Source organism: Cygnus atratus, chromosome Z, assembly GCF_013377495.2.
Source record: "Cygnus atratus isolate AKBS03 ecotype Queensland, Australia chromosome Z, CAtr_DNAZoo_HiC_assembly, whole genome shotgun sequence".
In the NCBI taxonomy this organism is placed as follows: domain Eukaryota; kingdom Metazoa; phylum Chordata; class Aves; order Anseriformes; family Anatidae; genus Cygnus; species Cygnus atratus.
In genome coordinates, this window is record NC_066396.1 from 33,086,566 (window position 1) to 33,158,654 (window position 72,089).

The window sequence follows — 72,089 nt, forward strand, 5'->3', positions numbered from 1 at the left end:
TCTTAGTTTATTCCATAATTTTGATCTCTGGGCCAGGACTAATTATAGTTAAGGACTTTCTGTAATTCAAAATTCTCCACCTCTTTCTTCAGTATGACAGTAATATCTGTGTGAGCTAAAGGAAATGTGTTTGTGAACAGAGCATGTGATCTCTGGATTACTGATCAGTACAGTCTGGAGTGTATGTTTGGGCTGGACTTTTGTTTTTACAATACTCTCTTTTATATGGAAGATAATATAACTGTGGGAAAGAGGGAAGAAGACTACAATAGGTATTGTAGGGGCATACTATTTTATAAAGACCATTAGAAATACCACCAGCTTACGACTGATTTTACTGTGGAGGATAAATCACACAGAATCACAGAATGGCTGAGACTGGAAGGGACATCTGAAGATCATTTAGTCCAACCCCCCTGCCAAGCAGGATCACCTAGAACACATTGCACAGGATGGCATCTGGGCGGGTTTTGAATATCTCCAGAGAAGGAGACTCCACAACCTCTCTAGGCAACCTGTTCCAGTGCTCTGTCACTGTCACAGTAAAGAAGTGACCTCATATTCAGACGAAACTTCCTGTGTTTCAGTTTGTGCCCGTTGCCTCTTGTCCTGCTGCTGTGCACAACTGAAAAGAGACAGGCTCCATCCTCTTTATACTCTCCCCTCAGAAACACATGAATGATGTCTCCCCTCAGCCTTCTCTTTTACAGGCTAAACAGGTCCAGTTCTTTCAGCCTGTCCTCATACGACAGGTGCTCCGGTCCTCTAATCATCTTTGTAGCCCTACTCTGGACTCCCTCCAGTCCCTCTTCTACTGGAGAGCCCAGAACTGGACACAGGACTCCAGGTGTGGCCTCACCAGGGCTGAGTAGAGGGCGAGGATCACCTCGCTTGACCTGCTGGCGACACTCTTCCGAATGCACCCGAGGATACCATTGGCCTTCTTGGCCACAAGGGCACATTGCTGACTGCTGTCAGCCTCCTGTCCACCAGGACTCCCAGGTCCCTCTCTGCAGAGCTGCACTCCAGCAGGTTACCCCCCAGTATGAAGGTCTTATATTCTACTCTTTACATACATTAATCTGTTTTTGGTAGAACGGTCACATGTTCCAGGCCAGTTCCTGTGTAAAGATTTTGGTTCCTTATTAAGAACATCATGAAAAAGATAAAACACAAAACACATTAAAATAAATAAATAAATAAATAAATATAATGTGTTATTAAAGATCACGTTGAAGAACACATTAATAAACCATATGTTATTAAAGAAAGCATTAAACACAAAATATGTGTTTTTGCAATAAAACTCAAAACATATTAAAGAAGAACACATGGAGGTCTGAAGACACGTTTGAGGAATCTGTTTAATATAATTTACATATATCGTTCTTTTTTTTCTTTTTTCTTTTTTTTTTTTCTAAATGAACACATTCTTTTTACAATTTTCTCCAAGATTCTTAACGCAGTAGAATGTGTGTGTGTGTGTGTGTTAAAACTATGAAATCTGTACCTTCAGCTTCACTAGAAAAGAGGTATTTTTTAAATAAATATTTTGAAAATGTTTATCAACACCACTGTATGCTCATTCTCTCTTTAATACTCTACGAAATAAATATCTTCCCTAAATAATACTAGTGTCTCAAGATCTTCATGAAGAGAATGTGAAATTCCATCTGCTAACAGAAGGATTTTAACAAGTATGTAATGTAACATTAAATATAATTATGAAAGTTTGGGGGAGGGTGTGGGGAAAAAAAAAAAAAAAGTTAATGTATTTGAAATTTCTTCAGCCAACTGTCGATGAGCATCCCTGGTCCTTTCCTGCAGGACAACTTTCCAACCACTTTTCCCTAAGCCTGTGTCTCTGTATTGTCTTGTTGTGACCCAAGCGTAACACATGACATTTAGTCTTGTTGAATGCCATACAATTGGATGTGTCTATCAATATAGCTTATCCAGATCCCTCTGCAGAGCCTTTTGACCCTCAAGCACATCAACAATCCCACCTCACTTGGTGTTATCTACAAACTTAATGAGTATGCACCCAATCCCCTCATCAAGATTGTTGATAAAAATGTTAAACAAAGCTGCTTCCAGTACTGAGTACTGGGGAACACCACACGTGACTGGCTGCCAACTTGATTTAATTCCATTCATGACCGTCTGGGCCCAGCCATCCAGCCAATTTTTTAATCATTAAACAGTACTTCCATCCATGTCATGAGCAGACAGTTTCCCAAGGAGAATGTTGTGGATTTGATGGCATCAGACACTTTCTTAATGTCCAAGTAAACAACATTTACAGTCTTTTTCTCATCCACTAAGCAGGTCATACTATCACAGGAGATCAACTTAATCAAGCAGGACCTGCCTTCCATAAATTTATGATGACTGAGTCTGATCTCCTGGTTATCGTGTACATACAATGTGTTGGTACTCAGGATGATCTCCTCCATGACCTTTCCTGGAACTGAGGTCAGACTCAGGTCCATACTTCCATGGATCCTTCTTCCTACCTTTCTTGTGGATGGATGTCACATTTGCTAACATCCAGTCATCTGAGACCTCCTTGAATAACCAGGACTGTTGGTAAATTATTGGAAGTGTCTTGGTGAGCACTTCTACCAGATTCTTCAACACTCTTGGATGGATTCCATCTAGCACCATAGTTTTGTGTGTGTGACATGGTGCAGTGGTTTGCTAATCATTTCTGTTTGGATTATAATCCAATAGGTTTGGAAGGGACCTTGACAATCATCTAGTTCCAAACCAAGACCTCATTTTGCCCCCTGTCTGTATTCCACCTCAGCAGTATGGGTAACCCCAGAACAATTAGTTTTACTAATAAAGACCAAGTACAAGAAGGTATTAAGTATCTCAACCTTTACCTTTACCTTTTTTTTTTTTTCTGTTAGCATACAAGCATAAAAAACAATTTACAGTTAATAAACCTTGAAATGTTTTATTCAAATTCATCAACACATTACACATTCAAAAATTCATGGGGAAAAATGTCTGTTGAAGACTCCAGCTAAAATATATTTAAAAACATCAACCAAGTGTTTAAATATATAACGTAACATTCATTGTAGATCTGTTAATGATGCCCTATCATAAAGATAAATACTATTGTGTTTCCATGTGCAACCCACATTGAATTGAACCCGGTGTACATGTACAAGAAGATGATAATTCAGTAAATTAAAAATACATTTTTTCCTCTGAGGATATTGTAGTGAAACAAAACAAACTTTGCTCATTTTACAAGATATATATATATATATATATATATATATAAAAGTATAATGTAACTGAAAACTACTTAATCTTTATTTATTTATTTTCAGGAATTTTCATCTATATGCCTGAATTCCATTCAGAAAATATATATATATATATTCAGTAAATATTTTGACCTTAAATAAATTCTTATATGTTCTTAAGAGAAATGAAACTGTGTTGTATCAATGGCTCCCAGTTATGGAGCAACCTGTTGTTTAATTTGAATAATGCGATCGTGTTTCATTAAATTAATTTAGTTTACTCTGGAGAACCACTCTCTTGTATGACCATACTGAATGATTCCAGGCTGCTGACTCATTCTTAAAACCCTCACCTATTTTATTTAATCTTATTGTAATATCTCAGTGAAATTCAACACCACAATAAGAACATGTCTATCCAGCAATGTTCACTTCTTTTTGTCTTCTGATTTCTTTGTTTCCCAGGCCTGACATGAACCACACATATCCTTTTTCCTGTGCATATATATTCCCTTGAGGAATCAATTGCTTTTACTTAAAAGAATGAGAACATAGTCATCTCTTTGGAAGGGGGAAATGGGAATATACACAGCACTAAGGGGCAGATGAATCCCACTTAGTAACCAATTTTAAACTTTTAGTTTGTAGGGAGATGAAAAGGGGGGAGGGGAAGGGGAAGGGGAAGGGGAAGGGGAAGGGGAAGGGGAAGGGGAAGGGGAAGGGGAAGGGGAAGGGGAAGGGGAAGGGGAAGGGGAAGGGGAAGGGGAAGGGGAAGGGGAAGGGGAAGGGGAAGGGGAAGGGGAAGGGGAAGGGGAAACAGCAATCAGCAACATAATCTGTGACAAGAACCCAGAAAACACAAATACAATGCATACCCAAGACAGGCCCCAGAAATAGGTACATTTTATTTTTCATGTTGTAGCCCTAGTGGGTGATGTTTGCTCCACAACTGTGTTTCTTGTCTAACATAATGTTTTGCTCAATTTCAACTGCTGTTACCAGTGTTGATGAAAATAAATATATAAGTTTTTACATTAATGAACTCAGAGATGCATGTCAAGGTTTTAGGAAGAGTAATTTTGCTTAGAGTTCCAGTAAAGATGTCTAATCAGTAAGCCAAGGAAGGGAAATAATAATAATAATAATAATAATAATAATAATAATAATAATAATAATAAATGATCAATTTCTGAAATACCTCTGCAACTGAAAAATTGACACACAAATTACAACAAAAGATTATGAAATATGGCATCTCTATTATATACTCATTAGACAAGTAGAAAACACTATGAACAATCTGAATACAGTTGAAGACCAAAGAGGAAATAAATAAATAAATAAATAAAAGAGATTGAGTCACACTAATGAAAAGATAAAACCACAGATATGGTTGGGATTTTTTTATTTATTTATTTTTTGTTAAAATACATTTGTACATGTGTGTATATGTGTGTTATAGTTTTGTCTATCAGCAGGAAAAACTACTGCTGAAAAAAGAAACCCCAAGACTTATAACAATGTTGTGTCTGTGTGCGCATGTGTATTTAATAGTTGCATCTGTGATGAAATATGATAGAATACTTCAAAGCCATATCCCAGATGATGAATCACACACATTTTCATCAGATACGTAACGTAATTCAATCTTTACTGTCATTTTCAGCATAATCATTGTAAGTACGGGCCGTATAATATATGACTACAATCAATACAAACAAATCAAAGTGACATATAGAGAGACCTGTCTGGATGCCTACCTGTGCAACTTGCTCTAGGAAACATGTTTTGGCAGGGGGAGGTTGGACCCTATGATATCTCAAGGTCCCTTCCAACTCCTACAATTCTGTGATTCTGTGATCTTCAGAGGTCCCTTTTAACCTCAGTCATTCTGTGATTCTGTGTGGTTTATCCTCCACAGTAAAATCAGTGGCAAGTTGTTGGTGTTTCTAGCAGCCTTTACAAAATAGAATGCCCCTGCAATACCTATTGTAGTCTTCTTCCCTCTTTCCCACAGTTATATTATCTTCCATATACAAGAGAGTATTGTAAAACAAAAGTCCAGACCATGGACTAGATGATCTTCAGAGGTCCCTCGGCCATTCTGTGATTCTGTGATTCAAGTTGTCCTGGAGCTGTCTGCACACTGACTGAAGCCACCCTTTGTAGGTTTTTGGTTGCATATGATCCAAGACAGTTCTTTCATATGTTGCATCTGCGCAGCTGACTCTCCTCAACTTTTTCATGTACTGTGGGGTACCTAAAGGCTTTCGCTGGAGAACCTGGTTCACCTCCCCTAAGCAGCCCACTTTTGTTGCTTCCTGATTAAGTTAATAAATCTTAAGTAGTCTTTTTCATTTGCAGACTCTGAACTATTTTACAAAGAGCATGATTTTCATTATCTTTCTTTGACTGGATAAATAGTTAGAGGTGAAATCACTTACTCAAGGGCAAAACCTAAATTAGTGGAAGAGAAAATTCTTTCCCAAGTCCTCATTCATGACTATTAATTTCAATGGCAGAGTTGGTTTGAATAAATTTCTCAACATCAGTAGTATTCTTTACTACTCCACTTTCTTCCATACTGTTCTGAAAGAAAATATTTCTTACAATAGCCTCTGAGATCTGCATAATATCTTTGGTGTCATCCACAAATCTTTGTTGTTTGACCTGTTTGAAGGTGGAAACAGAGAACACAGAGCAAAGTTCCCTCTTTAAACTTCTGTATCTGGTAAAGTTAACACTATGTCGAGTATCCCAGCAAGGAGCGTATGGCATACTTTGTGAATATTTACATGAGGGAGGATCTTATGAAGACCTACACAGATAGTCAGCCAGACCAACAAGATCCAATTATCCTGTCTCTAAAACTGCTCTTTGAAGACAAAAACAATGAACTTACCTGCAAGATCCCTTAAAATAAAGTAATAATTACGCTATAATTTGATTACTGTTTTAAGGCTTTAGGTTCAGAGCTTTAAATAGTAACAGTGCACCTGACACTTTTCTACTTTGTTAAGTTTGTCTGCATGTGTCAATCATTTGTCTTGAGGATTTAAGCCCTGTCAACAGAACAAATTAATTTATTTTTTGTCTTCTTTTCAATATTTTTCACTCTCAAGAGCATTTTCTACTACTGGAATTCAACCTATATATTAGTATGTATTAGAATTAACTTCCCAAGCTCTACTAGGAATTTTTCCACTCCCTTTTCATTAGGTTATTTTAAATTTTCTTCTATGAAGGAAAAAAAAAAAACTGTTTTTCGATACTGTTAAAATATATCATCATGTGATATACCTATATACCTATATGATGAAACAAAACTAAAGTTACCAGATCAGACTTTCAGAAGTTTCACAGTACCAAATTTGCTTCTTTAGCTACTCTGCATATATATCTAATAAGAATCTCAACTGTAACATATTCTTTTCACCAGAGGGCTCTTGACTTCAGTGTCTGGGGCAGAAAGTCCTCATTAATGAACATGTATTTATTTAATTACTCCGCTTTTATTGTCTAGCCCCATGAACTGCTTATTGAATGCTACTCAGACTATGTTATGAAATTCAGAAATATTTATATGCTTTCTGGCTGTGCTATGAGTTCAACAAAATCAGTAATTATATTTTTTCTTTAAAACACTCCTCTGAGGAGCAGATCCAGCTGTAGGATCTGAGCAGATCTAGCTGTAGGTAGTGTAAAAAGCTGCTCAAAAAGCATAGGGATTTTTTTTTCTGTCCTTTTATTTCTCTCTCACCTTCACTCCCAGTTTCTGAAGTCTCCATATGTCTGTGAGAATTCCCCTAGCGCAGGCTCTTGCTCTACAACAATTACAAGTTTGTTAGTTAATTGTCTTTTATATAGGCACAAAGCAGCCTGAATTTTCTTGTAATTTCAAGGTGTGGTGCTAGGGCTTGGAGAGTAAAGGAACAAAATATATGTTTAGGAAGAAAGAATAAGTAAGGAATTGGACTGGTTAAAAGTATTGGATAATTCTATGGGACATCTTTTAGAGGGAGTAAGAAGACAGAATAACTATTTTTAATCCTTACTTTTAGATTAAATACAGGAAATTTTACTGTTTAAACTACCTATTAAAGTGAGTTTAGGATTAAACTCATGTTACAGATGGAGATTAGAGGCACAGAAATGTTAAACTTAAAACCTCTTTGCCAAAACATAATTATTTTCTGAATTTTAGAGAGGTGCGAAACTACCTTGTCTGTTTTATTTTCAATTTGTTTATATCAGATTCTAAATATGTCAAATCTGAAATATTGGAAACTTACAGAAAATAAGGACTGGAATATATTAAAGAATTAATATCCAAGCTCAATAAAAGAATTAAAGTTAATATTTTTGTAAAGTCATTAACATAACTAACAGCAAAATCATTAGAGTGTATATACTGAGTTGCTTCTCACATTGTCTATCTGGTTTATTCTTCATTAATACACTAATTGTATATTTTAGAAAATTTTGATGTGTCAGGGTAGAGATTAGATGCCTCTGAAAATCTAAACTATTCCCAGATTAGCTTTGATGTTCCAGGAGAAACAAAAACTTAAATGTACCTACATGTGAAGAGTGATGTATTTTATGGGTGAAACAGACATTTACATAGAGCTACCACTGACAATCAACCGTGCTAAATCTGAACTAAATGTGAGCTGCGGTTATTGAGACACAAGCTTTTGAAAAGCAGTGCTATGTAGATCTCATAGTTTAGCCTTAACACAGGCGGTAAGACTGTGTCTTGATTCCCACTGCGTTTCCATTTATGCTCCCTAAGAAGGGTTGAAGGCCTCTGAGTCAGTCATTTCCAATCCCACAGGTTTCCCAGAAGATAAAGTCCTGTGGAAGTGTCTGTGCAGTTGTATCTGAGTCTTGCTCCATTATAAATAATGTCCAGTCAATTCATGAGACTCAGAGCTTTTCTTGGGACTAAAACTGTGTCATTAGCCTTGGAGAACTGATGCATTAAAGAAGTTGTGCAACCCCTCCTGGAACTTCCACAGAACAAAACAATTATTGAGTCCTGAATTATTCAATCATACAAAACTATCACAAAATATTTGATGGATTCGATCATGTGGCTTACCATGTTTTTCTCATATGTTATGAATACTGCATGAGAACATGAATAGGTAGTAACAGACATTACAAAAAGTCAAGAAACAGGCTGAGGTAGTAATGTCTGCCTTTTAGGGAAGCACTCATGTACATGCTCCTCCCAGGTGTGCTCTGGGAGAAAGTTCAGACTTTTAAAGAGAAACAATTTAGTATAGTGGTTCTAGAAGCAAATACATGAAACAATTAGAGGTAATAATTTCCTTCCTGAGATGCAGTTTCTTCTCATTGTCTTTTAGCACCAAGGGGATGGATTTTCTACTAGTATATATGATAACAACACTTTCTTCTCCTGCCACAAACGCGGTAAGCCAACAAATGAATGGCAATTAGCAAAGTCAAAATTTAACCTAATTCCTACCTGTCCTCTGACTATACGTTATAAACAGATAAAAATGTTTTTTGCTTCCTGTTTAATCTCTAACAATTCCATTTGTATGGTGGTGGTTTTTGACAATAAGCAGTGAGGTTTCAATTTTGAAAACCACTGTTGGCTTATCATTAATGTATATTGCATCAAGAATATCATACCAGCTTCAATGTTATCTTTACATGAAATCCAACAGGTTACATTCAATTCTTAAGCTAGAACATATTGCATATACAGTTTGAAATTACAATAAAATAAAAACAATGAACAAAAGGAAATCTGCTGTTGCAGGTTTAGGGCCTGATGTAGCTAACTGTACAACAAATCACACTGGCTTCAGAAGGTGAACAGTTCAGGTGACATTCGACAACAATGAGAGAATCAGAAAAAGGGAATTAGAATAGACCTACTTAATCATTAGGATTGGAAAAGACTTGCAAGATCATCTGGTCCAACCACCACCCTACTACTGATGTCACCCACTAAGGTCTAACATGTCCTTGAACACCCCTAAGGACTCTTGACTCCACCACTTCCCTGGACAACCCGTTCCAATGCCTGACTACTCTTTCTGAGAAGAAATGTCTCCTAATTTCCAACCTAAACCATCCCTGGTGTAATTTGAGGCCATTCCCTCTAGTCCTATCATTAGTTATCTGCATGAACAGGACAACCGCCAGCTCCCAACACCTTCCTTTCAGTTGTAGACAGCAAAAAGGTCTCCCCTGAGCCTTCTCTTCTCCTGATTAAATAACCCCAGTTCCCTCAGCCGCTCCTCATAGGACTTGTGTTCCAGGCCCTTCACCAGCTTTGTAGCCCTTCTCTGGACATGATTCAGTGCCTAGATGTCTTTCTTGTAGTGAGGAGCCCAAAGGTAAACACAGTACTTGAGGTGCAGTCTCACCAGAGCTGAGTACAGCGAGACGAACACCGCCCCGGTCCTGCTGGCTACACTATTCCTGATACAAGCCAGGATACTGTTGGCCTTCTTGACCACCTAGGCACACTGCTGGCTCATGTTCAGGTGAACATTGACCAATATCCCCAGATCCTTTTCCTCTGCACAGCTTTTGAGCCACTGTTCCCCAAGCCTGTAGTGCTGCGTGGGGTTGTTGTGGCCAAAGTGCAGGACCTGGCACTTTGCCATGTTGAACCTCATCCCATTGGCCTCTGTCCATCAGCCCAACATGTGAAGGTCCCTCTGCAGGGCTTTCCTGCCCTCCGGCAGATTGACACTTCCCCACAACTTGATGTCGTCTGCAAACTTACTGGGGATGCACTCAATTCCCTCATCTAAATCATCAGTAAAGACATTAAATAGGATGGGCCCCAACACTGACTCCTGGTGACTGGTCACCAGCTGGATCTCACTCCATTCACCACTACTCTCTGGGTCCAGCCATCCAGACAGTTTTTAACCCAGCAAAGATTGTATCTGTCTGAGCCAAGGGCTCCCAGCTTCTCCAGGAGAATGCTATGGAAGACTGTGTCAAAGGCCTTGTTGAAGTCTAGGTAGACTACGTCAACAGCTTTTCCCTCATCCACCAGGTGCGTCACCCAGTTATAGAAGGAGATGAGGCTGGTCAGGTAGGGCTTGCCTTTCATGAACCCATGCTGACTGGGCCTCATCCCCTCGTTGTCCCACATACATTGCGTGATTGCATTCAAGATGACCTGTTCCATCACCTTTCCTGGCACTGAGGTCAGGCTGACAGGCTTGTAGTTCCCTGGGTACTCCTTAAGACCCTTGTTATACATGGGCATCACATTAGGAAGTCCCCAGTCATCCAGGACCTCTCCGGATGACCAAGACAACTCATAGATGATGGAAAGCGGCCCAGCAATCACATCTGCCAACTTCCACAGCACCCTCGGGTGGATCCCATCTGGCTCCATGGACTTGTGACAGTTCAGGTGGAGCAGAAGGTCTATAACTGTTTCCACCTGAACTGTGGAAAGTTTCTTCTACTCCTCATCCCAGACTTCTAAGTCGGGAGGGAGGTTAGGTACTCCAAGGATAATTGGTCTGGCTAGTAAAGGCAGATGCAAAGAAAGCATTAAGAACCTCAGCCTTTTCCTTATCTTCAGTAGTCATGTCCTCCCTGTGTCCAGTAAAGAATGAAGACTGTCCTTGGCCCGCCTCTTGCCATTTATATATATATATTTAATATGTTCATTAATAATTATAATATATAATATTATAATTATATAGTTATATATTTTATATATATATATATATTTAATTAACAGAAAAACAAACAAACCATACAAAAGAAAAAAGTAAAAACATACCCTGCTACACTCAGAGTTTGTTGTTCTTGGTGGTGGTGGTAGCTGTTTGTTTGGTTTGTTTCAAAGAAGACACAACCACACTCAAAGCTTTAAATATCTTTGTATTGAAACTATCAACCATACACGAGAAAGGCTTGATCATCAGCTGAATAAGCAGACAGATATTAAACCATTAACTTCATACTGAATAAAAGGGGGATTATATTATTTTAGTTGTGTTCTACACATCAACGTAATAAATAAATAAATAAATAAATAAATAAATAAAGGGGGTCAGCAGGAGAACAGGGGGAGAAAATAATAAAAAGAGGAAGCTCTTGAAGTGCTGTTATGTACTGAGTATATTACTGTAGAAGCTACTGCTTCTTCAATAACCACAGAGTAGGTAGGTCTGGCTGGCTGCTCTAGAGATCTTTTTGTGCTGTACTTGCTCAGAATAGAGCTAGCTATGTCAAGATTTTTAGATTTGTTTCCAGGAGGTTTTGAATATCTATCTTATGGTTACCACCAGCCTGTACATCACCAACCATCATATCAGGTCCTGCAGAACTCATCCATTCACTGGTTCCTCAGTTACCTGTGTCAGACAGTCGACATCAAAGCACTCCAGAAAACTCCTGGATTGCTTATGCTCTGATGTGTTGTCCCTCCAACAGAATTCAGGGTGGCTTAATGTCCTCGATGAGGACAATGGTTTGTGAAAGTGAGATTTCTTCTAGCTCCAAAAGAAGGCCTCATCTGTTTGTTCTTTATGATCTGGCAGTCTGTAGAAAATACCTAACACAACGTTGTCCAGTATGGTCTGTCCTCCACGTTTCATCCCCTTGAAGACTGACATGCATGCTTCTGTCACTTTATGAACAAATCACCCTCCTCACCTTTCCAGTTCTATCCTTCCTAAAGAACCTGTATCGAATCATGGAAGCACTGCAGTCATGTGAGGTATTCCACCACATCTCCATGATCCCAGTATGATCCTAGCCCCACAGCTTCATATAGACCTCTAATTCCACCTTTTTGGTTCCTTATGCTGCAGTCAATAAGGGTGTTTGGATATTACAGATAGTTGCCCAGTCATACTAATTTACTTGAAAAGGGGTGTGAATTTCTCCCATATTTCTGTCCTGTCTACACTTCCTTAGTTTTGTGTGTACACTTGAAGTGGTCTGACTTCATCCCTCTTTCATCAGTTATAAGATATCTCTCGACCATATCATCCTTTATATTTTGATTGTCAATCCTGACCACCACTTCCTCACTTGGTTATAGGTCACCACCACCTTTCCCTACCATTCCTAGCTGAAGTATTCCCTTAGCAGATTGGTCAGCCTGATAGTAAAGATGTTATTGCCCTAGCCGGTCAGGTGGATTCTGTCACCTCCTAGCAGGCCTTGATCTTCAGTGAAGGTCCTACAATTATAAAAGCTGAGTCCCTGATTCCACCAAATACAAAATGATTTGTTCGGTTTTTTTGGAGTTCAACCATTCCTCCAGGCCTCCCCCATCACCAGCAGGAAGAAGGAGGTAGCACTTAGCCACCAGGCCTTGGCCATCATCCTCTGAGCCACATCATCATGTTTGCTATGCCTCCTGGTCTCCCCTGGCTGTATCTGTGGTGTCCATGTAGAAGAGCAGTTGGGTGTAACAGTCTGAGGGCCAGGCTACTGGCCCCAGTAACAGCCTCTTCCCTGACTTGAACCCTTGGTAAGCAGTACACATTGTCAGGTGACAGGTTGAGTCAGCAGAGGCACCTCATTCCCTATAGCAGGGAGTTTCTCACCACTCTTCTTTGAACCATCCAGCTTTCTCTAACATAGTACTCAGGCCCAGTCAATTCAGAGGCTTGTTTGAATGCAGTTCCCTGCTCTCACCTACTACCAGGGACTGGAGAAAACATCCTCCTGGTGCCAGTGGTCACAAGTTTTCAGTCTTTGTCATCCTGGGCATCTCCATTCCCAGTCTGACATGCATAGGTGTTGTCTGTGGCCCTCTTTGGTGCAGTAAGGGGTTAAGGTTTGTGTAGTTGTAACATCTTGGAGGGAACCTGGTCCATCTCCATCTACATTTTGGCATCCCTGATATCATGTGGTCTGCTCACCTCCTCCCACAACTCTTCTATTTGATGAGACAGAACTTCAGTCAGAATAAGTCTGTTTTAGGTGCCAAGACCATTTCCTCTATCCATAACAAAATGTTCTAGACATTTCTGCAACCATTTTCTGCAAAGGTGTATCCTCCCTCAGAAGTCTGGGTCTCTGATGTTTACCAGAACAGTGACAGTTCTTCTTTATTCTGTTATAAACCTCATGTTTCAGTAATACCTTTGTCTGAAGACACAGACACTAGACATTAAAATTATTATTCATTTTCCTGTTTAAATATGATACTTTTCCCTCAAACTAAGATTAAATATAACAAATGATTTTCACATATCCATAAATATTCATAATTATACGATCAAAAATTTACTGCATGCACTAAAGGATATGTTGTGAGACATTTGTATTTATATTGTGTATGCAATCACAGAAAAAGAAGTATGAAAAACAAAGGGGGGCCTTCCACAGTAAAATATATGGAAAGTATTAATGCTTGAAATAACCTTATTCATCTCCTGTGATATTTTTTCTACAGTTGTTTGAGAAGGGAGGGATGATCTAACTGTATGAGGTGACCTCAGGTGGAGACAGGGAACTTTCTTTTATTTTTTAAAATCACATATATGTATCAGATCAGTGCTATCCTCCAAGTCAATATCAGGGTGAAATGTTTACAACTGCAAGAGTGTGCTTTCTTGCGCTGTCCTTTCAGAGTTCTGTCCGTGAGGGCTTCTCTCTGTCCTAACGCAAAACCCTAAATCTGGAGCTGTGAAAAAACAAGGAAACAGACTACCAAGAAAGAATGGACTCCTGCAGTCTTTGAATTTGCTTCTTTCTGGGGGTTCATTGCTGTGGTGATGGTATTTTTTGCACACTATTTGTTTAGCTGGGTTGTTCTTTTTAAGTAGATGTAGAGTGAAGAAACCTGACAATATGAAATTCAAAAAAGTTATTGATTTTTTAAGGGTTTGAATCAAACTGATCAATTTTGGTACAATTCTGGTACATCCAGTCAGAAGATTTATCATGTGGAGCTGGAGAGACATCAAGTAGTCAGCAAAATCAGTTTTTAGTTTGAGCCCACAGTGAATAATTAAACTGATACACATTTCATCTTATCCAAGTTACATAAGAGCCAATATCCCAACCCATCTTTCCAGCCTTGTTCAACTCAATACTGTAAAATAAAACAAAGAAGCTAGCAGTTACATTTTCCAAACTCTATGTGGAAGCCATGGACTTACATGTATTTCTTCCTTCTTTTATTTTTTTTTCAGCAATAAAATGTGACATGGAGCTTTAAATCCCAGTACAGCTGCGATGCTGTTTAAGGGAAGATACGCATTTTGAGAGCAGTGTTCTAATAAGATGTCACTTTCCAGACTCTCTTTCCAGCCTTCTTTACAAAAGGAGATATTCTCAGAAACTCTATGAATAGATTTGAAATAAATAATCTAAAGAGCAAATATATAACACCTAAGCCTGTGAAATAGATGGGGATGCTACTTTTCTGCAGCCTTGGTAGACATCATTAAGGGTACTGTAAGGACAAAAATGACGTATCTTTTGTTGTCTGAGAGGTTTATTTTTCAAAAAACAAAACAAAACAAAAAACTTAAGGTGACACTGTAAATAAAAACATCTCTTACCACCACTGTTTTCATTCTGTTCTATTTGGCTTATGTCTTCTGTATTTGGAGTTTCAGCCTATAATCCTTTCCTCCACTTTGTCTCTTTAACCATTGTGTAATGCTGCTGCTAAACTGAGTTTGCACAGGATTCCAGTTTGGAAATGCAAAATGGTACTCTGTGACTACACAGACTGAGAAAGTAGTAACTCAGATTCATGTTGTTCATGGTAACATGTTGGACAAGTTGGTAGTTTGTGGGTAAAAGTTAAGGACTGGACCAATAATGGACACCATGTGGTCAGGGTCTAACACAGACTGCCTGTATCAAGGGGAGCCTGTTGCCGGGGCCTTCTTGCTTCAGCTACAAGAAGCTACATGTTTGCACACTCTCATCCTAATGGAGGACTTCAACCACACGGATATCTGCTGAAAAAGCCACATAGAAGGCTGTAGGCGATCCAGGAGACTCCTAGAGTACATTGAGGATAACTTCCAGGTTTCGGTATTAGACAAACCAGCCAAAGAAGTAGCTTTATGGGACCTGGTGCTCACCAACGAAGATGAAATCATTAAAGAGGTTAAGACTGGAGGCAATCTGCCCGTGTGACCATGCCCTGGTTAAGTTTGTGATCTTGAGGAATATGGGCATGGCAAAGGGCAAAGTCAGGACCCTGAAATTATGAAGAACAAAATTTAAGCTATTTAAAGACCTAGTGGACAAGATCCTCTGGGACACCATCCTTAGGAACAAAGGAGCTGAACAGAGCTGGCAACTCTTCAAAGATATTTTTCTTAGAGCATGAGAACTCTCCATTGCCATTTGTAAGAAAGAGAGCAAGAAGGGCAGACAACCAGGCTGGCTGAGCAAGGACCTGCTGATCAAATTGAGGTGTAAGAAGGAACTGCACTGGCAGTTGAAGCAGGGACCTGGGAAGAATACAGGGATGCCAAAAAATAACAAGGGATTCTGTAGTTACATTGCCCACAAAAGAAAGGCCGAGGAGAGTGCACCCCCTCTGAAAAATGAGAAGGGAGAACTGGTAATTACAGACATGGAGAAGGCTGAGGTACTCAACAATTTATTTGCCTCAGTCTTCAGTGCCAGTTAGGCTTCCCACGTTTCTTGTTTCTCTGATCCCATAGATGATGGCTGGGCGCACAAAGTCCCCCCCACTATAACTCTTCAGCTGAAACTTTCAGCTTCTTTTAGAAAATATCTGCTCTGAAATAATAAAATAGGAGAAGTTTAAAGAAAAGGGTAATATATTAAGTTCATGCAGTTACTGGAGAATTTCCACTGGTACCAGTTCACTCTTTGGATGCCCCTTCTCTGGAGGTGTTGAAAACCAAGTTGGATGAGGCGCTGGGCAACCTGATCTAGTGGGTGGCATCCCTGACCCTTAGAGGGGGGGTTGGAACTAGATGATCTTTAAAGTCCCTTCCAACCAAAGCCATTCTATGACTCTATGTTGATCAAGAATGTGAGTGAAAAACAGAGTATAAAGAGCATAATGGAGGACCTTGCTTTGCTTCTTCTTTTATTGAGGTTTATAATCTCACATTTTAGGAATAGTTTTTCTATGTGCTTGCCATCCACATCCTCCTATTTAAATTGAACAGAGAGGCAGAGTTAATACAAATCAAAAAGGCTGGGGAAGGCTGAGATTACTATCGTATGTAAATGAATCTGCTGCTTTCTCAATAGTTTAAATGGTAAAACTGGGAAAACAAATGTGCCTGAAGCAAATTAAGTCAAGAAATAATTTATAGAAATAGCAGTATTAGATCACCTCTGCTCCAAATGATTTTTCTGATTGTTATGATCACATCAAGTAGCAATTTACAGGCTCACTACAGAGACGGATGACATACTTTTGCAGCTAGGTTCTCTACCTTGCCAGTGATATCTTGCTACAAAGTAGCAGCCCAATGGGTTTACCTCTGCAGTGCTGGTTTTGCTGTTTCCATTTCTGTAACCACCCACATAAGGCATTTGCTACTATCCATGAGTCACTAGACAGTTTTGTAGTTCAGCAGTACCTAAAGCCAGCTGGACGGCCTTCACTTTTGCTAATAGGCTTGATTCACCTTCTTCAGCAGCTCCTGTAACTTGTCATACAGGACTCCACAGAGCAGCCTTCCACCTTCAATGCTTTCCCACAATACAATAGGACCCATCAGTGAGCAGGGCACATTGTTTGTCATTTTCTGTTAGCTTATAATGCAGTGGGGCCTCTTCAGCATTCATCGCCCCCCTCTCTGGCAACATTCTGAAATCTTTGCCTTCCAGTCAATCCATGATCAGTTCCAAGATTCCTGGCTGACTGGGGTTTCCTATTCAAACCTGTTCTGTGATCAGTCCAACTCACTTACTCCAAGTTCAAGCGGTTGCATGATGTGTAGAGGGGACCCTGTCTTTGAACATCCAGCCCAGCACCAGTAGTCAGGATGCCAAAATGAGCTGTTCTCCAGTGTCAACCACCTCTGGAGCAGATTGAGCCCCTTTGTATGCTGCCAATATCTCTATTTTAATTGGAGCATAGTAAGCCTTGGATCCTCTCTATCCCCAATTCTACCTAGAGGTTGACCTCAAGTCTACCCTGGTGTTTTCTGACAAAGGCTCCAGGTAGGGTCATTACCCCTTGCTGTGGTGTAGAGCATATTTTTTTACATCTTCTTCATAGATTGGCCCAAGGGCTATTGCATGAACTCCCACTTAATTTGTTCAAATGCTTGCCATTGCTCAGGGCCTCATTTAAAATACTTCTTCTGTATCACTTGATAAGGCTTAAAATCAGTCTGTAATTTGAGACATACATTCTCCAAAACCCCACAATCCACAATGCCTAAGAAAGCTTGTGTTTCCTTTGTGCTAGTTTCTTAGGGATCCGATGACGAACATCCTGCCATTTTATTTAAAAAAAAAAAAAAAATCCTTTGACCTTATTATGTTTAATCATAAAAATAACCTTCAGAAGAATTTGGATTTTCTTCCCTCTCTCGAGAACATCTGCTGCTGTATTGACCCACATGATGACTTTTTCAGTGTATTGCAGATGTTCAGGAGCTTCACCCTGTTCCAGTGCAGTCTGGATCAGTCCATGGCAAAAGATAGGGCTGTACACACTTAGAGTAGTCAATTCCAGGTGTACTGAATGCCCCTCCAAGTGAAAAAAAAAAAAACCAACTGTGGCCTGTACTCTGCTGCTAAAGGGATTGAGAAAAATGTATTAGCAATATCAGTTGTTGCATACCACTTGTGTGCCTTCGACTCCATTTCATGTTGAAGTTCTAGCATGTCCAACACTGAAACACTCAGTGGTGGTGTGACTTCATTCAGGCCACAGCAGTCCACAGCTAACTTTCACTCACCATTAGACTTTCACTCTGGTCATATAGGACTATTAAAGAATGAGAGAGTATTGCTGATCACTCCTTGGTTCTCCCTTCGATGTATCAGCTTATGGATGGGAATCAGTGAATCTCAGATGGTGCAAGTGGAAGCTCATTTCAGCCTCCAGTACAGTTAGCTGCTGGAATCCCCCTGTCACTCCAGCAATACAGGTGGGTTCTGCTCCAGTAGAGCTTGATGGCATTGGGGTGCACCATGCATTAGTGTCCACTACAGTCTTATTTATACCTCTGTGAGTCCAATGTGCCAGGCCACCAAATTCACACAATCCAGTAAACCCAACTGTCCCTTTCCTCCACCTGGCTGGAGGAAAGGCCCCTCTAGTTCTGGTTGTTGCATTAAAAATTTGTTCCTCACTTCTTGTAAATGTAAATCAGACATTTATTCATTAAAATCAGAAGTAAGATCAGCCTTTCTTCTCTGTCTTGAGGACTGCTCACTGGAAACTGGAGCAGCCATTTCCTGTAAGAACCCCCTTTTTTATTGTTTTCCTTAGAGTTCACATACCCATGCTTCTATGCCTGAGGCAGATTTTCCATCCTGCTTCCTCATGTCCTCTCCATCATCACACAGGTAAAAAAAAAAACAGGGCGGTGCATGGTGTATACCCACTATATCCTGCCTGACCAACCTCATCTACTTCTATATAGGAGGATGGTTGGACCACATGATGTTGGGGGTCTTTTTCAATATTAATTTTTCTATAATTCTACAACTCTACGATTCTATGATTATATGCCTTCTTTCTTGAGCAGAGGGATGCTTATTATTGGGGTACTTTTTCATACAGGTAGGGTGTCGGACATATCCTCTTCGAATTACTGGAACTCGTGGGACAGTTTCCCTAGAGGGAAGAGGGAGGTGAAGGAGAAGGGAAATCTCAAAAGGAATCATAGAACCATAGAAACATTAAGGTTGGAAAAGACCTCCAAGATCGTCTGGTCCAACCATTATCTTACTATGAATGTCACCCACTAGATCATGTCTCTAAGTACCACCTCCAACCTTTCCTTAAACACCCCAGGTCTCTTGACTCCACCACTTCCCTGGACAACCCGTTCCAATGCCTGACTACTCTTTCTGAGAAGAAATGTCTCCTAATTTCCAACCTAAACCAACCTTGGCACAAATTGAGGCCATTCTCTTTGGTCCTAACACTAGTTATCTGCGAGAAGAGGCTGACCCCCAGCTCCCCACACCTTCCTTTCAGGTAGTTGTAGACAGCAAAAAGGTCTCCCCTGAGCCTTCTCTTCTCCTGATTAAATAACCCCAGTTCCCTCAGCCGCTCCTCATAGGACTTGTGTTCCAGGCCCTTCACCAGCTTTGTAGCCCTTCTCTGGACATGATCCAGTGCCTAGATGTCTTTCTTGTAGTGAGGAGCCCAAAGGTAAACACAGTACTTGAGGTGCAGTCTCACCAGAGAAAAAGCGCCCCAGCAATCACATCCACCAACTCCCTCAGCACACTTGGGTGAATCCCATCTGGCCCCATGGACTTGTGATGGTCCAGGTGGAGCAGCAGGTCCCTAACTGTTTCTACCTGAACTGTGGGGTTGTTTTTCTGATTCCCATCCCAGACTTACAGGTCAGGAATCTGACTACCCCAAGGATAAGTGGTCTGGCTAGTAAAGACAGATGCAAATAAGGCATTAAGAACCTCAGATTTTTCCTTATCCTCCGTAGTCATGTTCCTCTCTGTGTCCAGTGAAAATGGAGATTCTCTTTGGCCCTCCTCTTGCCATTAATACATTTATAAAAACATTTTTTTTATCCTTTACTATAGTGAGCAAGTTGAGCTCATAATGGGCTTTGGCCTTCCTTGTTTTTTCTCTGCATTTGCTGGCAACTTCCTTGCACTCTCCCTGAATTGCCTCTTCCTTCATCCACTGAATATAAACTCTCTTTTTCTCCCAGATACACAGCAAATGTTCCCTGTTCAGCCACACAAGTCTTCTTCCCCTCCAGCTCATCTTAGAACATGTGGGGACAGCCTGCTCCCATGCCTTTAAGACTTCCTTCTTGAGGAGCGTTCAGCCTTCCTGGACCCCTCTGCCCTTCAGGACTGACTCCCAAGGGACCCTCCTTACCAGTGTCCTGAACAATTCAAAGTCTGCCCTCTAGAAGTCCAAGGCAGAAGTCGTACTGACCCCCTTCCTGACTTCACCAAGAATAGTGAACTCGACCATTTCATGGTCACTCTGGCCAGCACATCTCCCCACCACTACATCTCCCACCAGTTCTTTGTTCTTGAACGGCATGTCTAGAGGGGCACCCCTCTGGTAGGCTCTCTAACCAGCTGAGTCAGTAAGCTGTCTTTTACGCACTCCAAGAACCTTCTAGACTGCTTCCTCAAGACTGTACTGTATTTCCAACATATATCCAGGAAGTTAAAGTCCCCCATGAGAACAAGCACTGGCAATTGAGCAATTTCTGCCAGCTGCTTATAGAATGCCTCGAACATCTCTTCATCCTGGTTTGGCAGTCTTTATCAGACCCCCACCAGGATGTTTGCCTTGTTGGCCAGCACCCTGATCCTTATCCACAGGAACTCTACCTTATTTCCAACCCTGAGCTCAACAACATCAAAACACTCTATATTATAGAGAGCCACATCACCACCCCTCATTAGTTGCCTGTCCCTTCTGGAGAGCTTCTGGCTTTTCATTGCAGCACTCCAGTTATAGGAGAGGTCCCACCACTAGGTCATAGTTTGCCTGCTGCACAAAGGTTTTCAGCTCCTCCTATTTGTAGCCCATGCTGTGTACATTGGTGTAGATGGACTTCCGCTGTGAAATTGCCTTCACCCCCAACTCTGGGACTGCTTCCCAAGGCTCATCTCTCTTGATCCTCATTGCCCCCCCCACCGCCTTTGTACCTAGTTTAAAGCCCCCTTGATGAGCCCTGCCAGCTCCTGGGCTAGAGTCCGTTCCCTCCTTGGAGGCAGGTGGGACCCATCTTCAGCCATCAAGCCAGGTACCAAGTAAACCTTCCCATGATAAAAAAATAAAAAATAAAAAAAAATAAAAAAAATAAATCCTATGACTACACCAGCCTCTCTGCCATGTATTAATCAGCTGGGCCTTCCAGGTTCACTCAGTATCCCTCCCCACCCCCGAAGGGATAGAGCAAAACACCAACTGTGCACCCACTCAGTCCATTAACTGCCCCAATGTCCTGAAGTCCCTGAAGGAGCAGGGGAAAGTGTCCTCCCTTGTCCCCCTCTTATATTGTCTCTCTAACAAGTAAAGAGTGTAGCTATTAATAGTTTCCGTGGGATGGTTCCAGAAATTTGAAGATGATAGCTGTGTTGAGTACAAATACCAGATTAGGCTCATGACTGATAATTTTATCATACCATAAAGCAGTGTTAGACAAGACAGTAAAACAATAGCCTTAAACCAGCTCTCAGAAGTGATAAACAGCATGATGGGGAGCATAGATAACAAGTAAGATACTGTATAACACAACTCTGAGAACAAGCACAACTACTCTGACACCAAACAAACAAAAAATAAAAAATAAAATTAAAAAAATCTACATTGTTACCAGCAAATATTAAGCTAATATTACACTTATAACAAGTGTTTTAACACATTCTTTTCAAACTTGTCATAATCTCAAACATTTAGGCCTCATAGAGACAAAAATAATTGTTGTGGTTTAACCCAGCAAGCAGCTAAGTAACAAACAGCTGTTTGCTCCCTCCCCTGCAGCAGGATGAGGGAGTCAATCAGAAAAAAAAATAATAATAATAAATAAAATAAAATAAAATAAAATAAATAAAATAAAAATGTAAAACTCATGGATTGAGATGAAGACATCTTAATAGGACAGAAAAGCAAGGGAATAACAACAATAACAATAATAATGATAATATACAAAACAAGTGATTGTGATTGCTCACCACTCACTGACTGATGTCCAGATTTTTTCCAAGCAGTAGCCACTTCCCAACTGCCAACTCCCCCTAAATTTATTTTTCAGCATGACATCATAAGTTATGCAATATCCACATCCGGTCAACCATCCTAGTTTTGTTCCCTCACAGCTTCTTGTAAAGCTCTAACATCTTCACCGGCAGGACAGTGTGAGAAGCTGAAAAGTCCTTGACTTAGTGTAAACATTGCTTAGCAACAACTAAAACATTGATGTGTTATTAACATTATTCTCATCCTAAATCCAAAACACAACACCATAGCAGCTACTGGAAAGAAAATCAACTCTATCCCAGCCAAAATGAGCATAACGATGAAGGGACTGGAACATATCTCCCATGAGGAAAATCTGAGCGAACTATGGCTTTTTAGCCTGGAGAAGAGATAACTCAGAGGGAAACTCATCAATGTGTACAAACATCTGAAGGGAGAACCTAAAGAATATGAAATCAGCCTCTTTTCAGTGGTGCCCAGTGACAGGGCAAGAAGCAATGGACAAAAACTGAAGTACAAGTACTGTCTGAACATAAAACAAACAAACAACAAAAAACAAACAAACAAACAAACAAACAAAACACAGTTCTTTACAGTGAGGGTAATGGAGCACTGGAACAGGTTGCCAAGAGGGGGTGTAGAGTTGTCCTCATTGGAGATACTCAAAAGCTGCCTGGACATGGTCCTGGGCAAGTGGCTCCACTTGAGTGGGGGGAGGTCAGACCAAATGACTTCTAGAAGACCCTTCCACCATTCTGTGGTTCTGTAATTCTGATGCCTATCTTATTTTAAATCTGACTTTTTTAAGGAAAATACAAAGTATCACCCATTCAGAATACGTTACCCTTTCCAATGTGTTCCAGTAGATCACCTTTACTAATACTTGAACGTTTTAGACCATTTCTTCCTCTGTTTGTCACTAAACCTTACGCAGCCTCTTCCATGACTGTCTGAATGACACAGCAGCAGTTAAAATGCTCAGTCATAAGAAAAATAACTTGAAATTTTGAAACTAAACTAATTTACCTACTAACTAGAAACTAACTAGTTTACCTACTGTGTAAGAAAAACCTTTGCAAACTCTCATCGCATTTTATTGTTTGTTTGAACACTCTGAAGCTAGTCTATGAGTGTCTGACTTAAGTTTTTATTTCTTTTTGCAAGAGAATTCAAGTACGCTTTTGGTGAAGTAAAGAAAAGGGAAAATCTTGAAGGCTACTTGAGATCTGAAGAAGATGAAAACAGTGAATCTGTATTCAGTTCATTAAGTTTCAAGCTGACAGGTTTTTTTCCATTCTTGGTTCAGACTTTTGCAGAAAGGGTATTAGTTTTCTGTTCCCAGTTTCTCTTGAGAATGAGTCACCATAACTTTAAGTCTTTCTACATAGCTTTCTAACTTTTTAGTATTTTATGCTTTGATTGGCAAATATTCAAATTCCAGGTTCCATTGCCTAGAAAGCTTGTAAAAAGGAAAAGAATACAAGTACCAACTACTCTCAGGCAGATTATTCAATCTAACAAAGTGGAAAAATATTTCAGTGTTACTTCTTGAAAACATGACTTATTCAAATTATGGTATCTTTGTCTCATGCAAAAGACTATAAATAAATAAATAAATAAAAAAGAAATGGCAGAACATTAATCCATTCATGTGACATAGACGGTGATGATATTAAGAATTAGATACAATCCTAATGTCTTCTTCTTTTTTTTTCTGTAGCTTCTGATTATCAGCAAGTGTAATATTAAGTAATATCAGCAGCTGTCCTTGTCACTATTGTCTTTGTTCCCACTCTCCACTCTTTCTCTCTCACTTTTTTTTTTTTTTTTAATGTCTTGTCTAAAATTACACTGTAAGTTTCTTGGAAAAGGGATGCATTCCTTTTCTGTCTATGAAATTCATAGCATCATGGTGTACTGATGAAGATTATGTTCTCTGGATGCTGACGGAGCAAAAGCAGCTACTAAAATTAAGGTATTTATCACATCTAGACCAGGTCAAAAACAAACGTTGTTAGGCCAATGCCAGACATAATAATGTGCTGTTCTCTTAAAAAGATGGCAATATCTAAAATCAATTTGAAAAGCTAAATAAGATAACATCTGTTGGTAGTATTTCTGGACTCTTATGTGGACTCTAAAGGCACAGTGTTACATTTCAGTTACTAAGAACTTGTTCCAGGAAAGACAAATCAGTCAAACGGAGGAACTACTGTAATATTAAAGACATATTTATGTATGTAAAATGACAGAAACTTAAATATTTCACTTTCAAGCAATTAAACTGGCCTTTCTTTTCTAATCCTTCTACGTAATTCTCTGTTTTCATGAAGATAATCAGTATGTGATTTCCTCCTTAGTCATCTCCACTCAGAAGATATGGTTTCTGGATGCTTTACCACTGATTAGCCTAATTCAAGTGTAAAATGTGTGTTTCAGACACATCTAATGCTGTAATCAAGAACGGTTCTTCAGATTTCAAAAGCTACAGTCCATCCCACTCCTAGTACTTTTGTTCTCTGGCAACTGTATATTATACTTTTGGTTCTTTCAGTGTATATCTACTTTAAAATGATGGGAGAGCAGTGAACTGCTCTGTAACAGATCATTAATCTGAGTGATAGGTTTTGTGCTAACTGGCTTTCCTATCACAACAGCATTCTCCCTTCTTCAGGTGGCTGTGACTATGTCTTGTAAATAGTGGGATTCTTGTTGATTATGCAGTTTTCATAGAGATGTAGAGCAAGCCCTCCACAGGGCCAGTAAAGTAAATAGAAAACTAGCTGTGATGAAGAGGTTTAAAAGTATATTTTCTATTATACTATATCTGATGAAAAACAAACAAACAAAACAAACTAACTAACTAACTAAATACTGTAATATTAGCAAACTTCTTACTTTCTGTCAAGGAAGTCAAATCTATATAATGATAACTGATAAATTTGTTTTATCTTATCTCCAAAATCTTTCATTCTTTTCTTAAGAGAGAAGAGGAAATGTATAACAGCAGTCTTGCAAAAATATAGATCATCTCCCATCATCTTGCTGAGTGTTTTTGAGCAAAAACGAATAGATAGGCAGATAGATAGATAGACAGACAGACAGATAGATGATAGATAGATAGATGAACAAATGAAACACATATAAACCTGTTTAGTTGAAACTATACTTTGATCCTTATCTTTAGTCAAACATCAAAGGCAAAAAGATACTGTTAATGCATACCAGAACATTGTAGCAACACATAAAATTAGGCTGTGAATCTCTGCACAACCTTATTGAAGGTTGAATATCCTGAACTAAATATCCTGAACTAAAAGAGTACAAAAGTTAGTTATTATGGAAGATAGTAGGGTAGTAACCCTGATTATAACACAAAGAAATAAATAAGCTCAGGTAGTATTCTGAATAAACAAATCACTTAAATCACTGTTCCTGAGGCATTCTATCTCTTTTTAACTACTGTGATTTTCTTGTTTCTCTAAAGTATGCAGAATTCCATTAGATATTGTTCCAAACTCTTGCTCCTGTACTTCCATAAATTTAATGATGATGATCTAATTCAGGAAAAAGATCACAGAATCCTAAAAGATTTTCAATTGAAAGATCTTAAAGAATCATAAAGTTTAGAAGTAGTCTGAGACTGCACTTAACTAGAGGATTTAAAGTTGTTTCACTTTGTTGTTTTTGTTGGTTTTTTTTTGTTATCATTGTTGTTTTTAATGTTTTGTTTTTCTTTCTGTTAAGTAGGTGTTTTTTTCTTGTTTTGTTTAGTTTTAAGTTTTTAGTAAGCTTTTCATTGAGTTTTGCTTCTCAGATACTTTGCTAACTTCTCATACCTATTTTCTTACTCAAGAAAAATTTTTGATAGTGGATATTTGTGGATATAAAATTTTTGAAGTGGATATTTGGGGACTAATATATTTCCTTTTACCTCTTTACTTTGTTCTATTCAGCTGGCACCAATTTTGAAAAGTAGATGATATAATTGAAAAACTATGCAAAGCATTTTGCTGATATACAGAGTACATTACTATATCTGTTAGAACACAAAATATACCCAGTGCTTCAAATCAGTCACACCAGGTAATGTAACTCATTAACAATTTTTCATTAGTAATTATGTTGAAGTTAAGCAAACTTTATGACATTGACCCTTATAAGATTAAATGATTAGGTATGAAATTTCCTTTATAAGGAAAGACGTCTGTCTGTCTATATATCTATATATACACTATAGATATGGATATATTTAGCACAGTGTTTCACTGATTTATTCCTGGACAATTCCTGGACAATGAAAATACCCCCTCTGATACTTTTGTTTTGTATGACTTCTTCTTTATTATCTATGTTAATGGATTCTGCATATAGAAAGTGTAGATGCATTGGATTAATATGTCAGTATTATCTTCAAAACTGTAGATAAACTGAACGTTTCTAATTCTCTGTTTATTAATATAATAATGTTTGCAGGTTAATATATCCGATATTAAAATTCTAAGGGTTTAAAAAAAGTTTCCAGGAATTTCTAGATCTACAGTACATTGGTAATTTCTAACCTCAGTGCTCAACATAAACTCCCTCTCTGACATGCCTCAGATCCTGATCTGGGTAGCATCTATAGCACAATTAACATACTTAAAAGTACAGATGATAAAATATGGATCACTTTTTAATTCTATATTCTTCTAGAAAAATTTCGATCTGCAAGGCTGTAAATACCTGTTTTCCACCAGCATGTTGTAATCATTTTTACACCACTATGGTTCACACATTCATCATTACCTCTTAGATGAAACTGCTTTCCTTTCAATGGATAAAATATTCACTGACCCATAAGGACCAATTTTCAGCCATTAAACATTCTGTGGAAGAAAAGGGGACGAACGCCAAAAGACGACTCACTGAGTGAACAGTCATTGTTTAAAGGTTTTTTTTTTTAATGGGGCAGGATCTGAACCACAAATTCATTTTTGTTTGTAACACTTCAGAAGTGTTTAAATGGATGATTTACGCATGTCGTTGTCCACATCTTTAATTCTAAATTCCTAGGATCTCTATAAAGTCATTACAAGTTTAGTGTTCAGGAAGAATTTAAATACCACTTCTAAAATAAGTGTTATTAATATTATTTTAGCTTGATTTTTTAAAACTCATCTGAAATAAATTTTTTTCTCTCTCAGTTCACAATAATCTGTTACTGGAAGCAAAGTCACTGAGCAAAGAGTCCTTCAGAGTGTTGTGCCTAAGGTGCACTACTTCTTTTAACCAACAGCACTGAAGAAAATGTCATGTTTAGCAATCTCATGGTCCTAGAATCACAGCATGAAATGAAAATGCAACACTAGACATTCTGGTTAAACCACATTTCTAGTAGTGATCAAAACCAGGTAGCAAAGGACAAGAATAGAAAATAGAAAATGTAAATAATAATTTCTTAACTGCATTCCTTCCTTATCTGTAGTGTACACTCTGTTGTATGCAGTGTAGTAATACCAGAGTTCTGTTGATTTTGGTCTTCTCTGTGTCCCTGGATGAAGCCTGGGATGTGTCACTGTTGTTTGGGCCAGTCCTCCAGGGAAGGGAGACTCACTTCATGTCAAAGAAGTTGTAAGGTGCTAGAATAGACAGTATGTCAACAATCTGTTTCTAGAGAAAATGCCACCCTACTTCTGTGTTTTGTCCTGTAAAAAAGTCTACATGGAAGATTTGGGTGGAAACATCTCTCATAAAACCTAAACCTAAAAATTAAACTATATCTCTGAGAGCATGGTCCAAACATTTTGTGAACTCTCAATGGTTTGATGCCATAACTAATTCCTTGGTGAGCCTGTTCCAATGTCCAACTGCCTTCTCAGTGGAGAACTTTTCCTAACATCCAATCTGAACCTACCCTGATACAGCTTCATGCCATTCCCTTGGGTCCTATTGCTGGTCATGAGAGAGATGAGGTCAGCACGTTCCCCTTAACTCCCCATTAATAGGAAACTGTAGACTGTGATAAGGTCACCCTTTAAACTTCTCTTCTCTAGGCTGAACATGCCAAGTGATCTCAGCCAGTCCACATATGTCTTGCCCTCTAGATCCTTCACCGTCTTTGTTGTCTTTTGTTTTCACAGAACAATTAAATATAGTGTTGAAGGGCTAAGGGTTGCTATCAGTGAACAAATATAAGCAATGCTCACCGGGGTGACCTGTACATCCTGTTCATGAAACAGACTGGTTACTGACTACCACTCCAGGAATTACATGTCTAATGGCATTCTTTCCCCCGATTTCAGCATTATCTGAGAACCAACTATTTGTTCCTAGTTAACTGAAATGTAATATTTGATCTTACCGTGTATCTCCCACATGAATCTATGTTAAAGGATGCACTGCTTAAAGCTCAGATACTATTACATGCTACATATCTTTGTCTTTCTCTTCCTCTCCTTCTTTCTCACTGTCTCTTTCTTGCTATGGAATCTCTTGTAGGTAATTTAGTTCATAAACTCTATATAGAAAGAGCTGGCGAGGAGAGGAGTTAAAAAAAAAAAAAAAAAGAAAGAAAGAAATGCAATCGTCAAATAAATCATTATCTAAGTGGAATTGTTATTATGACTATTCTACTTTTAGTGCCTAAATGGTTTACAAAAACCAAAGAAATTGAAAACTTACAAGTAATTACATCAACAATAGCCAAAGGCAAAGAGAAAACATAGAGTTAAACAATCCTTTATGTCTCAAATATTTTATAAGAATAAATGCTGGATATTAACTGTGTATAAATGTGTTAAAAGCTATACTGAGAACTAATATTTAATCAGCCTATACATTAAAAATGAAAGCTGAATCTGTTTTCACAAAATATGCTCTAACCAGTACCTTAAAAAAGCCCAATGGATAGTAGCTTCTCAGACTGAAATGGAGTCCACATTTAAAGTACATTGACACAAATATCTGAATCAATATGAAATTTGTACTCTTCTTATTAGACACCATGGGAAATGTGGGAAAATGTGGGAAAGATGGAGCTCATTACTTTACATTTCAGATAAACTCATAATTTTTTGAGCTTTTGTAGTGGGAATAGATGGTAATGCTGTTGATGATGGAAAAATGAATGGGAAGCAAAGCTGAATGAGTTTGGTTAGGACGCTTAGGACTTCCTAGTGAAAGCTTAGCAAAATACTCAAAGATTTTATTTAAGCATATAAAAATATTCTTTTTTTCTAGGGAATACTTTCAAAGACAAATAACCAGTGAATCAATACATTTTCAAATCTGTGGCCTGAGAGTTCATTCAACTCAAACAATTTACCTTGTGTATTTTCCCATAAAAAATAAATAAATAAATAAATATATAAATAAGGGCTTAATTAAATTTCATGTAGACTCCTTAGTTTGTGGTATTATCAACAAGCACTAAGAACTCACAACTAACCCAAAAGCATATCTGTAAGTGCACTTAAAGAAAGTCAGAAATGAGTCAATATCACATTGTGTTTAAAGTAGCCTTCATAAATAAACACAAATTATTTTAATAGACTGTAGTATAAACAGCATGTATTGAGGAATTATATCAGAAGACACTCCTAATCACAATCAAGCAATGAATACTGTGGCAATTGTATGAACATTCAGCAGAATCTGTACTGAAATAAACCTAGTCTTCTAAACCTCATTTAGAAAACCTTATTTATGAGATTTATGAAGTTGATTTTCTTATTTCTTCCATTTAAAATAGAGTTAAATGTTTTCAGAAATTTTTAATCTCAATCATCACCACCAAATAAAGAAAAATAGAATTTTAAACATCAAAAAAGAATATTCTACCTAAGTGTCTTTAATGTGACTTCAAAACTCAGGAATAAGACAACTAATGAATAGTACCCGCAGGAAAATTTTTCAGAAATTGAAAACCAGAAAGTATTTAATTTTCATGACTAACTACATAGCAATAGAGAACTTAGATGAAGAAGTCCTATATTACACTTCTTCTCAATACAGTAGCTATTAGTGATCAGTAGACATTAATATTAAAATACTATATTTGTCAAAACAAAGAAATGTCTGTCAGCCTCCATAGTTTACAATCACTTTTAGTCTGTGATTATTTTTTTTTCTAAAAAAAAAAAAAAAAAAAAAAACTTTTCAGCTTGACGATGAGGTAAGAGGAGAAAATGACTCTGAAAAGGTATTTCTTCGCTCATTCATATATGCAGTGATAAAAGCACCGGGCAAATAGGTAAAATTCAGGTCAGTTCACTCCTCTTCCTGAAGAGATATGATTGTCAACTCCTACCTCTTAGAAATGTGCTTTACATAGCAAATAATGTGACATTCTGGGAGGTGTGCTCATTCTCTCTTCTATATATGCCTTAAGACTGTCCCACATCTTTTTTCTTCTGTACATCTTTTTTTCTTTTTTTTTTTTCTTCAAATAATCAAAAAATAATCATCTTGTTTTCAAAGAAATGGATTTTTCTGATAAGTCATCCACAATGACAATTCAGGGCAGTTTTTCATCTGGTGCCAACATTTATCTAATCTTCTAGTTCTTTTAGGATTTCAAAAATGATACAACTGAAGTACATCAGTTAACATTTTTTTTTTTTTTTGTGGTTCTCAACCTTTATTAACATTTTAGCTGATATCACTGACTTTATCACTGCAAGTTGATTCATTTCTTAGAGATGTCACAGAAATGTAAGGATTTAGAGAATTATAGTTTGAAGAATATTATAGTAGTCTGAATTTTATTTGCATGTGAGCACCAAGATGTGAGCTGCAGTATAAGAAAGCCTCTCAGTCCCACATATTTATCTTCTGATAGTTTTTTTGTGAAAACGTTCAATTCATTATATTGTGTCAAGAAGTAGCAGTAAGTTTCCTATGGGGACTTTCTCTCTCCAAATAAATCATAGTTCCTCAGCAAAATAAATAAAATTAAAACAAAACAAAACAAAGTACACACAAAGTAAGAGAAATTGCTAAGAACCATCCAAGGATCCCCTATGACTTATATTCTTCGTGGAAATGTGAATTAAATATTTTTCACTATGTTCAGGAGGTGTCTTCAAGGTTGAATGTGTAGTCATACTTGTTAGATAAATCCAGATAATCCTAATAACGCAAACGTTGTTTCTATTGCAATATGAATAACCACCACAAAACTGCTCCATGATGAGTGATTCTAGTTGTTTTTAGGAAAAAAATGCTTTTTATGAAAAAATTAATTTTTGCTGTCAAGTAATTTTACTGTTACTTTTAAAGTACTCTACAAGTGTCAAACGTTTTGCATGAAAACGGTTTTTCAGGCTGAATTCAGAGAAAAGTAGTTTGCAGTGCTCACAGATATTAGTTATTGATTCAAACTTAATTTCCTTAGATTCAACCTTATTCAAGTTACTTGTATTAATTCTAGATATCTAGGTAATTACTATGTTAGATAACAAAAGAAAAATATAAAACAGTATTTTAATAAGAGATAATTACATTTCCAAATAATATAAAATGAAATGAAATCAAATCAAATCAAATCAAATCAAATGAAAATAAAATAAAATAATAAAATAAAATAAAATAAAAATAAAATAAAATAAAATAAATAAAAATAAAATAAAATAAAATAAAATAAAATGATAAAATAAAAGATAAAATAAAAGATAAAATAAAAGATAAAATAAAATAATAAAAGGGTTACATGGGATATATGTATATCCAGACTCTTACCCAGTTTAACTGTCTTGGCGGTACAGTCATACTTAGCAAGTTGTGAAATATATGTGCTTTGTTATTTAAAACATATTAAGGAAGCCCCCTGGCCCAAGACTTTGGTAACACAGAGAGGATGAGCAAGATACAGAACCAAGAAGCAGGTTTCTTTAGTGAAAGAGGAGTAAGACACTTAGGTAGTTATGACACTTTTTGTGGTTGAGCTATGTTACTGAATACCTAGGTGTGACTTGTTTTGTGCCAGAACACTGCAATGCACTGTTGATAAACATCTTGCCCAGTCATTTAATCGTCAACATAGCAGAATGTTTTCAGTTGGATTTATTGGTCTCCTACAGCTAACTGCCACCTGTCACCGTATACCACCAAGCTACTCAGAAATACATCTTTTTCTGAAGGGGCAATATGAAATCCTGGCAGCAGCAGGTATTTCTGGATTTCTTAAGAACACTTGTGTCATGGATGGTGCAAAGACTACTGAAAACATCACCATACTTCTCTATTCTTATTAAACAGTGTCCTTTGCAATAAGATAATGAAGGTTATTTGTTTTACTTTACTGGTTTCTGACTTCCTTTCATCCTTCATCATTCTGATGGTCACTGACAGAGAAAGGTGCAGTATGAATATTTTTTATTGAGAAAAGCTTTGGCGAAAAGGCTAGGAAAACATCACACAAATCTGCTATTCTCTCATTCTGTTAATTTAATATGTTCAGTTTCTAACTTCCTTTACTTATGACAAAACATTATTAGTTAAACTGACAAGTCACATCTTTCTATTTGTTTAAATTTTTAGAATAAAGATAATGATGAAAGGAGGCCAACTCTTCTTGAAATATAGGAAGGAAGAACATGACAAAAACCATTAATGGGCTTTCTGGGGGATACCAATGAATAAAAGAAGATAATACATATGAAATCAACAACATTGTCTCATTTATTTGAGATTGCATACTTTTTTTTTTTCTTTCCTTTTTCTTCCCCCCACCCTCCACTCCCTTATTATTTTAATAGCACTTTGACTTTGCTTAGTTAGTAGGTGTAGATCACAAGGCAGGGAGATGTGAGGTTGTGAATACCACCCTCAGGAGTCCACATCAAGCACGCAACAAAGATCCAAGAAATCTTTAATCTAACAGAGAAAAGCATCAAAACAACTTGAATAAGCACAATCTGGAGCAATGCAAAATGGAAATAAAGTACAAATTTTAACAGTGAGAATAACCATTAGAATAGCTCACCATGAAAGAGTGAGAGTGGGATCACCAAGTTTTTAAAGGGGCATTTCTCTGAAAGATACCTTATTCAAACATAAATTGTTAAACTCAGTACAGGGAATCTTTGGGATTTTTATGTGAAATGTCAGAATAAATTAATATACTCTTTTAGGTTTACTGACAGTGTGAAAATATTCAAGTGTCAATACAATCTAGTACCAGAGTATGATGGAAGCAAGGACAGATAGATTTATCTTGTAGAGATCTGTATGATTTGAGAGGAAGTAGATTGCTAGAAATACAGTTTTTAGCTGATTATATACCCAACAGATAATTAAGTTGACCTCAGCTGGGAATTCTGTTCAAAGAGTCATAAGATTTTTGTCTTCTTAAAAACAGTCAGTGGAAATACTGATATTTTATCTTTATTTCCGATATGTATATGTATTAACAGTTGGTGAAAAATGTTATTTTTAAACAAATCAATTTTTGTTTGCTTTTTCCTTCTCTTTCCTTTTTACCACCAATCGAACAGAACTAAACCTATACTACTGGTTATGGTTCACTCACATTTAGCTACTTCTGTTTTTTATTTGTCATTTTTCCACTCTAAAAATTTTCCAAACTCCTTCACCTTTGGAAGTTAACATTCTAAAATCTACAGTATTACAACTCTGAAAGGGTAGGATGAAGATACAACAGTTAAAATTTCAGTTTAAAATTTTTGTCCTGCACAAAACAAAACAGAACAAGACAAAACAAAACAAAACAAAACAAAATAATAAAATATAATAATAAAATAAAATAATAAAATAAATAAAATAAAATAAAATAAAATAAATAATAAAAATAAATACGACTGACATGATTAAAGAGAGAGAGAAGAGAATTTGAACATGTGAAATTCCAAAAAATTTGAAGAATTTAAATTTACCACTGAAGTATGTAGCAAAAAATATATTTGTGTTCTTTCTCAGTCTTGAGAAATAAATTGACGTTTCCAATGTAATTATTATTTTCATCCTTTAATATCTGTAAAGTTTTGGTTGTACCCATTGGTGTACATAATGCCTATGTTCGATGAATGCAGTGTGCTCCTTTGAACAACAACTTAGTAATATCTTCAGCAGGACAAACACAGTCACTTTGCTTGTCTCAGTATTTAATCACACTTGTCCTTCAAAGGAGGAATTAGCTCAGGAAGATGAAACGTTGTGACATGATGTATATTAAATGAGAATAATAATGTTTTTGCCTGTGCTTTTATTGCCACAGTAGTCTTTTGTTCATTATTACCTTTTAGTCTTTACCTTTAGTCTCTTGTTATTTATTTATACTTCATTTAAGAATGTTTTTCGCAAACTGTGTTGAGTGAGATGCATTTTGTGTACTGTATATCCCACTTACAGTTACTGGAGAGGAAATGAAAGCATTTTAAAAATAAATCTTTTAGAGAACTCCGTTCTGGGAATTTAAGATATACATCTCTGTTTATGCATAAAGATGTGCTCACTGTTTACACCCCCTTCACTACCTGTGTGGAGAGAACAGATGTCAAAATGACTGTAACTAAAGAGTTCTCTAACAAACCAAAGTACAATGAACTATCTCAAAGCTGTCTTAGAAACCTAGAGTGCAGCATGCGATACAGAATCTTATGTCAAGTTCTGGATTGATAAATATGATTAAAAAATGCCTTTGCCAACATTTGATTTGTGGGCAAAATAATATGTGCACCACAAGTCCCTTAACAGATATACAAAGTGCCAGACCAACTATGCAATATCTCAAGGAAAAAGAAAGACAGAAGGAAAGACGGAAAGAGAAAAAGATAGACTGAAGGAAAAAAGGAAGGAAAGAAGGAAAGAGGGAAACAGGGAAAGACAGGAGGAACAAGAAAGAGAGAAAGAGAGAAAGAGAGGGAGAAAGAAAGAGAGAGAGGGAGAAAGAGAAAGAAAGAAAGAGAAAGAAAGAAAGAGAAAGAAAGAAAGAAAAAGAAAGAAAAAGAAAGAAAGAAAGAAAGAAAGAAAGAAAGAAAGAAAGAAAGAAAGAAAGAAAGAAAGAAAGGAAGAAAGAAAGAAAAAGAAAGAAAAGAAAAAGAAAAAGAAAAGGAAAGAAAGATGAAAGAGGGAAAGAGGGAAAGAGAGGAGGAACAAGAAAGAGAGAGAGAGAAAGAGAGAAAGAGAAAGAGAGAAAGAGAGGGAGAAAGAAAGAGAGAGAGGGAGAAAGAGAAAGAAAGAAAGAGAAAGAAAGAAAGAAAGAAAGAAAGAAAGAAAGAAAGAAAAGAAAGAAAGAAAGAAAGAAAGAAAGAAAGAAAGAAAGAAAGAAAAAGAAAAGGAGAGAAAGATGATATGTGCAAAAGCATTTTAAGCTCCCGTTAGCTCTTTTTAAAGGGACAGCTGAGACCAAATAGAAAACCAAGCTCTTGAAAAATCATTTTCCATTCATAAACTATTCTGAATCACAACAATAATGAAAACAATATTGGCAACTTAATAAAATGCTTTATGCTCTCTTCTCACAAGATGCAAAAACAAAATATTTTTGTTAGATTGTAGTTCTAGACAGCACATTACAAATATTTGTACTGTGTATTACCACTAAATAAGTATATTATGTTGTGCTGGTTACTTCAGCCGGCAGCTGTGATGTTTTTGCCTTGTTATCCTGGTGTCATTTAAGAATTTTATATATAAATTATTGATTAAACATTTGCAAATACAATGTATTAGACAGTGGACGTATGTCTCTGTTTGAAGCTTCAGACAGGAGAAAACAAAAGAAGGTGAAAAAAAAAAAAAAAAGTAGTAATCCCATTAAAATTCTGTATGTAACGCTAGTTGGAGACCCTGTAGACTGGCTTAGAAAAACTCTAAGAAAATAGTACACAGATGAAACAGGATGAAAAAAAGATAATGAGAAGGGGCAAGGAAAACAACATATTACAGTGTATCTTTGTTTCTTCTGTGTTTTTAAAATGTATTTTCTTTCTAAAAATTGTGGACTTAGTGTCCTATGAACATATAGATAAACATATAGATATGAACATATAGATAAGCAGTGAGAAGCTTTTTAGGTGTTGGGTATTATAACCATAAGATATGGACAGTTTGCATGCTTTCCCAGGAAGACTTAATTACACAAAATTATTAGCAGAAGTCGTAGTTTATCATAGTAGCATTTCTTCATCTATTTGTATACTAGAGTATGCAGTACATTGAGATGTGCACAATGTTGTCTTACATAGCCAGATTCTGAAATGGATACCTTCTATTGAAGAATAACTAATTGCTAGGCCAAAGAAGTCATATAATTTTGTGCTCAGTATTTCATATCCTAGAACTGCAGATTCCTCCTTAGCTCAGTCTTGACTTTCATCTAGATCATCTATAACTCTAATTATGCCTTTTACCTAAACTTTTCTTTTCAATTTTTTCCAACTTTATTCTTGAACTTCTTGCCCTCCATGTGTCCCTTTATCACATGATCAGAGACATATAGGTAGAGATGAATTAACTACATACATGCAGACTGAGTCTTAGTTCTTCCTCTAGATTTCCCCAAATGAAGCTTCTTCCTGAGGCTCAAAGTTCCATGTGGTAGGCTACACAGTAAGAATCTGACTTCCATATGATATTTTAGGTGTGCTTATTAAGTCCACTGAGAGTCATCTGAAAATACTATATTGAGGGATTGATTTATACAAAATTTAATGGTTTTGAGTGTCTACTATTGAGAATTGTTAAAGCTGGTATATAAAAATCCATATTCCTTCAACCCTGCAAATACTCTCTGATTGCTAAGCCCCTATCCCCCCATGCCCCACATTTTTGTTGACACATGGAGTTATTATGATTGAAATCTTCCCTGACAGCCCTGGTTTTCAGAAAAGAAAACAGACATTTGCAAACCTAAATGCACCAGCCAAGAAGGAAATCTCTATTTAGGTACATGATTACTGTACGAGATTTGTTTTTTAAAGGTTCTGATCATTGAAATAAAAAGCAGTAGATTCTCTAACTCCTAAAATTAGGTTAGTTTTGAAGTGTCCCAGCAAGAATATAACTGCTTAGCTTTACATATATATATATATATATCTTTTTTTTCCTGTTACAAGATCTCAGATAAAAGGGAAAAAGAAAAAAAGAAAAAAGAAAAAAGAAAAAAGAAAAAAGAAAAAAGAAAAAAGAAAAAAGAAAAAAGAAAAAAGAAAAAAGAAAAAAGAAAAAAGAAAAAAGAAAAAGAAAAAAGAAAAAAGAAAAAAAAGAAAAAAAGTTTTGCCATTATTGGCTTTGCGCAAAGGTTTTATTCAGTTTTATCCATGTAGATTTGTACAATCCTTTTTTTTTTTTTTTTTCTTTTAGCTTTATATTCAAACAAACCTAGATAGCCTAAGCAAAATTGCTGAGTATCACCTGGTTTAATGTTGAAACCTTAAAAATCTGCCTATTTCACATCATGCAGGATTATAATACAACCCACTTTCAATACAATTACCCCCCTCCAAAAAAAAAAAAGTGTCTGTATATATATATATAGTATATATAATAAACCTACATTTATAAATAGTATATATATATAAATTTCCTTACAAACAGAGACTATTCAGAAGCACAGTTCTTAATTATTTTTAATCTTTAGAGCTCAGGAATGTTGGAAGCCACGCTCTATTCTGGACCTTCAAATATTTTCCAGAATGTATTCTTATCTTTCCTCACTTTTGGTAATGGACTTTCTGTTTCCATCAAAAAAAAATAAAATGAATTTACAGTATCTGAACAGTGGAAATATTGTAGGCTTCATTATTTTGGCAAGCCTCATTGCTTTCAATGCTACATGACCATTAATTGATAGTTATATCTCCTTATCCAGATGTAACTGATTAACAGTTAAAGCTATTTTTTTCTGTGCAGTTTAAGATACTAACCATCTTCATCTGAAAACTATGATATCATTAATTCTGCTCTGCTGCTTTAAAGGAACTTAATAATCAATTTTCCTTCTGCTCTCCTTAATTGACACTGTAATAAGGGCAAAAATAGTTTATTTAGCATGGCAAAGAAATTATACACTAAAAGAGATTCTTAAGCATTAACTGGAGTCTTTTCATTCATGGCACTGACATTTAAAAGGAAGAAGTAAGGATCAGTGCACTTTAAATCAACTGTAGAATCAATTATGTAGAATACTGCAAGTGCCCTCCTCATTCTCAGCACACCTGCATAACAACTGTATCGATCCTAAGGACAGATCTATAAGTAAATCTGGGACTTTGGGTACAATTATGTCCACTTTTGACCTTTGGAGGACCACTGCTAAAGATATATCTTCCCAATTGCCTGAAGTATCTAATACAAAAGCATGTTTTCTGACTCAGTGCCTTAATGATATAGTCTTTAGCAAAACTGGTTTCAGTGTGAGTATTTGGGCTGGACACTATAATACAAAAAGCCTGGATCAGCTTTGCAAGCACAGGATGGTGTTTTTTTTATCACTGTGTCAGACTTACATCTGCAAGACATCAAGAACACTAGTAGTCTGATGTTTATTATCTGAAGCACTTAAGTGCTTATTCACTGATGTTAGATGACTGATTTAAAAAATGAGGTCTTAACTTACACTATATACCATAATCTTTGTGAATATATATTTTTTTCATCTTTCATATTTTACTGATGTCTTGCATCTATGCCAAATCCTACAGATTGTCCATACAACTCACACTTCTATGCCTGTTTCGGTAGGAATGGAGTTTACACAAGAGTCTGTAGCCAGAAAAACTCTGTGCAAATTACTAAACACATTGTTAATACCTTAAGTCTGTCTATCGAGAGAAAAAACTGCATGCCATGCTGCCCCCTGCTGTAATACAACATGCTCACTGCCATAAACGTCTAACTTTAACTGGAAGAAGGTTTCACTTAAAATAAATAAATAAATAAATAAATAAATAAAATGAATGAATGAATGAATGAATAAATAAATAATAAAGCAAATCTCTCCTCTCAATAATGGCACATGTGAATTTGCTATTTTTTGAGTGGTTGGCTTTTTTTTTTTTTTTTAGACTTATATCTTCTTATGTATCTTATTAATACTTGACTTCATAATCTCAGGGCTGGCTGATGACAAAGTATTGCTAGGTTTCTGTAACTACATGATTCACCATTTGTAGAAATGCAGATTTTTAGAACTGAAATCATGTTCTTATTTTATTTTCATCTGTGAAATACTAAAAACTTTCCTTTATTTTTTCCTGACGAAAACAGATTAGTTCTCTCTACAGGAAAATAACCAGTATATGTTTCCCATGCTAGTCAAAATAATAAATACTTAATAAAGGATTCTATACATTGCATGTATGGTAGTAAATTGTATACTGAAAATAGTTATTGTATTATTGATTTTCTGAAGACACTGATACCAAGTAATATTGGATAGAGTTAATGATCTAAAATCAATTGCTGACTTAAAACTGACTTATTGTTCACATATTGAGTACTTCAAAATAGACTCCTTCTTGGAGGAAAGGGGTTATAGTGTAAGAATACATTAATAGATTAAAAAAAAAATAAAAGTTACTTTTTTTTTCTTTTGCTTTAATATCTTTCTGAAATCAAGTCATGTATATACTATTTATGATTTTACTTTCCCATACATCTTACCTATGTATTTAGTCTAAAGCTTAGTGTAAGACTAGTGAAAAATTCTGCTCTTTTAACTTGAAATTCAGCTTTACATCCATTTTAGAAGCTAGAAATATAGTGAAGAAGGAAGATAATTGTTAAGTGGAATAGGACATGATCTATCTGGACTTTCAAATGCTGCCAAAAGCACCCTGAAGTTGGCTGGAGTTAAACAATAGTGTAATATCTCCCAAGTTAAGAGGATGGAAAACAAACAAGTGAGCAGAGACCACAAATCTGAACAACTATTGGAAAATATATTTCACAGCTGTCTCATGTCAAGTTAGGGAGAGAGGGACTCATGGCCTGTACCTGTTATACACAGCTTTCCTGGAAGCTCACTCTGTGTTCACTAGTTTATTTACCCTGTGATGACCTGGGAGGATAACCTCCAGAAATATACCCTGGCACAGCATCTGCCTGTGTTCATTCAGCTAGCAATCTTCTGTTCAGAGGTAACACACCTTGAAATTTGAGTTAGATCTTAGCAGGTAAGAAACTCACTCCAGGTCATTCCTAAAGGCTCAACACTTCAACACATACCAAAGTATGACTTAGCTGCCTTTGCTTTCTGGGTGGACTTTGCACCTTTGTGCCTCGCTTTAACTCATGACCATCTGTTTCCCTCCACTCTGTCTACTGGAGGGGAACATATGGCCCTGAGTACCGAACTCTATTTTTTTTTTTTTTTGCCACACCTTCAATTATATTGCCATATGTTCTAGTATCATACTGTAATTGCTCAGACTTGGTGCTAGAAATACGAAAGGGGCATTTCACAAGCCAGCAGGTTTACTTGTAGTGTATAATAAAACAGAAACAGCTGTCACCATAGCATCCTCAAATAGTTTGCTGACTTCCTCGGCACACAATGCTTTTGTAATTTTAAGAATTTAAAATCCTATAATCATTCCTTGCTCATCAGTTCTCTTTTCATCACTTTAAAACAAGCAAAGGGAGAAACTATTTTTATATTGTTCTATTAAGTCAGATTATCTCACTACTCCACTCTCCTCCATAGGAACCTTTCTGGGTCCCTTTTACTAGGAAGAATATATATCAGAGGAGTCAGAGAACAATGAAACCATTTAATTTTACAAGGATTTTATATTCTGGGGAACACTGTGCTGATTTAACTACATTACATTTCTGCCTAACTGAGAAGAGCTAAACCCCACTGTTTTTGCTGTAATAAATAGGACAGTACTCCCTGCGATATTTTTGCATAGCAAGCATATGGTCGCAGTTTAGAAAATCTACTGGAAGAACATTTGTGCAATATGCACATACTCTGGATTTCTGTTATTCATGGTGACAGCATAACAGTATGACAGCTTACACCTCCCCTAACTCATGTTTAGTTCTGTCTGGCATTTCGGTGGTTGCTTTTTTGTTTTCTATCCCTTTCATTTTTTTTTTTTTTGTAGCATGAATCTTAGAACTTTTCCAGAGCAACTTAATTAAATATGGAAAATGAAGATGTCTTATAAATGAAATGATGATCCTTTGGAAAACTCTAAGTATGGATACCAGAGCACAAGCTCAGTTTCTAGATTTCAATGAGCACCCAAAACAGGTGACAATCCGAAAAGAAGTAGTGTGGGGCATAAGGTAAGCACCCTGCAACCAGGCAAGCATTATTTTATTTTTTTTAAAGGGTGGTTTGCCCAAAAAGAGGCTTTTCACAGGAACACATGCCAGTTTCTGCAGTGATCTGTCTCACATCCAAGGTGGAAACTAGTACAAAAGGAGAAGATAATCTACTTCACAATAGGCCATGCTTTCTGGAGTGTTTTTTATCTGTGCATTTTACAACTGTACCTGATTTCTTCCCAAAAGATATTATGAATCTGACATTGTCTATGTTATCTGGTAGACCCTGATCTTTCCAATTTTTAGTCCTACATTGAGATGTTAGTCAAGAAGTTATAAAGTTTCGTATCTGCAATTGTACTACATGGGTATTTCACTGTCGTGGCAGGTCTAACTGCTGATTTTTTTGTTTGGTTGGTTTCTGTTTGGTTGGTTGGTTTTGCCACTACTTTATAAAGCTGTTTGCTGGTTCATTCCAGGACTACTCATTTGTTATAGCAGTCTGTCACCTAAATTAGAATTTTTTCTGCTTACTCATTTGACTGAGTTCCTGCCCTCTGGTGATATTCCTTTTCAGGTTTCAGCAAATTGTCCTTTTTGTTGGAAAGACAAGGTTTATTTCTTTATTTATTTCTAAAACCACAACATCAGCCCACCAGCTCTTCCATGGGTTACAAGACTTGCCAGGCAGGGATTTTTTTAGATTATCTTGCTTACATATTTGATTTCTGTTACTGGATTTGCTTAATTATTGCTTTGTGAGTAGACATTTGAAGAAGTTTTGATTTCCAATCCCATTCCCATGTGGAGATGAATCACTGGAATTTTGTAGCATATTATTTGATTGTACATGCCATGTGTACTATCAACTGCAAGATATTTCTTCAATTTCCAGGTACCAGTTTTTGTAGCTTCCAGAAAGTCTTCCTCCACTGAAACTGTATTGCAAATGTACAGCGGAAAAATACTTTCTGACAGTAGAAATTAGCTGTAGGGGACTTCACTGTCCTATTTTTATTCTTTGATTACTTTACTCCTTTATACTTCACTTGTTACTTATTCTGAGCTTGATGTCTTTTTTTTTTCTTTTTTTTTTTTTTTTTTTCAAGGGACATATCTCCTTGCTGTACTTGTCCCAAGCCCCTTCTCCTGAGTCTGAAGCATAAATCATTCTGGTGATGTTAACTCTTAATTCTATCAGGATTATTGTTTGGTCTCCTGTAAACAGAGTCTCATTTTGCACACAAGGCTCATTTCTCAGTAGCTAGTAAACTCATGTGGTATACGCTTTTTGCAATCTAGCCATCCCTACAGAATAAGTTGTTTTATTGTCTACAGTATGTCTCCTGTTTAGTGTTTTGCTGGATTGGCAGGCACCTTTTATTAGAGATGTGAAAATATTCTAACATATTGATAGACTCTACTCCCAATCCACACAGCCATCTGTGATGTATTCTGGAAGGCAGGCCTTCCAGACTAGTATCTCACAATATTACTGATATACCCAGGCAACACTGGATCCTCAGAATAGATCACTGACAGTCCAGCAGTGTGAATTATGGTCATTCAGATTTAGTTTCTTCATTATTCTTTTTAACTTTTTGATGAGATAGGCCACTGTAGGTACCACAAGAACTGATGAACCTGTGGAGTTCCAAAGAACCTTTCATGAGACCTCTTTTGATAAAAGTGATTTTTTTTATATATATTTCTTTTTTCAGAATTCAATGTTATTATTTTTTGCATACAATTTCATGAATACATTTTCATTTTTGCCTGGATGAAGACAGAAAGGGTGAAAAGATTTTTATGTCAGCTGAGAAACTCTTCTTAACTGGTTACCTTTTTCCCAGTGGCTTAAGTAATATGCATCTGATTACATATTTCCTAAGAAACTTTTCTATATATGCGAAAAAAAAAAAAAAAAAAAAAAAAAGGCAAGCAAAATAATAAATACACATCAGCCTGAACAAGAAGGAAAAAATTAAGAAATCCAGGTTATTCCTCAAATCCGTACTGTATGAATCTCAAATCCTTGGAGACTGCAGGTTAGATCTCACGCATCTTAGCTGGAAGAGGAAGCAGCAACTTTCCTTTGATGCTTTGGAGCATCAAAGTTGGCTTCCAAATAATGCCAGTGTTACAAACAGAAAATTAAGTCTAGCAGCAAAATTATGATTATCCAATATAACTTAATAAATATAGTGCTCAGTTTGCACCCAGTAATTGCAAACAAGAGTACCTGAAATAAAGAGTCATGGAAGAATGCTGAATGGGAAATCTGTCTCACAACATGAACAGCAAAAGGTAAACATAACCCACATAGTCTTTTGCTCACTAAAGTAGTCAGCTGTATATTATTTTTAAACATTTCTTCTGCTGGGTTTCTTGATTCTTAGATCCACTCCAGGTACCAGTGATTCTCTGACCATATTTGATTAAATAAAGAACTGATGTGTAATTTTTACTCAAGGTTTTGTTTTGTTTCATTTTGTTTTAAGAGTAAAATAAAGTCAAAATCAAAATAAAATATTCTGACTAATTCAGCTTAGAGTGTTATCCTTCGTCTCATTTTTTTCTTCATTAGAGAATAACTCTTTTTTTGTGGCATTGGGTTTGCTTCTGTCTTTTCCAGGTGCCTAATGCAAAAGGACACTGATCTTTGTTTTATTCTCTGTACACTGTAAAAGTATTTATGAATTTAAATTGGAAACAGGAACGCAAACTATCTGCCCCACCAGCTGTAAAGCAAATGCAATGGTATGGTATGAGAAGAACCTGGATGATAAGAGCAAAGAACTTGGATGAAAAAAAATGAATATGAGCCAGCAATGTCCACTTGCGGACCAGAAAACCAGTTGTATCATGGGCTACATCAACATAAGCGAAGCTAAGAGGTTGAAGGAGAAGATTTTCCCACTCTGCTCCAGTCTCATGAGACCCCTGGAGTACTGCACTCAGTTCTAGAGCTCCCAGAAGAAGAAAAACATGGACATTCGAGCAAGCCCAGAGGAGGACCACAAAGGTTATCAAAGGACTGGAATAATTCTCCTGTGAAGACAGACTGAGAGAGCTGTGGATGTTCAGCCTGGAGAAGAGAAGGCTCAAAGGAGACCTTATAGTGGCATTCCAGCACATAAAGGGGGCATACAGGGAAGGTGAGGAGGGACCTTTTATCAGGGAATGTAGTGATAGTATAAGAGGTAAAGGTTTTAAGCTAAAAGGGATAGAGTTAATTAGATATTAGGAAGAATTATTTTTCTCTGAGGGAGGTGAAGCACTGGAGCAGGTTGCCCAGAGAAGCTGGAAGCTTTCAAGGCCAGGTTGGATGGGGCATTGAGCAACTTGGTCTAGTGCAAGGTGACCCTGCCCATGGCAGGGGGGTTGGAACCAAATTACCTTTAAGGTCCCTTCCAAGCCAAACCATTCTATGATTCTACAGTGATTCTATATAATATTTAATAAATACATTCAATACTAGACAAAACATCATCAATTATTGCAACTATATTTAGTAATATATAGGGCAAACCTCACATTGTGGCATTTTGTTCTAGGTCTGCTTTCCATTGAGGTGTTGTATGCAAGGTTACCATGTAGAACATTTCATTAAGGTATATAAGTTACCTTGAAATATACATTATTAGCAGTTCCTGACCTCCAGGTAAGAAGATACATTATTTAACATATTTTCATTAATTACACAAATCACCTTCAGCTTATAAAAAAATCAATAGTTAAATATGTTATTTACACTAGATGTGTTTCATTATACATCATCATTTTTAGTAATTTTGTTGATTAGCCTTTTGTTTCTCCAGGTAGAGACTTATTGTAACATAATTTGCAGTGATTTTTTCATAACTTCTAAATTTAGCTTCTCTATTTCACAGTAGCTTGCATGTGGACTCTGAAGCTCATGGCACTAGTTTTATTTTGTAAATCCCAATGAAAGTTTTGTACAAGTAAAATAAAAGGTTCTGGCCCGTTTATCCCCACAAACTGAAGTCAAAGCTTCTTGGCTCCACCATAACTTTCCTCTGGGGACTCAAACTACAATGCCTTTTGCAGTGTTCTAAATTAAATTAAATACTTGCTTAATTAGTTGTACTTTTAATTAACTTTTATTCTTTCCTGTGCTGTTTGAGTTGGTAGGTAATTGTGGAAGGTAGTACTACATATATTGCTTTGAAGTTCCAGAACTGAGATACTATTTAATACAAAACAATGATTTACTACCCCTTATCTACTAAATTCTACAACATAACAAGAAGACACTAGAAGAGACAGAAGAAGAGGAAACGCCTTACAGAACACCAACACAATCATGTTGAAAATACTTCTGGAGACAGACGTATCCTCTGCTTTACAGAATTACACACAAAAGCTTCACACAAAAGATTTACCTTATTTTCAGAAATGAAAATTAGAATATTGAAAGGAGCTGCAAGAGTGACAAAAAAAACTGTGACCACATTAGGCATTCTGACAAGGATGGAAAAATCTAGAAAGAAAAATAATAATTGCCAAAAGCAAACTCAGGCCTCAGCAGTTATAAATGGGCACTGCTGTTTGCTCCATAGTCTCTACTCAACATGTCCCAACTGTGCATCTGTCATTCAACTGTCCAACTCAGTCTATGCAGAATTTTCTTACTAAGGCACCTACCTAATCAGTCGGTGGAAGCACAGTGTTTCATCTGTTCATATTGCCTCCATAGAGGAAGACATGACAGATGTATTTGAAGTAATGCTAAAAACTACATAGTCAATGATACCAATCTCAGCTCACAAGTGAATATTGCGAGAAATTGTAATGCATCAGCAGCACATAAACATTCACCATTATATCCTGCTGTTTAGTGGTGACAAATATCAAGGTTTCATCTACAAGAAGCTCATACAGTAACTCAGAAGTCAGATGATGGAAGAGAATGTGAGATAAAGAGCAGCAAAGCTCTAATCAGTTATTGTACCTTGTACATTGTTTTTAAAAGATTCTGATTGCTTTCTGTGGTCTTACTATTATGTTTTGATTGTGTGTTGCAAAAGAATTGTGGCATTCTATTTTATTTATATTCATCCTGTGCTGTTGATGATGTGATATGATAAAGGCATAACATAAAACAGTTCCTGAAAAAGCATTGTACTTTAATTTAGTGTAATCTATAAATCATCTGCAAAGCACCTTTACAATTCAGCAACAGTAATAGTTCCATATGTGCAAGTAGTGCACAGGAAGTTGACTCAGCAATGTCTTTATGCCCTTCACCTCTTTTGTTTCTCATTCCTCTTGTAGAATTCAAATTTGTGTGAGTTATCCAGGGACTTCTTTTCAGAGAGACCTGCGGTTAAAAGGAATAGCTTACTCCTTTTACAGGAAACTATATAAGGTGCATGGAAAAAACACAGTGTTTTTCTTGATATGAATCTGACTAGAGAAAACAAAAAATAGAACAGCAGTCTAATATTTCCTGAATATTTAATTCATTGTGAACACACACCCAAACACAAATCAAGGAGAAATTTTCTATTTGCTATTGAAAGCAATAAACAAATAAATAATAAAATTTTGCCTCAGCCTGAAATATAAGAGTTTTGTTTTGTTTTTATGAGTGAAATATGTTACATAATCACATGCACTTGTTATCAGAACTTGAAGTAGATAGACTTATATAATATAAAACTGGAATGGTAAAATATATGTAGTTCAACAGTTTAAGACATTTTACATGTTAGATTCATAACAATAAAGAGTGGGAAATTACTATACATATTCACTTAAGTATTGTATGATAAGTATCTTAAACTGATTAATTGAAGTGGGACTATGGAAAAATTAAGCTACAAGATGATCTTGTTTTGTGGAAGGCACAGATATAAAAAGGTAGGATCTTGCTGTGACTCCAGGCCCCAGCCTGAAGAGTTGGTATACAACTTATAAGCTGGTAGAATTGGTATACAACTTATGAGCTGGGGGACACTTTCTCACAGGGACGACTCCATTCATTCAATCAGCCCATCTTTAGCAGGCTTTTGCCAAATTACAGTTGGGTCCTGCAAGTGATTACTACCTCCACAGCACAGCGAGATGTTGACATTTACAAGTAAGAAAAAGAGAGAGAGAGTGAGAAAGAAGAAAACAAATAACCCCCCCCCCCCCCCACACACACACACACACACGCTTACTTTATGGCATACTTCTCTTTGTTTTCCCACTCACAGCACCACTTACGCATAACTTGCTCACAAAAGATACAGGATACCTGCTCACTTTGGACTCTGGCTTTTAAGTGCTTGTCCTGCCTTGTCTTGGTACAGGTTTTGTACTGAGATTCAGCATAGATTTAAAAGTGAATTAATTGTCAGACAACCAACCTCATCAGGCCAGCTGTTGTGGTTTAGCCCAGCTGGCAGCCAAACACCACACAGCCGTTCGCTCACCCTCCCCCCTCCCTCTCCGGGATGGGGGAGAGAAACGGGAAAGTGAAGCCTGTGAGTTGAGATAACGACAGTTTATTAAGACAGGAAAAATAATAACAATAACAATAACAATAATAATAATAATAATAATAATAGTAATAATGTGTACAAAATAAGTGATGCACAATGCAATTGCTCACCACCCGTTGACCGATGCCCAGCCTATCCCCGAGCAGCCGCCCCCCCACCCCGGCTAGCCACCCCTATATATTGTTCAGCATGACGTCAGATGGTATGGAATACCCCTTTGGCCAGTTTGGGTCAGCTGTCCTGGGTCTGTCCCCTCCCAGCTCCTGCTGCACCCCCAGCCTGCTCGCTAGCAGGGCAGAGCGAGAAGCTGAAAAGTCCTTGGCTTGGTGTAAGCATTGCTCTACAACAATTAAAACATCAGCATGTTATCAGCGCTCTTCTCATCCTAATCCAAAACATAACACCCTGCCAGCTACTAGGAGGAAAATTAACTCTGTCCTACCTGAAACCAGGACAGATATCCACCCCTTATTCCATACCATTTATGTCATGCTCAGGTTACACTCTTTCCAATACCTTCTAATTAGTCACCATTTTCATCTATGATATATAGCAACCATGGTAGTGATGACATACAGTGTTATATGATAATTAACATACTACAATTCAACTCATGGGCTATTCTCACCCAGTAGTAGGTCCCCTTGAGGTACACACCGAACCTCCCCATTCTTTTGCATTACCCACCAAGTGCATCCAGGTCCCTGGGCAAAAGCAATCCCACGAATGGGCTTGCCTTTTCCTGAGGCAGGAGTAGCCCAGACTGTCTTACCCAGCATGTTTCTTACGTGCACTACAGGAACTTTATCCCCTTCTACAGTGTGTAACAGGTTTGATTGGGCAGGTCCAGCTCGGTTGGCAGATCCTCTAGTATTGACTAACCAGGTGGCCTTTGCCAAATGTGTTTCCCAATTTTTGAATGTCCCAGCACCCATCGCTTTCAGTGTAGTCTTTAACAGTCCATTGTATGGTTCAACTTTCCCGGAGGCTGGTGCATGATAGGGGATGTGATACACCCACTCAATACCATGTTCTTTGGCCCAAGTGTCTATAAGGTTGTTTCGGAAATGAGTCCCATTGTCTGACTCAATTCTTTCTGGGGTGCCATGTCGCCATAGGACTTGCTTTTCAAGGCCCAGGATAGTGTTCCGGGCGGTGGCATGGGGCACAGGATATGTTTCCAGCCATCCGGTGGTTGCTTCCACCATTGTAAGTACGTGGCGCTTGCCGTTGCGGGTTTGGGGGAGTGTGATGTAATCAATCTGCCAGGCCTCTCCATATTTGTATTTCAGCCATCGTCCTCCATACCAGAGAGGCTTTGACCGTTTGGCTTGTTTAATTGCAGCACATGTTTCACAATCATGAATAACCTGTGCTATAGTGTCCATGGTCAGGTCCACCCCTCGGTCACGAGCCCATCTGTATGTTGCATCTCTACCTTGATGGCCTGAGGTGTCATGGGCCCATCGGGCTATAAATAATTCACCTTTATGTTGCCAGTCCAGGTCCACCTGAGCCACTTCAATCTTAGCAGCCTGATCCACCTGCTGGTTGTTTTGATGTTCTTCAGTAGCACGATTCTTGGGCACATGGGCATCTACATGGCGTACCTTTACAACCAGGTTCTCTACCCGGGCGGCAATATCCTGCCACAATGCAGCAGCCCAGATGGGTTTGCCCCGGCGTTCCCAGTTGTTCTGCTTCCATTGCTGTCCACAGGGCATTTGCTACCATCCATGAATCAGTGTAGAGATAGAGAACTGGCCACTTTTCTCGTTCAGCAATATCTAAGGCCAGCTGAACGGCTTTCACTTCTGCAAACTGACTCGATTCACCTTCTCCCTCAGCAGCTTCTGCAACTCGTCGTGTAGGACTCCATACAGCAGCTTTCCATCTCCGATGCTTTCCCACCATACGACAGGACCCATCAGTGAACAGGGCGTATTTCTTCTCATTTTCTGGTAGCTTGTTGTACAGTGGGGCTTCTTCAGCACGGACCACCTCCTCCTCTGCTGATATCCCAAAGTACTTGCCTTCTGGCCAGTCCATAATCACTTCCAGGATTCCTGGGCGACTGGGGTTTCCTATTCGAGCCCGCTGAGTAATCAGTGCAACCCACTTGCTCCATGTAGCATCAGTTGCATGATGTGTAGAGGGGACCCTTCCTTTGAACATCCAACCCAGTACCGGCAGTCGGGGTGCCAGGAGGAGCTGCGCTTCAGTACCGACCACTTCCGAAGCAGATCGAACTCCTTCATATGCTGCCAATATCTCCTTTTCGGTTGGAGTATAGCGGGCCTCAGATTCTCTGTATCCCCGACTCCAAAACCCCAGGGGTCGACCTCTAGTTTCCCCAGGTTCTTTCTGCCAGAGGCTCCAGGTGGGACCATTCTCCCCGGCTGCGGTGTAGAGCACATTCTTTACGTCTGGTCCTGTTCGGACTGGCCCAAGGGCTACTGCATGAACTATTTCCTGTTTAATTTGTTCAGAGGCTTGTCGTTGCTCAGGGCCCCATTCAAAAGCATTCTTCTTACGAGTTACTTGGTAGAGCGGGTTTACAATCAGACTGTAATTTGGAATATGCATTCTCCAAAACCCCACGACACCTAGGAAAGTTTGTGTTTCCTTTTTGCTAGTTGGTGGAGACATAGCTGTAATTTTGTTGATCACATCCGTTGAGATTTGACGACGTCCATCTTGCCATTTCATTCCTAAAAACTGGATCTCTCGTGCAGGTCCTTTGACTTTATTTTGTTTTATGGCAAAACCGGCCTTCAGAAGGATTTGGACTATTTTCTTCCCTTTCTCGAAAACTTCCTCTGCAGTGTCACCCCACACAATGATGTCATAGATGTACTGCAGGTGTTCAGGAGCCTCCCCCTGCTCCAGCGCACACTTGATCAGTCCATGGCAAATGGTAGGGCTATGTTTCCACCTCTGGGGCAGCCGATTCCAAGTATATTGGACTCCCCTCCAAGTGAAAGCAAACTGTGGCCTGCACTCTGCTGCTAGAGGGATGGAGAAAAATGCATTAGCAATATCAATTGTGGCATACCACTTGGCTGCCTTTGATTCCAGTTCGTACTGGAGTTCTAGCATGTCTGGCACTGCAGCACTCAGTGGTGGCGTGACTTCGTTCAGGCCACGATAGTCCACTGTTAGTCTCCACTCACCATTAGACTTTCGCACTGGCCATATGGGACTATTAAAAGGTGAATGGGTCTTGCTGATCACTCCTTGGCTCTCCAGTTGACGAATTAGCTCGTGGATGGGAATCAGGGAGTCTCGGTTGGTGCGATATTGCTGCCGGTGCACAGTTGTGGTAGCGATTGGCACTTGCTGTTCTTCAACCCTCAGCAGCCCCACAACAGAAGGGTCCTCTGAGAGACCGGGCAAGGTAGACAACTGTTTAATGTCCTCTGTCTCTAAGGCAGCTATGCCAAAAGCCCAGCGGAACCCTTTTGGGTCCTTGAAATATCCTCTTCTAAGATAGTCTATGCCAAGGATGCACGGAGCATCCGGGCCAGTCACAATACGGTGCTTTTGCCACTCATTTCCAGTTAGACTCACTTCAGCTTCCAATACAGTTAACTGCTGGGATCCCCCTGTCACGCCATAAATACAGATGGGCTCTGGCCCTTTACAGCTTGATGGCATTAGAGTACATGGTGCACCGGTGTCTACTAAAGCCTTATACTTCTGTGCGTCAGACGTGCCAGGCCATCGAATCCACACAGTCCAATAAACTCGGTTGTCCCTTTCCTCCCCCTGGCTGGAGGCAGGGCCCCTCTAGTCCTGGTCAGAATCTTCGTTTCTGTGTTTAAAGGACTGCCTGCTGGAAGTTGGAGCAGCAAACTTTTCAGAGAACCCCTTTTTCCCGATTGTTTTCTTTTGCAACTCACGTACCCGTGCCTCTAGGGTCTCAGTAGATTTTCCATCCCATTTTCTCATGTCCTCTCCATGGTCACGTAGGTAGAACCACAGGGTGGCGCGGGGTGTGTACCCACCATATTGTCTTCTTTGCACGGATGCGCGTTTACCCCTAATAGCCGAGACGCTGGTTCGTACAGGTGGGGAAGAAAATACACTCTCTTTAAGTTGGTGGACCTCTTCAAAAAGTTTCTCCAAAGTATTCTCTTTTAGTTGGTGGCCACTGGTTCGTTCAGGTGGGGGGGAATATAAATTCTCTTTAAGTTGGTGGACCTCTTCAAAAAGTTTCTCCAAAGTATTCTCTTTTACTTGGTGGCCACTGGTTTGTTCAGGTGGGGGGGAAGATAAATTCTCTTTAAGTTGGTGGAACTCTTCAGAGAGTTTCTCCACAGCCGAGACGCAGGCCTGTAGGGAAGAGGAGAGATTTCCTTTGTACTGCCGGAGTTGTTTAGCCATGTCACCCACTGTGGGATCTTCACCGTCTTTCCAGGTTATTATTGCCAATGTGCTGGCCCATGTTGATGGTGCATTCTGTACAAACTTCCGCCATATGGGTCGAGTACACTGGACTTCATCTGGATCTGTGGATGTTTGTGCGTCGTCTAGGTCCTTATAAATTACTTCCCGTATGGCTAATTCCCTCAGGTACTGGATTCCCTTCTCCATGGTGGTCCACTTGACTGGTAGACATACAAGTTCTTCCTTGTAGGGATACCTTCCCTTCACAGCTAACAGGAGACGCCTCCAGAAGCTGTGAGATCGTGCTCCATCTCCAATTGCTTTGTCAATGCTTGCATCTCTAGCAAGGGATCCCAACCGCTTGGCTTCCCTGCCCTCTAATTCCACACCATTGGCTCCAGTGTCCCAGCACCGGAGCAGCCAGGTGACAAGCTGCTCACCTATACAGCGACCAAAATCTTTTCGCACATCTCGTAGCTCACGCTGGTATAGGGTTCGGGTAGTTACTGTTGATTTTCTGACATCCTCATCCACATCTTCATCCTCCTGCACACTTGATGGCCCAGCCTCGTCTTCTCCACACCCAGACTTAGCAGAAGACTTTCTGCGTTCTAAACGACCTGAGTCTCTATACCATTTTTTCACCTTTTCTACAGGGGCAACTTGCACTGCTACAGCTCGCCTCTCTGACCCAGCCACAGGGTCTGCCACAGGGGTTGGAGTACCCTCTGCAGGGGCAACTTGCACTGCTACAGTTCGTTTCTCTGACCCAGCCACAGGAGTGGGAACGGCTGCGGGAGCTGGAATGGCTGTGGGTGCCGGGACGGCTGCGGGAGCTGGAGCTGGAACGGCTACGGGAGCTGGAACGGCTGTGGGAGCCGGAACCGGGACGGCTGCGGGAGCTGGAGCTGGAACGGCTGCGGGAGCTGGAACGGCTGCGGGAGCTGGAACGGCTGCAGGAGCCGAAACCGGGACGGCTGCGGGAGCTGGAGCTGGAACGGCCGCAGGGTCTGTCACTAGGTTGATAGTAGCATCAATTGCAGCTCGATAGGCACAGGCCAGACCCCAGCACGCCACAGTGATTTGTGTCACTTCGGAACTGCCAGAGTCATGACACCTTTTTTTCAAGCATTCTACCAGTTTGTTTGGATTTTGCAGTTGTTCAGGGGTGAACGTCCAAAACACTGGAGGTGCCCACTGCCCTAGAAACCTGCCCATATCCTCCCACTCACCCTGCCACTCGCAAATATCCCGCCTCAAGACAGATCTCCGGATGAGATTCCTAAGTAGTTGTTTAACCTTAAACAAAACCTGAAGCACATTCAGGAGACATAACAACAAGAACAACAAAATAGGGCATATTATGTCACCACTCTGCTCCAGATGGACACCACTGTGTGGCACTTGCAGGGCAAGCAGGCGATCAGGCCCAGTCAGCATGGGTTTATGAAAGGCAGGTCCTGCTTGACGAACCTGATCTCCTTCTATGACAAAGTGATGCGCTTGGTGGATGAGGGAAGGGCTGTGGATGTGGTTTACCTTGACCTCAGTAAGGCTTTTGACACCATTCCCCACAACATTCTCCTCAAGAAACTGGCTGCTCGGGGCTTGGACTGGCGTACGCTTCGCTGGGTTAGAAACTGGCTGGATAGCCGGGCCCAGAGAGTTGTGGTGAATGGAGTCAAATCTGCTTGGAGGCTGGTCACAAGTGGTGTCCCCCAGGGCTCGGTACTGGGGCCGGTCCTCTTTAATATCTTTATCGATGATCTGGATGAGGGCGTCCAGTGCACCCTCAGTAAGTTTGCAGATGACACCAAGCTAAGTGCGTGTGTCGATCTGCTCGAGGGCAGGAAGGCTCTGCAGGAGGATCTGGATAGGCTGGAGCGATGGGCTGAGGTCAACTGTATGAAGTTCAACAAGGCCAAGTGCCGGGTCCTGCACCTGGGGTGCAACAACCCCAAGCAGAGCCACAGGCTGGGAGATGAGTGGCTGGAAAGCTGCCTGGCCGAGAAGGACCTGGGAGTATTGGTTGATAGTCGGCTGAATATGAGCCAGCAGTGTGCTCAGGTGGCCAAGAAGGCCAACAGCATCCTGGCCTGTATAAGAAGCAGTGTGGCCAGCAGGTCTAGGGAAGTGATTGTGCCCCTGTACTCGGCTCTGGTGAGGCCGCACCTTGAGTACTGTGTTCAGTTTTGGGCCCCTCGCTACAGGAAGGACATGGACGTGCTCGAGCGAGTCCAGAGAAGGGCGACCAAGCTGGTGAGGGGTCTGGAGAACAAGTCTTACGAGGAGCGGCTGAGGGAGCTGGGCTTGTTCAGCCTGGAGAAGAGGAGGCTCAGGGGCGACCTTATCGCTCTCTACAGTTACCTTAAAGGAGGCTGTAGTGAGGTGGGGGTTGGTCTGTTCTCCCACGTGCCTGGTGACAGGACAAGGGGGAATGGGCGAAAGTTGCGACAGGGGAGTTTTAGGTTGGATGTTAGGAAGTACTTCTTTACCGAAAGGGTTATTAAGCATTGGAACGGGCTGCCCAGGGAGGTGGTGGAGTCACCATCCCTGGAGGTCTTTAAAAGACGTTTAGATGTAGAGCTTAGCGATATGGTTTAGTGGAGTACTTAGTGTTAGGTCGGAGGTTGGACTCGATGATCTTGAGGTCTCTTCCAACCTAGAAATCTGTGTCTGTGTCTGTGTCTGTGTCTGTGTCACTGGTTTGCCCTTAACATATGTGTCAGAACTGAGTTCAGTTGACCTTCAGTTGAGGAGTCACCCTGCCACAAAGAAGCACATGCTGCCTCCTTGGGCTTCCACAAGAAAAGAGGATACGTGTCTGTAACTGAACAATTATAGTGGGTACAGCTTTTTCACATACTCATGGTATCCTTTCACATATATCCTCTGTCAAAAGGGGACTGAAATGCATTGGGAGAGAGAAAAAAAAAAAAAAAGTGTTTCCTAAACCTAAATTCTGACTTTTTTTTGCAGCAGCAGCAACCCAATAGGAAGTTAATTCAAGCTACTTTTCTGCTGTCTGGAAGATCAGAGGTTTAAGGCCTTTTGATTTACACAAAATCAATAATCCACAGGTATTTATAAAAGAGTTACTGATAGTTTAGTTTAATGATTTTTAAATTACTCTGTTGTCAGTCACCTACTACCCATTGGTATTTTATCTTAGACTTGCTTGCATTTATTTCTTTTTAACCTTTGATATTACTGTTGGGGTTTAACCAAGCAGGCAGCTAAGTACCACACGGCCATTCACTTGCTCTCCACCTCAATGTGATGGGGGAGAGAATCAGAACAAACAAACAAACAAACAAACAAAAAGTAAAATAACTATATACACAAACCACGTGATGTACCACTAGCTGACCGGTGCCCAGACAGTCCCTGTACAGCAACTGCACCCCACCAGCCAACTCCCCACAGTTTTTGTTGCTGACCATTAAACCATATGTTATGGAATAACTCTTTGGCCAGTTTTGGCCACCTGTCCTGATTGTGTCCGCTTCTTGTGCACACCCAGCCTCCTTGCTACCAGAGCAGCATGAGAAGCTCAAAAGTCCTTAATTCTATGTAAGCACTGCTCTGCAACAACTAAAACATCAGTACGTTGTCAACATACCACTATGAAGAAAATTAACTGTTTCAGCTGAAACAAGGACAGTGACTCAAACCATTTCTAAAATAAGCTTTTTTATAATTTTATCCTTTTTAAAAAAATAAAAAAGACAAATTTTCATTTTTAATGGAGGGTCAAACCATTGCTTTCACCTTCGTGAACACCATGTAATGGAGGAGCATGTTCTCTTCTGGCCTGTTCTGATGAATACTGGGACTGAATGAATTCGACTGTAAAGAGAGTTTTTAGGCCTCCGTATTGGGTCTTAACTAGCCTTATAATTTTTTTAACTTAAATATTTTTTTTTCACATTTGTGTTTTGTTTTTCATTTCATATATATATGTGTGTGTGTGTATGTATATATATATTATATATATATGTATATATATATGAAAGATATTTAACAAATTATTCCATTTTCTTTCACATCCTCTGCAGGGTAGAAGACGAATGAAACTGAGGTGAAAATAAACAACACTTAAGATAAAGAACTTAGTAAAAACTACTTCCTGTCATACAAGCTTTTGTGTTAGTAAATCAGCAGTGTATATGATCACAACTATTACAGCAATAAAAAACAACTTATTTGTGAAAACAAAACAAAATGTGCAAAATTCAAGATTTTTTTTTTAAAGGCATTTTTTTATAACAGTAACTTCCATAATGATTTTGCTTAGTTTCCAAACAGAGATTTATGGCAAAAGCAATTATTTCCTCCTCCTCTTCCTCCTCCATTCTACAAGAGTGGTATTACTTATTTGGTCGGTCAGCATAAAAGGTACTAAAGAGAAAATGGATGTTTTATTATGACATTTTGACACTTTTTTGACAAGTTTTGACAGTTGCCAAAAATGGCTAATGTTCAGGAACTTTTTTTGACTTCTATCTTATCCTAGATATCCTCTTGCATAAATCATTGAAAAAGCATACTGACAATGAATGAATATATATATATATACAAAAGATGAGAAGAGAGAGAATAAAAAGGAGATAAAAAGGTCACTGAAATTTAGCTAGTTATATTGCTCTGAATAGTATTTTAGAGCTCCACTGTTGCTTTGTAAAGCAGTTGGAACAGAAGGACAAAGCTGTAAAACCCCATACTGATCAGACTGAAGCCTGAAAGAGCTTTAAGAAGTTTTTCATAGCAATAACAAAATAGTCTTAGAAAGATTTTTTGCAAAAATGAAAATCACTTTTTGGACTACAACATTTATATACAACTGTAAATACCAAGTCAACAGGAAATAACCTGATGACACTCCACTGATCAGCTAAAAAACAGTAGGTATCAGGTGTATCCGCCACACAATTAGCACCTAATAGGCATGTTGTGTGTCCTAGAAATCTTTAGAGTCTTCTCTCACAGCAAAATTGGGACATGGAAGAACAGTAAATGGCCATTTTAGAATGAAGTAATGAACCTGCAGTTTCCAAATCCTGGCACAGTGTCTAATTTTCCTATGCCAAAGTATGGATAAAAGCTAAGACAAGATTTATTGTAAGAATTGTCAGATGTATCTTGTACATCATTTTGCATGGTTTTCTTGGTAAGCTACACACACTGCCTTACACCTTGCTATTCTTCTTTTATTAAATAAATAAAAATAAATAAATAAATAAATTATCTGAGATTCTCTGATATTATATTTTTAAATGTTAAGAAACCAATTATTCTTTTAAATAATTTATCATTTAACTCATAACAATTTAATTATGGAACTAATGGAAATAAATTACTTAAATAGCTCTGAAAAAGAAAAGCTGCCCTAAGAAAGTCAAGAGAATTCCTTTTTAACTAAAAATTTCTTATAAAAGTAATGTTTCATTTGACACTTTGAATCCCTATTAGTTCTTTATTCTTACTTCTTGTTAAGAAAGTAATTATTCAGCTTTATACGTTACTCTTGTTAGTTGAGATTATTACATCATTACAAAACAGGATGTCCCATATCAATAAATCACTGTCTACACAGTAAAAGTGCTGCCAAGTAGCAACAATCATCATTAATTAAAAAATAAAAATAAAAATAGGTTAATTGAAAATTGATCCATAAACTGAAGAAGTATATAGCAAGGGAAATATCACAAGAAAGAGATGTAAGCCTTGCAGAGACATAGAATTACGCGAATCTAAGTTAAACAAATCACTGTCAATACAAATTTTCAGAGTTTCTGCAAAAGACATGAGATCCAGAGCAAGGCTGTCCAAGGAATTTGTGAGTAGCATTAGAAAAAGCAAAGGACATACAAAATTAAGAGATGTCATTGTAGGGACTCTAAATAACAACATTTTGTGTCAGCTATAAAATATTGTTTCAAAAACTGGGAAAGGAAATAGCATGAGGAAGTTTCTGGTGATTTTAAGATAGTGGATAGTAATGAAAAAGAAGAGTGATAAGAAGTATCTTAACATTAAATTTACTTTGTCTGTTTTCTGCAACTCATTTGCACAAAATATTTGTGGTCCCAGTGTAACTACTACTTTCATCCATTGGCAGAGTGGCACAAAACACTGAACATAACCATGAGCACAGGCTGCTCTTTTAAAGAGGATGAAATAACAGGATTTTTTTTTTCTGAAATAAGCACGAAAAGAAAACAATAAACAAGACATACACCAACCAACTAACCAAACAAACAAACATGTTCCATAACAAAGGTCAAAGTGTCTTACTTGCAATTCCTTTCACTCTCTCAGATGCTTGATCTTAGATCTTTATTGCAATGTCACAATGGTTTAGAAAGACTGTTAGGTATTCTATAAATCAACTGGCTTCCTTCTCATTTTTTGATTTGGCATTTCTCAGGGCCTATCTGGAGTACTGGAGAAGTCAAAAGCTTCACTGGGAAATACTTTATTTACAAACCTGCATGTAGGTCACATTTTTTTTCTTTTCCCCCAGAAAAGGGGCCTTCAGCCCCCCCCAGCCCTCCTCCTTCTTCCATGTGAGGGTATCTTCCAGGCCACTCCCAACAGAGCCACCTTTGGCCACGCATGGGCCACTCCATCACAGAGGCTTGCTGAGGTCACAGTGGCCACCACTGCCCCGCCTTTGCTCTGGGCCTTATAAACCAGGACCCCTTGCAGCTGGCCCACAACTCGCTGAGCTTCTAGACACTCTGACAGCCAGCTTGTGTGGCAAGAAGAAGACCAGAAGCAGGAAGGTGAGCAGCAGCCCTCCTAGGTGTGGGAGGACAGCGATGCAGTCCAAGGAAGCACCAAGAAGAAAGGCTCCTAATGAGAAGAAACGTCATGGGCAGAGGGATAGTGCCTGTAGTACAACAGACACCAGTGCTCGAGGGACCTCTGGCATGCAGCCCACAGACACTTATAAGCATTAGCATTGGGTCTGCAACGAAGCGAGGTACAGGCTGTCCCCTCAGCCATACAGCGACAGGGGGTCTGGGCCTTCCCATTGGCACAATGGTGGTGTGGGGAAAAGGCAGGAGCATCAGGCAGACATCCAGGTGGAGCAGAGCCGTGCCCATAGTCTGGAACACAGTGTGGGACCCAGCCATGGCCGTAAACCAGACGGCAGCATCACACCCACAAATGGAAATCAGCCGGACAGTGGCATGGGACCTAGGAGTGGAACTGGATGACCCTATGGTTCAGCACCCTGGCCTGAAACCATTCTGTTTCGGACATCCTGTTTGGGCAGTCCTGGGAAAGGAATGGCTTATCCTTCTGGCAAACACTGTGGAGCCCATGGAGGTGGATCCACCAGCCGGTGTGAAGGAACTGATGGAAGTGGATCCACCTCGGACAGATCAAACCTGTGACTACCCTGGCATGTCTTTGCTCTCTGCCATCCAAGTGCACCAGCAGCGTTGCAGGAGTGGCCGATGAGCTCCCTAGTCATTGCTCAGGCTCTATCCCAAGCATTAGCTTGGAGCTGCCAAACACCATGGACATCCCGCAGGCTCACCTGCAAGATGTCCCGGCAATAAAGAACTGTGTTGCTGATTCTCAGGGGTTGTGTGAGTGCTTTTTTCCCAACCCCTGGCCCCTGTGCAAGAGGCGGCATCCCTTCTGCACACAGCCTCAAGGAAGAGCAGAACAGAGGACACAACTTCCTTCAGGCTGCTGCACTGGGGTGTCAGGAAGAGTTCCCGAGGGCCACCATGCTCCTTTAACATTTGTGAAAATAGACTGACGGGTGAAAATAGTTGTGTGTAAGCGATTATAGGTGGCTAATTTCTCATATTAGGAGTGAGTTTCTATATCTGAGTAATTGGCAATGACAGACATGGAGAAGGCAGAGGTGCTGAACAACTTCTTTGCCTCCGTCTGCACTGGTAGACGGGCTTCCCAAATCTTTAATTTCCCTGAACCTGTAGGTGGAGGCTGGAGAATCAAAGTCCCACCCACTGTAAGTGAAGAGCAGGTTTGAGACCACCTGATGCATCTAAACAGGTACAAGTCTATAGGACCTGATGACATGAATCCCAGAGTCCTGAGGGAACTGGCTGATGTAGTTGCGAAGCTGCTCTCTATCATATTTGAAAAGTCCTGGCAGTCGGGTGATGTCACTGGTGAGTGGTAAAAGGGAAACGTTATGCCCCTACTCTTCAACAATTAAAACAAGGAATTGAACAAAGAGCACTATTCTTCAACAGCTAAAATGATTAGGAGACATTTCTTCTCAGAAAGAGTGGTCAGGCATTGGAACAGGTTGCCCAGGGAAGTGGTGGTGTCACCGTGGAAGTGGAAATCATGGAAATCATTCGTGGAAATCATAGAATCATAGAATATCCCAAGTTGGAAGGGACCCACAAGGATCATCAAGTCCAACTCCTGGCTCCACACAGGTCTACACAAAAATTCAGACCATATGATTGAGAGCATAGTCCAGACGCTTCTTGAACTCCAACAGTCTTAGTGCCGTGACGACGTCCCTGGGGAGCCTGTTCCAGTGTGCAACCATCCTCTCAGTGAAGAAACAATGAAGATATCCAACTTGAACCTCCCCTGTTGCAGCTTGACACCATTCCTGTGGGTCCTATCACTGGTCACTAAAGAGAATAGGTCAGAGGTGCCCCTCCCCCTCGTGAGGAAGCCATAGACCGCGATGAGGTCTCCCCTCAGCCTCCACTTTTCCTAGCTGAACAGTCCAAATGACCTCAGCTGCTCCTCATATGTCTTCCCCTCTAGTCCCTTCTCCATCTTAGTAGCCAAGGAAAGGTTGGACCTGGTGCGTAGGGACATGGTTTAATGGGTGACATTGGTAATAGGGTGATGTTTGGACAAGATGATCTCGAAGGTCTTTTCCAACCTTAATGTTTCTATGATTCTATGATTATGTGTTAGTATCTACTTTTCTTTCTATTTTATAAGAATTGAAGATCACAATTTCTCTGCAGTCTTCTCTTAGTATTCATGTAAATAGCACCTGTGGAAATCCCACATGCAGTCTTCATTTTTAAACCAGATTTCCTAAACAAATCAGGCTTATTTAGTTATGCTATCTGATTGTAACTTCACCTGCCTAATACTTTTGAAACTTGACCTATTTAAAGCATATAAAATTGGACAGGTACAACCTAAGGAAAAAAAAAAATGCAGTTGTGAAGAAGATGGCTTAAGAGTGATAGATAAATATTAGTACTCTCAGGGGGATAAAAAGCTGCAAAGTGAAGTTTGGCCTGCCAGCTGCTCACTCAGCACACTTGCTAATTAGCCAATGGTATGTAGCTCCAAATCATGTATTATAAATGCTGTGCCTTTCCAATCTAGTATTTTGAAAATATAAGTGGAAATTGTATGTACACTTGAGTAAAGGGCTAGTGAATGAGGAAAACTCAAGGCTGTAGAGTGAACAGATGCTGATGAAGACCTTGTATGGTGTTTGGTTGCACCCTACAACCAAAGTTGTCCTGGTGGGAGCTGGATTTTGGTTTTCACTTTAAGAAACAGGACCTTTTCTTTTCCACTTCTTTTCCACTTTTTCCATACTCAGGGATTTTTTGTTGTTGGTTGGTTGGTTGGTTGGTTGGCCTGATGTCCTTCTTAATTCCTGCCTGCCTAGGAGCTGCCTAGCTTCCATACCAATATAGGTATGTATCTCACCGGAGTGATGGCTGTCAGTATATTTTTTATGTTATAATCCACTTGTTAATATGAAGGACTTGATATTCGTAAAAATAAGTGGCCAGATTAATCAGGATGTGTCAGGAAGCAGCAGGCAGTGCAAGGGAACTGAAGTTAAGGCAGCAAGGTGAAGTAAGGACCAGCAAGGCCAGGCATGTCACCAACCAGCTTCCAGACCACACCCAGCCTCAGGGGCGGCTCTTCATCTGAAACATGGAGGACCTGGGCCAGGCTCCTGACATAGCTGATCCCTACAGTCTGATTGCAGCTAGTGACAGGGCTGCACCACCAGAGAGCTGGCCCCAAAGAAGTGAAGATCATCACCTTGGTGGAGGCTATGGACAGAGATCTCATAGCTGGAGATGATGTTTAAACCAGCATACAGACAGGTGTCTTCTGCCTGTCTTTTCTTCACGTGGTATCAATTTAAATTTTGTTAGATGCACAGAATATAGGCTGAGAAGAGGGACACCAGGGCAGTGCCTAGTCATTATTAACTGAACAACGATATCTATTTATTCTAGCTTACATAAATGCACAGAAACCTTTACAATATATACCTTCTCTTGCCTTATTGGAAGATGACATTTGTCTTAAGACTAATGGGTATAGCAAGTCAAAAATATTAGTTCTCCTTTTGGCCTACATTTTCAAGGGCAATAGTTTCCATTGTCAATGGTGACATCTGACATACCTTATTTCCCGTAAACATAGGATGTTAGTGCAGGATGGTGAAAAATGGGTCCTGAAAGGACAATAGCCCTGTAGTTTAGTGATATCCTTGAATGAGTGAGATAACTGAATATTTGAAAATAGATTTCTTTTAACCATCTTTCTCCTATTTTGTTTATTTCCATATTAAAATTCTGAGATTGTGGAGAATTTCAAAGTACAAATAAATAATGTTGCCAAGGAATCTTCTGCAGCTATTAGCAATTAAAATATCAATTGTGATAACACAGATGATCAGACACAATCTTGTTTTTTAATCAGTGAAATGTTGCCTTAGGTGATATTGATTAAGATTGAATCTGTTTCACAAAGTTTTTTGCCTGACAAACAAAAGAACATAAAACAGCAACTCATCATTATTATTTTAAGACAGAAGTAACATTCACTTCTGTGCTTTGACTTGAGTATCATCTCTTATGATATTATTTGCAAGTGTATGCAGTCTTTCACCTGAGTTATGTTAAAGGAAACTTCACAAACACCTCATTCATTTACACACTGTCTGTTTGCATGCACTTAGACTGAAAATGATCACAAGGAAAGTTACAGCAGCAATATCAGTTATTCAGAACTATTTTTAAAGTATATATGGGGTTAATAGCACTCTTGTACTCAAACATATAAACTCCTTCCATATAAAAACATTTTTGCAGTTACATATTCTGGGTAATTTGCTACAAGTATAAATGTACCTGTGAGCAATCACAAAGAAATAAAAGAGACTTGCTTTGATAATCTTTCTAATAGACTGCAGTAGACAATTTGAAGTAGCCTGAGACTGTCATAGTGTTTTAAAATCTCCGGTATTCTTTTTCATTGTGAAAAGCTTGTGGATCAAAGAAAACTCAGTGCCCCAGACTGAAGATCATGAAAACATGCACTTCACTCTCTTTCCCCCCATTTCTCTCTCTTCCCCCCACCCCCCACTCACCTTCTGCGGATTTAGAAATTGTATAAAGATCTTATTATTGCTGAAAACTCAAAGCAAGTGCATCTCCTTGAAGAAGGCAATTTAATGCTATACAAAATTATAGATGAACAAAAAGAGGGGAAAAGCATTTGGAGTAAATATAGATCTTCTGTTCAAATGGTTGGAAGAGGTTTTTGTGGAAAAAATCAGGACAGTGTCAGAACACTTTGAAAGGGAGAGAGAAGAGAAAAAAAAGAATATGACTAAATACATCCTGAAAAATCCTTTTGCTATTCACAGAAACAATTGGTGTGAGTGTGCACTGTGAAAAGGCAAAAACATGAAAGAAATAACCTTGATCGGGATTCAATCCAGAACCCTCTGCCTTCTAATTCAGCTGCTACATCAGCAGATGCATTAAACCTGCTGCTTTTCTGATAAAATATCATTGTCAACCTGCCCTACTCCCTAGATAAAAAAAAAAAAAAAAAAAAAAAAAAAACAACTTTTAATAAAACCTATCATCTTCTTCAATGGGCTACTCATACATTACTTAAGTATATAACAGAAACATTTTCAACATTAATATATTCAATGTTCAATCTTCCTTGGTTTAATTAGTTATCCTGGAGATCGGGCATGACTCTTTGATTAAAAGCCATTTCCTGAAATGGGGGAGGGAGGGAAAAATCCTCTGGGTAACCCTGTTTCTGTACTCATAATTTCTTCTTATGTTAATTAGGTCTTTGCAGTATGTGTTGACTACACTAAAGATAAAAGATACCAAAAGATGCCAGACGGAATACAGCATAAAATATATATATATATATATATATATAATAAAAAAACCTGTTTAATTAGCATCTATTTTTGCAAGCCCTGTGTGATATCCCTATTTAGATACTGCCATCATTTAAAATCTAATACATCTCAGTAGAATCTGTAATAGCTGTCAGCTAAAGTGATTTATCCTTTACTTAAATTTTAAAATTGTTTTTCTAGATATAAGTTATTTGTGAGCACTATTTTTGTTTGAAGTCCAATTCTCATACATTAATTAAGCTTGTAGACAAAGACAGAGTCCTTATTATACAGTACAAAAAGAACACTTTTCAGCAGCCAATTATCATGTTACCTATTTTGAAACAGAACTCTTAAAGGAAATACATCACTGAAATTATTATGTGTGCTTATTAATAGCCATCATTATCAAATGAACAAAAATGAGTTAATCAAAAGGCATTCTGGAATATTTGAAATTAATAGGAGTGTTCCATATAGTAAAATAAGTGTTTCACCCATGATACCAAATTCATGCTCAAGTGTCTGTTTTCCAGTATATAAAAAAAATGTACTCATTTTATCACTTAAAGGAACTACAAAAGTGTGGACAGCTATCTGAGTCCTATCAGCAATAAGAATGACTGAGCCCTGACTAAGCTCACAAAGAGTTGAAAACCAGAATGTGGCTTGCATCAGACATCCAAATATATGGAATTTTATGAGGGCATGAGCATAGGGGCAGTGATAACTGAATCTCAACTTTTTAAAAAAGGAAGATCTGGAGTCTGGTAAATGAGTCTTCAGCTGACTATATATTCACATGTGTGTACAAAGAGTTCCTCTGTCTCTGAAGGATGCAACTCCTTAGCACAGTGAACTCAGACATGCAACACATGGTATTTCTCTCCAGGCCGGAATTTAGCTCTTCCGTTTACTAGCAGCCAGTGTGGATATTTAATTAGCCATTTTTCTGAAATCATTTGGACATTAGAATGTCACAACAAAAGACAGAACATGGATATTGGAACACAGCTAACCTCCAACAAGTTTGAAAGAAGAGAACTAAAAACAAGTGCTGTATTCATCAGTACAGAAAACTCAGAATATGGGGAATTTTCTGCTCTGAATTCTATTTAGATTTCAATCTGGATGGGATAAGAAGAGCAGACAGTACTTTTCCCTCACTGTGCTGCAACAAAATTTTTCTGCTCCTTACCAAATATATATCAGATAGCATAATTCAGAACAAATTACATCCTCCCTGTCCCAACTGCTGGTCCCAACTAATTATTGTTGTTATAACTAAATTTCATAGTTTCAAAGTACTATATTGCTTAGTATGGAATGTGTCAAAAACTATGTGAAAAGAAGCGTAATTCATATACCGTGCTGCTCTTCCTGGTGACCAGAAATGATATACATTCTTTCAAAGCTTAGGGAGTCCATCATATTAACTCAAGAAAAAATTAATTAGTTTGCTTCAGTCTAAGTCTCATAATCCCAGATGTATCTTGGAAGATCTCATTTGGAAAAGGAATATAGCAACTTGTTTTCTCTCTCCACTGGCCTTCATCCTGAATAACTCACTCCACAAACAGAAATGAAGCTCTAATCTTTTTCATGTTAAGGACCTTGCACACCATTATAGGATGTGTTCACACTCAGCACAAAATCAATCTGCATTTGTAAACTGTTTCAAATACATTTTTAATCACTGATTAAAAAACTTCTCTTGTAAACTTGAATTGATGTTAATAGATATGTGGTGACATCAAACAGATATAAATGAGTCAAATTTTCTACTGACTTGTACTGTTTGTGGATGTTCTGCAAAGTCAGTATAGAACACTATCAAGTCGTATTAATTGCTGCACTTACATCAGAAATAGTGGTTGTTTATACCTGAACAAGAGAAGGAAATAAGATTTTACCTGTGTTGTAAAACAAGTATGGTAACTGATAGCATTTTTGTGCTTCCTCAGCATGAATATAAATCACTACACAAAATGTTGCACAAAGAGACTAACTGGAGTTCAGTCATGACTCCCCACTACAGTAATGTAATTCAGGCAGCACAAAAGAGTCTGCACTGGTAGGCCATTTGCATCCTTCTGAAAGACCTTTTTTATCATCAAAGACCTATTTCTTTCTTAGACGAATAAATACAGAGGCCTAAATATTCAACAGCATCTATTATTTACCTTAGAAAAAAGTTCAAGGCACCTTTCACATCTTCAGATGTTCAGATTTTGAAATGTTTGGTGGTATCCTCTCATTCAGTACTTATTGTTAATTCAACATCGCCATGATAGCCAGACTTGTAAAACAGTATTGCAGGTGCTTTCTTATAACTTTCTTGGGTTGCACAGATGCTTCAGTGACTACCTGGAAGCAAAACCTTTCCCTGAGGTTGTAGTAGAGTTTTCTGTGGTTTTATGAAATTATATATTTTATATAGGAAAATAAAATGCTGTTTCAAGCCTAGAAAGGTGTATTTCTTACTGTCATATTGTGAGGAGTGGACAGAACCTGATGATCATGTATCAAAACTTCACATAACAGGCTAAAGGTTTGGGACAGGTAAGGTTTAACTGCTGTTTATTGATAGCTGGAACAGTGATATTGTTCTCAGACACTGAAACACTAAACAAGATTGCAATAAAACACAGATCTTTTCATTCTCTGAGCAGCGTTATTCTCTTTAGAGAACAGTAATTCCCCTTTTATAACAGATCAGACAGAATTGTCTAAAGCGTTAATAAATACTGCAAACTAGAAAAAAAGGGACTTTTTAAAAATGAATGCTATCAAATTGAACATCTCATTCTGCTCATGAGACATCTATACTTCTCCTTCTCTATGTATTAATTGTTCTTTTCTTTTTCTCTCTGATTTGTTTATAAATTCTTTTGTTCATATGCTCTAATACTGATGTTTGTAGTAAGTACCATTATCTATAACTGTTAGTCATGTACATTTGTTATTCAACCACTGGCACAGTTTATGCAACCAATTCAGTACAGTTTGATAATGCCTGGTCAGATCAGTCATTGGACAGTTCATTTATTCCCCAATGGAACAATTTCCTATTTTTAGGAGCACATTTCTAATCTTAAATATGCACTTTGGGTGCAATGATATGCACAGAAATATGTGTTTAAATGTTTTGTTGTTGTTGTTGTTGTTGTTGTTGTTGTTGTTGTTGTTTAATAAGAAACTTTTGAATTAGCTTTTTGTAAGGAGGGTAGGAACAAAGTCTTTCAAATGGTGTGCAACTGGAGTAAATTGGCTCCACAGGCTAATATCCTTTAGCAGCTGCATTCAATATAAACAAGCAAACAAACACTCTCATTCCTGATTCTGGAGTAAGCCCCATATGGAAAGATGCTGGCACCTACACAGATCTCCAAAGATGATCTGCTTCTGTGGTAACTACATCAGCAGCATCAGCATTGTCACCATAATCCATAATTTCATGATGTTTGCTTAACTGTCATATAAAATCACAGTTCCTTAAATATTTCACTGGAAGGTTTATTTGCCTATTATAATCTTCAGAAACAAAATGGGCTGACTGTATGAAACATACTGAAAACAAACAAACACAAAATCCAACTGTTTTCAGGAACAGAGCTGCCAAATTTTGCACATATTGACTTTCAAGGGACATATTTCATTTCATTTGCAATTATTTAAACACCTGCTGAGAAGAGCTGGTTTCAACATGAAATATTGAAGTAGTTTCTAATTCACATGTCTAGAATAAGTGGTGTGTTTTTATATTAGGAAACTTGTCCTGGTTACCTTTTTTCCAAATATGCTATTTTCTTCAAATTTGAAAACTTCTTTTTTTTTTTTTTTTTCCTGTTTGGAAAACTAAATAAAATGAAGTTACCAATATCCACAGTTGACTGAGTTAAAACCTTAAAAAAAAAAACAAAAAAACTTTTTAATTTTATTTTTTAGCTTTTTATTTATTTATCACTATGTGGTATTTTAAGTTTTACATAAGGAAATATTTTAAAACAATTTCAGAAAATGAGCAAACTTCAAATCCAAAATGCTTAAACTGTTCAAAGCAATCAAACAAAAAGTACAGAGTTTAAACGGTTGGGTTTTTTTTGACATCATATATTCTGAAAAGGGAAAGTTTAATTTTTCATTTTCCTGATCTTTTATTTCATGAAAAAAATGTCTAAGGTACCTCATTGTTGTTTTCTTTATGTGCATTTAAAAATTAGTTCTGCTTTATTAATTGAAAAAGTTTGACAGGCAAGTATACAGAGTTTTCTGTACAGTGTTTCTTTTTCAAGAAACAAAGCTATCCAATTCCTTTTTTTTTCAAATCTTCCTTTCATACCTGCCTGCGATTTTAAACTCATATTGCAGTGTAAAGGGAGTAGAAGATCTTATGCAGACAAGGAGGATGATACCTATTAATGATCTTAATGATTCTATATTGAAAAGGGTTTGCCAAGGAGGTGCTGGAGGCACTTAGGGACATGGTTTAGTCCCTAGGGTGGGAGGGGGACAGCTGGACCAGATGATATTGGAGGTCTTTTCCATCCTTAATGATTCCATTATTCTATGATTCTAGGGTTGTGGGAGGTGATTTTTTTTGCTTGTTTGTTTGTTTTTTTTTCTCTCGTTTTATCTTTCTTCTCATAGCAACATTTATTATTATTACAATTCAGGAATTCCCAGTCTCCTGTCTTAAAAGGGACAATGATGATTAAACAGTGATGATGATTAAACAGTGATCCAAAGATATTTTTACAGTTGTTCACAATTGCGCTTTTGACCCATTAATGACTATGCCTTACCAAAAATAATCATGTTATTGACTCTAAAAAAAAACTCGTGAATCACTATTATCTCTATTTATGTAGACACAAAAAGAAACCTCTAATGAAATATCAGCTATGTCTAAGAATGGATACAAATTTAAAGCAATACAAACTAGCAGTTCTTTATTATATTATTTAGCATATTAACAAATTTAATTTCCTTTTATGATAAGATCACCCATCTGGTCGATCAATGGAAGCCAGCTGATGTAATCTTTTTGGATTTCAATAAAGCTTTCAATACAGTTTCTCACAGGATCTTACTGGACAAAATGTCCAGCATACAGCTAGATAAAAACATCATGCAATGGGTGAGCAACTGGCTGATGGGTAGGGCTCAAAGGGTTATGGTAAATGAGGTTACGTCAGGCTGGTGGCCAGTCACCGGTGGGGTCCCCCAAGGCTCCATTTTAGGGCCGGTTCTTTTCAATGTTTTCATAAATGATTTGCATGTAGGACTAGAAGGTGTTTTGAGCAAATTTGATGATGATACTAAATTGGGAGGAGTTCTTGGCTCTATCAAGGGTGGAAAAGCCTTGCAGAGAGATCTGGACAGATCAGAGAGCTGGGCAATCACCAACCGCATGAAGTTTAACAAGAGCAAGTGCCGGGTCCTGCACCTGGGACAGGGCAACCCTGGCTATATGTACAGACTGGGGGACAAGATGCTGCAGAGCAGCCCCACAGGGAGGGATCTGGGGGTTGCGGTTGATAGCAAGCTGAATATGAGCCAGCAGTGTGCCCTGGCAGTCAGGAAAGCCAACCGTATCCTGGAGCGCATCAAGCATGGCATTGCTAGTCAGTTGAGGGAAGTGAGTTTCCCGCTTTACTCTGCGCTGGTGCGGCCTCACCTCAAGTACTGTGTGCAGTTCTAGGCACCACAGTACAAAAAGGATGTGAAACTATTGGAGAGCGTCCAGAGAAGGGCTACAAAGGTGGTGAAGGGCCTAGAGGGGAAGACGTATGAGGAGTGGCTGAGGTCACTTGGTTCATTTAGTTTGGAAAAGTAGAGTCTGAGGGGAAACCTCATCGTGGTCTACAGCTTCCTCATGAGGGGGAGTGGAGGGGCAGACTCTGATCTCTTCTCTCTGGTGATCCGTGATAGGACCCACAGGAATGGAGTTAAGCGGCAACAGGGGAGGTTCAAGTTGGATATCTTCATTGTTTCTTCACTGAGAGGGTGGTTGCACACTGGAACAAGCTCCCCAGGGACGTCGTCACGGCACTAAGACTGTTGGAGTTCAAGAAGCGTCTGGACTATGCTCTCAATCATATGGTCTGAATTTTTGTGTAGACCTGTGTGGAGCCAGGAGTTGGACTTGATGATCCTTGTGGGTCCCTTTCAACTTGGGGTATTCTATGATTCTATATTTAATCAAATGAAATTTAGGTAAATGCATCACAATTTCTTGAGGCTATGAAAATGGTTTACTACATCCTCCCTAGAGTAACGTATGTGTTAAGATGTTACAAAGTGTTTATAAAAATTGGTGAACTACTGTAGATATCTATTCTTTACACTCCATATGTTTTCTTGTGCCTAATTAGAAAGAAGTGAAGATTCCTTGTGCCTCGCACCAAGGTAATTTTTTAACATTTTTCTGACTCAATTAATATTTTTAAGGGAAAAGGTATGAGTGAGCACACAGCAGGGAGCTCTATACATCTTATCCCATTTACTTCCTAATTACACAAAATGGAAGTGCAAAGCTGTCATATTTACTTTGTAATCAGCCAGCAAGTGTCAGACTGTGATTCAGTTGCAGTCTGAATATGTTCTGTTATTCACCTTATTTAATAAACTGTCACTTGAAAAGGGGGATGATAAGCTTTCACACAATGAATCAAAGGAATGTTGTGCCTTCTTCCTTTATTATGCATGCTACATTTGAAGCTAATGAAGCATAACCTATGAGCTGATAGTTTTATAGATGAAAGAGACATCACATTACATATTCTATTTATTTCATCAGTTTCTCTGTAGCCAACACAAAACACAATGATTGTCTTGTACTTCACTTTTGACAGTTGATGGACATTCGTGCTGAAGGTTTGTCTAATAGTTTTCTGCTCTCTGCAAAGTTAAGGTCTTAAATATGAATGAAAGAACAAGGAGAATGGGGTAGAGGATAATGGTACTTCTAATTTAGAATTATTGTAGAAATATTCCTGACTATTTTTTTTCGCTATTTTATTTTTTTCTCTCCATATTACATGTTACTTAGAAGTAAACCTACCCACCCTCCCCCAACTCCCTTTGCCTTTTGTTGTTGTTGTTGTTATTTTGTTGGTGTTGTTGTTTCATTTTGTTTCTCATTTAAGAACTGTTTCATGAGTTAACTTTATTTCCATGGGGACTTTGTGACTGTGAACAAAAAGCCCACCCAGATCATAACTCATAGCTTCAGGTTAAACTTCCTCATCTTCACAGCATACAAGACTAATATATTTACTGAAATAAATTAAAATGAATAATACATGGCATAACAAGAACAACAAAATACTGCTCATTATGCTACTATGAGTCCAAGAATGTAGCTTAAGCAAACTATATTTTAAGGCATGTATTTTAGTATGGTAACACTGCATTATCTTATTATTTCCTATTTGGAGATACATTTGGTGGTGAGCATCATTTTTGTCCTAAATCCAAAACATGGCACCATACCAGCCACGATAAAGAAAATTAACTGCATCCCATTGTCTGTCTACATGGGGAAGGCAGTGGGTATTTTATACCTACATTTTAGCAAAATGTTCTAGATTGTTTACCCCAGCCTTGTCCTAGGCAAAATGGAAAGATACATATTGGATGGGTGGTCTGTGAGATGGGTAGGAAATTGGCTAACAGGC